This window comes from Pleurodeles waltl, unplaced genomic scaffold (assembly GCF_031143425.1).
Source record: "Pleurodeles waltl isolate 20211129_DDA unplaced genomic scaffold, aPleWal1.hap1.20221129 scaffold_37, whole genome shotgun sequence".
Lineage (NCBI taxonomy): Eukaryota > Metazoa > Chordata > Amphibia > Caudata > Salamandridae > Pleurodeles > Pleurodeles waltl.
In genome coordinates this window covers 12,297,661-12,369,749 of record NW_027150076.1, presented here as the reverse complement: position 1 = coordinate 12,369,749, position 72,089 = coordinate 12,297,661, and positions in this window count along the sequence as shown.

Below are 72,089 nucleotides of genomic sequence, written 5' to 3'. Positions count from 1 at the left end.
ACATGTCAATGCATAACCATGTAAAGCCATGCTGATATCTGCTGTTTTGTTACACAGATGACAGTGCATATGCTCTGAGGCCATGGATACTCACTCCATATCTAACACCTGCCAATCAGAATGAGAGGCGCTACAATATTGGACATCAGCGCACCAGAACCGTCATTGAAAGGACCTTTGGCATGTTGAAGTCACGTTTTAGATGCCTGCACAAAAGTGGAGGTGCAGTCCAGTATGCCCCAGAGACTGCATGCAAGATTGTGGCGACGTGTGCCGTCCTACACAACATAGAAACCAGACGTGGGCTACGTCACACCCTAGATGACACAGGTTCTGAGGATGAGGAGCAAGAGCTACCACAACGACAGCCTGGGGATGTTAGCAACGCAATGGAGGGCAGAAGGCGACTGGATCACATAGCAGCTCATTACTTTGGCAGGTAAGTGCCAACCGACACTGCACTCACAAATGTAAAACACACGTAGTCAGGTTGTTGAAAAAAAATATCCTTCAATGTCAGGAGTGCATTATGTCAATAGTGGCTTATACCAACCAGTAAACAAAAATGGTGTAACATCACCTGACACATTCCAATCATGTGACTTAAGAAAAACCTAGAGGCATCACATCACACCCTCCTATGGCTTCGACCACCATGGCCTGTGCCTGGTTGGTCCACAGATGTCTGGTGGGCACTGATACTACGCAGGATGCGAGCATCTGAGGCAGAAACGCTGCTTACGCTTGACATGTCCTCACTGTCCTGATGGCTGTCACCAGTACCTCTTGCTGCCTGGGAGTTATGAATAAGGTCCACAGCAGCAGTAATGTGCCCTAGTCCCCTTGCCACATCTCCAGCAAAATGCCCTAGTTCAACATGGAGAGTGACAGTGCGTCTTGAAAGGCGTGTGTTTGTGGTGGCTAGGCGGCCAATTGACTGACTGAGCCGGTCCAACCGTGCAACTGTGTTGCGCTCTTTGCGCCTTACATGGGCCCGATCTGCCACCATTTCCCTACATAGGTCAGTGATGGCAGTGGTGACGTTGACCATGTTGGTGTTCATGGTGGATAATAGCGTTTCAACATTCACAAATCACTGTGTGAGGGTCTGTTGCATTCGGTGTAGATTCCGTTTCATCAACGGCATGTGTTTGTTTTGCAGGCGGTGACTGCTGAGTAGGGATGCCTCCAGTCCCAGGAATAGTTTTGTACTGGCATCCTCCTCACCTGCATCATGTATCAGACGACACCTTCTACGTCCAGACCCTCCTGATCTCAGTGGCCATCTCTCACCCATCTGTGGCCCGAGAGTCAGGTTTACTGCCTCATTATCCACATCTGTGTCCTCTGTTGTTTCATGTGCATGAGGAACAATTGGTGTTGTGCTACACTCCTCTGCGGAAATGCTGACTGCCTTGTCTGCTGCCATAGTGGCATCATCATCTCCCTCCACACTCGGGTCATCAGTGGATACCTGAGGGAGACTTGTGGGACACAGGGGATACACTGTCAGTGCCTCTCAGATGTGTGGTGTATCAAAATAAAAATTCCTCATATATTGGACTAATGTACTACATTACCCATAATGCACTGAACTTGAGGTTGGCATATCGGCATGGAACACTTTGGATGATGCATGCTTTTGGGACTGTGGTTGTGTGCATGATGCCTTGAATAGTGTAAATAAGTGAGATTTGCTACTTACTTTTGGAGGTTCCAGGTGCTGAACTGACCAGGTCCCCAATTCCAGCAACAACCTCTAGCTCCAGTGTTGTCTCCACCATGCTCTCTATTGCTGTGGGTGGTGGTACTGTGGATGGTCCCCCACCTGTTCCATGCACCTTCCTCATCCGCTCTGCAACCCTTTCCTTGGTTCTTGACCTGAGGTCATACCATCTTTTGCGCACTTCCTCGATGGAGCGGTGACTGGCTCCAATGGCATTGATCTTACCCTGTATGTTGAGCCAGATTTTCTTTTTTGTGAGTCAGAGACACTCATTGCTGCCTTCCCAAGCAGTACCTCATGGAGTAGGCAGCACTCCTCAGTGAGGACCTCTGACTCTTTGTCAGATAATTTTAGCTTTCTCTTCCTCCCTGCAGTGTTTGCCTCCTTAGTTTGGCTTGCCATGGCTGCAGTTGCTCTTCTCAGCTGGGTGTGCCTCTGCGGTCTGTCCTGGCTAGACTCCTCCCACTTCCATGGGAGGTACTTCCTGGTCCTAAGGTCATCATCCAGCACCAGGAAGTGTAATTTCTCTTTTCTTTTGCACCCGTTCACTAATTGCGACTCAGTCGCAATTTGCGATACCGGCTCGCAAATTCCGATTCCGTAACACCCCCATGTGCAATTTAGGAAGTCGCAATTTGTGATTGCGATGCGACTCTGGACCGAATCGCAGAATTGATATGCTATTTTTTCATACATTCAGATTTGTGAGTCGGAAATTGCGATTCTTTAGCTTCGTACATGTGGCCCTTAGTGTTTACTTTTCTTTCTCTGACCTCAAAGTGAGAGGATTTATGCAACAATCCTTCAGGATACTGGGGTTAGGAAATAATTTTTTCTATCACCTGACAACATTTAAATAAACTTCAGAATATATCAGAATTAGAAATACAAATGAAGCACACTTTTGTTTAATCTGAACTGTGCTGGAAACAAATACCTTTACATGATTAAAACAAATCATTGCATTAGGTGATGCAATTTCCACACATCATCGTCCGTGCACTGTATAGTTTTATTTGAAAAACTGCATGTCTGTGCAAATGTAATGGTCATTTCAATCAAATACGTGTTGTCTGTAATGGCAGTGTGTTACCACACCGTGCATACTCCACTCCACTCTGCACCACTCCAATTTACACCACTCCATGCTACTGCATTGTGAGCCACTGCACTCCTCTCTTCTCTTCTCCGAACCACTCCACTCTATGGCACTGCACTCTATGCTACGTCACGCCTGTCTACTCTACTCTGTACCACTCTACTCTATGCCAATGCACTTTACGCCTCTCTACACCACTGCGCTCTGCGCCTCTGCACGCTATACCGCTCCAGTCTAGGCAACACCAATCTAGTCTGCACAACTCCATTCTTCGCCACTCTGCAACACTGCACTGTACGCCACTGCACTCTGTGCTAATACACTCTATGCTAGTGCACTTTACTTTGTAACACTCTGCATAGTGTAGTTTCTCTGCATCTCTCTCTTCACCTTCTGCCAAAGGATCGACCGCTGACTGCTCAGGCTGCCTGCAAAACCACAACAAAGTAGCAAAGACGACTACTGCAACCTTGTATCGCTTCTCCTGACGCCTTCTCGACTGTTTCCTGGTGGTGCATGCTCTGGGGGTAGCCTGCCTCCTTTCTGCACCAGGAGCTCTGAAGAAATCTCCCGTGGGATGACGGAATCTTCCCCCTGCAACCGCAGGCAACAAAAGACTGCATCACCGGTCCTCTGGGTCCCCTCTCAGCACGACGAGTGTGGTCCCTGGAACTCAGCAACTCTGTCCAAGTGACTCCCATAGTCCAGTGACTCTTCAGTCCAAGTTTGGTGGAGGTAAGTCCTTACCTCCCCACGCTAGACTGCATTGCTGGGTACCGCGTGATTTGCAGCTGCTCCGGCTCCTGTGCACTCTTCCAGGATTTCCTTCGTGCACAGCCAAGCCTGGGTCCCCGACACTCTAACCTGCAGTGCACAACCTTCTGAGTGGTCCTCCGGCGTCGTGGGACTCCCTTTTCTGACTTCGGGTGGACTCCAGTTCACTTCTCTTCCAAGGGCCTGTTCCGGTACTTGTGGGGGTGCTGCCTGCTTCTGTGAGGGCTCCCTGACTTGCTGGGCGCCCCCTCTGTCTCCTGGTCCAAGTGGCGACATCCTGGTCCCACTTGGGCCACAGCAGCATCCAAAAACCCGAACTGTGACCCTTGCAGCTAGCAAGGCTTGTTTGCGGTCTATCTGCATGGGAACACCTCTGCAAGCTTCTTCACAACATGGGACATCCATCCTCCAAAGGGGAAGTTTCTAGCCCTCTTCGTTCTTGCAGAATCCACAGCTTCTACCATCTGGTGGCAGCTTCTTTGCACCCACAGCTGGCATTTCCTGGGCATCTGCTCACTCTCGACATTGTCGCGACTCTTGGACTTGGTCCCCTTGTTTCACAGGTACTCAGGTCCAGAAATCCACTGTTGTTGCTTTGCTGGTGTTGGTCTTCCTTGCAGAAACCCCCTATCACGACTTCTGTGCTCTCTGTGGGTTATAGGTGCACTTTACACCTACTTTTCAGGGTCTTGGGGTGGGCTATTTTTCTAACCCTCACTGTTTTCTTACAGTCCCAACGACCCTCTACAAGCTCACATAGGTTTGGGGTCCATTTGTGGTTCGCATTCCACTTTTGGAGTATATGGTTTGTGTTGCCCCTATACCTATGAGCTCCTATTGCAATCTATTGTAACTTTACACTGCTTGCATTACTTCCTTTTGCTATTACTGCATATTTTTGGTATTGTGTACATATATCTTGTGTATATTTGGCATCCTCATACTTAGGGTGCTCACTGAGATACTTTTGGCATATTGTCATAAAAATAAAGTACCTTTATTTTTTGTTTATCTATGTATTGTGTTTTCTTATGATATTGTGCATATGACACCAGTGGTATAGTAGGAGCTTTGCATGTCTCCTAGTTCAGCCTAAGATGCTCTGCTATAGCTACCTTCTATCAGCCTAAGCTACTAGAAACACCTCTTCTACACTAGTAAGGGATAACTGGACCTGGTACAGAGTGTAAGTACCCCTTGGTACCCACTACAAGCCAGGCCAACCTCCTACATTGGTTGTGCAGCGGTGGGATAAGTACTTGCAACTACTTACCACTTTGTCATTTTGTACTTTTCATAAGAGAATAATATACAAAACAAGTTCAGTGTATGTACACCTAACCAAAAAGTTTGGCTTTTTTTCTCTTACGCTTTCTGCTACGTGCTGAAAAGTACCTCTAAACTTTCTAAAAAGATTCAAAAAAATGTTTTATAACGTTTTTTTCCTGTTCTTTAAAAAGTCCTGAAACTTTTTCTATCTTTTATCTGTCTCTAAACCTTTCTCTATCATGTCTGGTGTAGGAATTCCTCTTAATTTGGTCAATACTACTTATGACTACCTTAACTTTAAGAGCCTAAGGAGTCTCTGCATTGATAGAGGTTTAGTGGTAGGTAAGAACCCTCCTAGAGAGCTACTGTCTAATATGCTTATTGAGAATGATAAGGCCCAGGGTGGCACCTCATCTGAAAAGTTGATAGATAGCTCACACTCTGACTCAGGGGAGCCCCCAGTAGGAGTGTTGCAGGGTTCCCTTCTTAATCTGCCCCTTAGCAGACCACCTAGCAATGCTGGTAGTAATAGAAGCTCCCATCATAGTAGGGATGTTTTTATTCCTGGAGGCCAGGTTGTTAGGGTGCAAACTGTTATGGACATTTCTCCCTCTGCTCATTCAAATCATTCTTCTGTGTCAAAACATTCCCAACCCACCCACCCTGATGACAAGATGTTAGAAAGGGAACTCAACAAGTTGAGAGTGGAAGAGTCCAGGCTGAAGCTTAAACAGCAACAGCTGGCTCTAGACAGGGAATCCCTAGACTTAGAAAAAGAGAGACAGAGGTTGGGGTTTGGACCCCATGGTGGCAGCAGCAGTATTACAGATAGTAATCCTGTAAAAGAGCATGATTCTAGGAATCTGCATAAGATAGTTCCCCCTTACAAGGAGGGGGATGACATTAACAAGTGGTTTGCTGCACTTGAGAGGGCCTGTATGGTACAGGGGGTCCCTCAAAGGCAGTGGGCTGCTATCCTATGGCTATCTTTCAGTGGAAAGGGTAGGTATAGGCTCCTTACTGTGAAGGAAAGTGATGCCAATAATTTTACAGTTTTGAAGAATGCACTCTTGGATGGATTTGGCTGAACCACTGAACAATACAGGATTAAGTTCAGAGAAACCAGAAAAGAGTCCTCACAAGACTGGGTAGACTTTGTTGACTATTCAGTGAAGGCCTTGGAGGGGTGGGTACATGGCAGTAAAGTTTCTGACTATGAAAGCCTGTACAATCTAATCCTGAGAGAGCATATTCTGAATACCTGTGTGTCTGATTTTTTTACACCAATATCTCGTGGACTCAGATCTGACCTCTCCCCAAGAATTGGGAAAGAAGGCAGACAAATGGGTCAGAACAAGAGTGAACAGAAAAGTTCATACAGGGGGTGACAAGGATGGCAAGAAGAAAGATGGTGAGAAATCTCAGGATAAGCATGAGGATAAGGGTAAAACCAAAGATCCTTCTTCAAATCCTAAACACTCTTCAGGGGGTGGGGATAAATCAAATTCTTCCTCTTCTTCACATCCTACACACATTAAAAAGCCTTGGTGCTTTGTGTGTAAAAATAAAGGCCATAGGCCAGGGGATAAGTCCTGTCCAGGTAAACCCCCTGAGCCTACCAACACTAATACATCAAACTCTAGTGCCCCTAGCAGTAGTGGTAATAGTGGTGGGACTGCTGGCAACAGTCAAATGAAGGGTGTAGTTGGGTTCACTTATGGGTCCATCATAGAAACTGGGGTAGTCAGTCCCAAGACAGTTTCTGTCACACCTAGTGGCATTGGCCTTGCCACACTGGCTGCTTGTCCCCTTACAATGGATAAGTACAGGCAGACAGTTTCAATAAATGGTGTTGAGGCCCAGGCCTACAGGGACACAGGTGCCAGTATCACTTTGGTTACTGAAAACCTCGTGCCTCCTGAACAACACATCACTGGACAACAGTACAAGATTATTGATGTCCATAACTCCACTAAGTTTCTTCCCTTAGCTATAGTTCAGCTTAGTTGGGGTGGAGTTACTGGCCCTAAGCAGGTGATAGTATCACCTAGCTTACCTGTAGACTGTCTCTTAGGTAATGACCTAGAGACCTCAGGTTGGGCTGAGGTAGTGTTTTATACCCATGCAGCCATGCTGGGTATCCCTGAGGAATTGCTCCCTCTCATTTCTACTGAAATGAAAAAGCAAAGGAGAGATGAAGGTCTGAAAACTCAGGATCCCTCTCCAACAACAGGTAAAAAGGGTATCACAGTATCCCCTACCCACCCTGCCATTCAGGATACCATTCCTGTGGTGGGAGAAACCTCTCCTGGGGTGGCACCTGTTCCAAGGGAATCATCAGCTGGCATAGCTGTACTCCCTGAGGTGGAAGTACCTCTCTGTGGGATAACTAATATTGGTGAGAAAAAGAGCACCATTTTAGTTAACATGGAGCATCCCTCCAACCCTCCCAGAGAAACATTAGAGCAGAAACCCTGCACTGCCTCACAACACTTAGGACATCAGCCCTGCCCTAGTGTGGAGCTCATAGGACAGCATCCCTGCCCTGCTCCAACTCAAGAGAAACAGCATCCCTGTTCTCTCTTACAGCCATATGGACACAGTTTTTGCCCAGCTATGGCTTTACTGAGACAGCATCCCTGTCTGGCATTCTCATCACTAGAAATAGGTCCAGTGGCAAATTCCCACTGTTCTAAACTAAAACTTACTGATAGAAACTCTGAAAATATATCTTCACCTTGTTGGTTAGCTAAAAAACTTCAAACAGGGTGGTTTACATCCCCACAGGGAAGTAACCATATAGTGGATAATAAAGGGAGTAACCAGTCTATTGCAGAGCTACTATCCACTTATCACCACTTAGACAATAAAGCCTCAACTGGCCAAGGTTAGCCTTATTGTCCTTTGTTTGGGGGGGGGGGGGGTTGTGTGAGAAAGTAGCCTCCTTCTAGCCTTGTTACCCCCACTTTTGGCCTGTTTGTGAGTATATGTCAGGGTGTTTTCACTGTCTCACTGGGATCCTGCTAGCCAGGGCCCAGTGCTCATAGTGAAAACCCTATGTTGTCAGTATGTTTGTTATGTGTCACTGGGATCCTGCTAGCCAGGACCCCAGTGCTCATAGGTTTGTGGCCTATATGTATGTGTTCCCTGTGTGATGCCTAACTGTCTCACTGAGGCTCTGCTAACCAGAACCTCAGTGGTTATGCTCTCTCTGCTTTACAAATTGTCACTAACAGGCTAGTGACCAATTTTACCAATTCACATTGGCATACTGGAACACCCTTATAATTCCCTAGAATATGGTACTGAGGTAACCAGGATATTGGGGTTCCAGGAGATCCCTATGGGCTGCAGCATTTCTTTTGCCCCCCCCCCCTTGGGAGATCTGCCAATTCTTACACAGGCCTGTTAGTGCAGCCTGAGTGAAATAACGTCCACGTTATTTCACAGCCATTTACCACTGCACTTAAGTAACTTATAAGTCACCTATATGTCTAACCTTCACCTGGTGAAGGTTGGGTGCAAAGTTACTTAGTGTGTGGGCACCCTGGCACTAGCCAAGGTGCCCCCACATCGTTCAGGGCAAATTCTGTGGACTTTGTGAGTGCGGGGACACCATTACACGCGTGCACTATACATAGGTCACTACCAATGTATAGCGTCACAATGGTAACTCCGAACATGGCCATGTAACATGTCTAAGATCATGGAATTGTCACCCCAATGCCATTCTGGCATTGGGGAGACAATTCCATGATCCCCTGAGTCTCTAGCACAGACCTGGGTACTGCCAAACTGCCTTTTCCGGGGTTTCACTGCAGCTGCTGCTGCTGCCAACCCCTCAGACAGGTTTCTGCCCTCCTGGGGTCCAGCCAGGCTTGGCCCAGGAAGGCAGAACAAAGAACTTCCTCAGAGAGAGGGTGTTACACCCTCTCCCTTTGGAAAAAGGTGTGAGGGATGGGGAGGAGTAGCCCCCCCCAGCCTCTGGAAATGCTTTGATGGGCACAGATGGTGCCCATCTCTGCATAAGCCAGTCTACACCGGTTCAGGGATCCCCCAGCCCTGCTCTGGCGTGAAACTGGACAAAGGAAAGGGGAGTGACCACTCCCCTGACCTGCACCTCCCAAGGGAGGTGCCCAGAGCTCCTCCAGTGTGCTCCAGACCTCTGCCATCTTGGAAACAGAGGTGTTGCTGGCACACTGGACTGCTCTGAGTGGCCAGTGCCATCAGGTGACGTCAGAGACTCTTTCTGAGAGGCTCTTACCTGTGTTACTAGCCTATCCTCCTTCCTAGGTAGGCAAACCTCCTTTTCTGGCTATTTAGGGTCTCTGCTTTGGGGAATTCTTTAGATAACGAATGCAAGTGCTCATCCAAGTTCCTCTGCATCTCTCTTTCCACCTTCTGCCAAAGGATCGACCGCTGACTGCTCAGGATGCCTGCAAAACCGCAACAAAGTAGCAAAGACGACTTCTGCAACCTTGTATCGCTTCTCCTGCCGCCTTCTTCACTGTTTCCTGGTGTGTAGGAAAGTACCATCTTGCCTGGCATGTTACCCCCATTTTTCACTGTATATATGTTGTTTTAGTTGTATGTGTCACTGGGACCCTGCCAGCCAGGGTCCCAGTGCTCATAAGTGTGCCTGACTGTGTTACCTGTGTTATGACTAACTGTCTCACTGAGGCTCTGCTATCCAGAACCTCAGTGGTTATGCTCTCTCATTTCTTTCCAAATTGTCACTAACAGGCTAGTGACCAATTTTACCAATTCACATTGGCATACTGGAACACCCTTACAATTCCCTAGTATATGGCACTGAGGTACCCAGGGTATTGGGGTTCCAGGAGATCCCTATGGGCTGCAGCATTTCTTTTGCCACCCATAGGGAGCTCTGACAATTCTTACACAGGCCTGCCACTGCAGCCTGAGTGAAATAATGCACACATTATTTCACAGCCATTTTCACTGCACTTATGTAACTTATAAGTCACCTATATGTCTAACCTTTACCTAGTAAAGGTTGGGTGCTAAGTTACTTAGTGTGTGGGCACCCTGGCACTAGCCAGAGTGCTCCCACATCGTTCAGGGCAAATTCCCCGGACTTTGTGAGTGCGGGGACACCATTACACGCGTGCACTACACATAGGTCACTACCTATGTGTAGCTTCACAATGGTAACTCTGAATATGGCCATGTAACATGTCTAAGATCATGGAATTGCCCCCTCTATGCCATCTTGGCATTGTTGGTACAATCCCATGATCCCACGGGTCTGTAGCTGAGACCCGACTACTGCCAAACTGCCTTTTCAGGGGTTTCACTGCAGCTGCTGCTGCTGCCAACCCCTCAGACAGGTTTCTGCCCTCCTGGGGTCCAGCCAGGCTTGGCCCAGGAAGGCAGAACAAAGGAAAAAGGTGTGAAGGCAGGGGAGGAGTAGCCTCCCCCAGCCTCTGGAAATGCTTTCATGGGCACAGGTGGTGCCCATTTCTGCATAAGCCAGTCTACACCGGTTCAGGGACCCCTTAGCCCTGCTCTGGCGCGAAACTGGACAAAGGAAAGGGGAGTGACCACTCCCCTGACCTGCACCTCCCCTGGGAGGTGTCCAGAGCTCGTCCAGTGTGCTCCAAACCTCTGCCATCTTGGAAACAGAGGTGCTGCTGGCACACTGGACTGCTCTGAGTGGCCAGTGCCAGCAGGTGACGTCAGAGACTCCTTCTGATAGGCTCCTTCAGGTGTTGCTAGCCTATCCTCTATCCTAAGTAGCCAAACCCTCTTTTCTGGCTATTTAGGGTCGCTGCTTTGGGGAATTCCTTAGATAAAGAATGCAAGAGCTCATCAGAGTTCCTCTGCATCTCTCTCTTCACCTTCTGCCAAGGAATCGACTGCTGACCGCACTGGAAGCCTGCAAAACTGCAACAAAGTAGCAAAGACGACTACTGCAACTCTGTAACGCTGATCCTGCCGCCTTCTCAACTGTTTTCCTGGTGGTGCATGCTGTGGGGGTAGTCTGCCTCCTCTCTGCACTAGAAGCTCCGAAGAAATCTCCCGTGGGTCGACGGAATCTTCCCCCTGCTACCGCAGGCACCAAAGAACTGCATTACCAGTACTCTGGGTCTCCTCTCAGCACGACGAGCGAGGTCCCTTGATTCCAGCAACTCTGTCCAAGTGACTCCCACAGTCCAGTGACTCTTCAGTCCAACTGCATTGCTGGGAACCGCGTCTCTTGCAGCTACTCCGGCCTCTGTGCACTTCCGGCGGGAATCCTTTGTGCACAGCCAAGCCTGGGCCCACGGCACTCTAACCTGCATTGCACGACTTTCTAAGTTGTCCTCCGGCGGCGTGGGACTCCTTTCTGCAACTTCGGGTGAGCACCATTTCACTCTTCTTCAAAGTGCCTGTTCTGGCACTTCTGCGTAGGCTGCCTGCTTCTGAGAGGGCTCCTCGTCTTGTTCGATGCCCCCTCTGTCCCCAGACGTAATTGGCGACATCCTGGTCCCTCCTGGGCCACAGCAGCATGCAAAAACCCTTACCGCACGATTTGCAGCTAGCAAGGCTTGTTGGCTGTATTTCCACAGGAAAACACTTCTGCACAACTCTCCACGGCGTGGGGATCCATCCTCTAAAGGGGAAGTTTCTAGCCCTTGTCGTTCCTGCAGAATCCTAAGCTTCTACTGTCCAGTAGCAGCTTCTTTGCACCCACCGTTGGCATTTCTTGGGCATCTGCCCATCTCCGACTTGCTTGTGACATTTGGACTTGGTCCCCTTGTTCCACAGGTACCCTCGTTTGGAAATCCATCGTTGTTGCATTGCTGGTTTGTGTCTTTCCTGCAGAATTCCCCTATCACGACTTCTTTGTCCTTTGGGGAACTTTAGTGCACTTTGTACTTACTTTTCAGGGTCTTGGGGTGGGCTATTTTTCTAACCCCTACTATTTTCTAATAGTCCCAGCGACCCTCTACAAGGTCACATAGGTTTGGGGTCCATTCGTGGTTCACATTCCACTTTTGGAGTATATGGTTTGTGTTGCCCCTATCCCTATGTGTCCCCATTGCATCCTATTGTAACTATACATTGTTTGAACTGTTTTCTAAGACTATACTGCATATTTTTGGAATTGTGTACATATATCTTGTGTATATTTGCTATCCTCATACGGCTCACATAGGTTTGGGGTCCATTCGTGGTTCGCATTCCACTTTTGGGGTATATGGTTTGTGTTGCCCCTAACCTATGTGCTCCTATTGCAATCTACTGTAATTTTACATTGCACGCGTTACTTCCTTTTGCTATTATCTGCATACTTTTGGTTTGTGTACATATATCTTGTGTATATTTCTCATCCTCATACTGAGGGTACTCATTGAGATACTTTTGGCATATTGTCATAAAAATAAAGTACCTTATTTTTAGTATATCTGTGTATTGTGTTTTCTTATGATATTGTGCATATGACACCAGTGGTATAGTAGGAGCTTTACAGGTCTCCTAGTTCAGCCTAAGTTGCTTTGCCATAGCTATCTTCTATCAGCATAAGCTGCTAGAAACACCTCTTCTACACTAATAAGGGATAACTGGATTTGGCACAAGGTGTAAGTACCTCTGGTACCCACTACAAGCCAGGCCAGCCTCCTACACCCGGGCACTGCCAAACCAGCTCTCTTGGGTTTTTACTGCAGCTACCACTGCTGCCAACCCACAGACAGGCTTCTGCCCTCCTGGGCTCTGGGCAGCCCAGTCCCAGGAAGGCAGAACAAAGGATTTCCTCTGAGAGAGGGTGTAACACCCTCTCCCCTTGGAAATAGGTGTGAAGGCTGGGGAGGAGTAGCCTCCCCCAGCCTCTGGAAATGCTTTGATGGGCACAGATGGTGCCCATCTCTGCATAAGCCAGTCTACACTGGTTCAGGGATTCCCCAGCCCTGCTCTGGCACGAAACTGGACAAAGGAAAGGGGAGTGACCACTCCCCTGACCTACACCTCCCTGAGGAGGTGCCCAGAGCTCCTCAAGTGTGTCCCAGACCTCTGCCATCTTGGAAACAGAAGTATTTGTGGCACACTGGACTGCTCTGAGTGGCCAGTGCCAGCAGGTGACGTCAGAGGCTCCTTCTGATAGGCTCTTACCTCTCTTGGTAGCCAATCCTCCTTCCTAGGTAGCCAAACCTCCTTTTCTGGCTATTTAGGGTCTCTGCTTTGGGGGTCTCACCAGATAACGAATGGAAGAGCTCACCAGAGTTCCTCTGCATCTCCCTCTTCACCTTCTGCCAAAGGATCGACCGATGACTGCTCAGGACGCCTTCAAAAGCGCAACAAAGTAGCAAGATGACTACTAGCAACCTTGTATCGCTTCATCCTGCCGGCTTTCTTGACTGTTTCCAGGTGGTGCATGCTCTGGGGGTAGCCTGCCCCCTCTCTGCACCAGGAGCTCTGAAGAAATCTCCTGTGGGTCAACGGAATCCTCCCCCTGCAACCGCAGGCACCAAAAGACTGCATCACTAGTCCTTTGGGTCCCCTCTCAGCACGACGAGTGTGGTCCCTGGAACTCAGCAACTCAGTCCAAGTGACTTCCACAGTCCAGAGACTCTTCAGTCCAAGTTTGGTGGAGGTAAGTCCTTGCCTCCCCACGCTAGACTGCATTGCTGGGTACCGCATGATTTGCAGTTGCTCCGGCTCCTGTGCACTCTTCCAGGATTTCCTTTGTGCACAGCCGAGCCTGGGTCCCCAACACTCTAACCTGCAGTGCAAAACCTTCTGAGTTGTCCTCCGGCGTCGTGGGACTCCCTTTTGTGACTTCGGGTGGACTCCGGTTCAATTTTCTTCCAAGTGCCTGTTCAGGTACTTCTGCGGGTGCTGCCTGCTTCGGTGAAGGCTCCCTGACTTGCTGGGCACCCCCCCTGTCTCCTCATCCAAGTGGTGACATCCTGGTCCCTCCTGGGCCACAGCAGCATCCAAAAACCCTAACCCCCGACCCTAGTAGCTAGCAAGGCTTGTTTGCAGTTTTTCTGCGTGGGAACACCTCTGCAGGCTTCTTCACCCGTGGGACATCGATCCTCCAAAGGGGAAGTTCCTAGTCCTTTTCGTTCTTGCAGAACACCAAGCTTCTTCCAACAGGTGGCAGCTTCCTTGCACCCTCAGCTGGCATTTCTTGGGCTCCTGCCCACTCTCGACACTGTTGCGACTCTTGGACTTGGTCCCCTTGTCTTACAGGTACTCAGGTCCGGAAATCCACTGTTGTTGCATTGCTGGTGTTTGTTCTTCCTGCAGAATCCCCCTATCACGACTTCTGTGCTCTCTGGGGGTAGTAGGTGCACTTTACACCTACCTTTCAGGGTCTTGGGGTTGGCTATTTTTATAACCCTCACTGTTTTCTTACAGTCCCAGCGACTGTCTACAAGCTCACATAGGTTTGGGGTCCATTCGTGGTTCGCATTCCACTTTTGGGGTATATGGTTTGTGTTGCCCCTAACCTATGTGCTCCTATTGCAATCTACTGTAATTTTACATTGCATGCATTACTTCCTTTTGCTATTATCTGCATAATTTTGGTTTGTGTACATATATCTTGTGTATATTTCTCATCCTCATACTGAGGGTACTCATTGAGATACTTTTGGCATATTGTCATAAAAATAAAGTACCTTATTTTTAGTATATCTGTGTATAGTGTTTTCTTATGATATTGTGCATATGACACAAGTGGTATAGTAGGAGCTTTACAGGTCTCCTAGTTCAGCCTAAGTTGCTTTGCCATAGCTATCTTCTATCAGCCTAAGCTGCTAGAAACACCTCTTTTACACTAATAAGGGATAACTGGATTTGGCACAAGGTGTAAGTACCTCTGGTACCCACTACAAGCCAGGCCAGCCTCCTACACCCGGGCACTGCCAAACCAGCTCTCTGGGGTTTTTACTGCAGCTACCACTGCTGCCAACCCACAGACAGGCTTCTGCCCTCCTGGGCTCTGGGCAGCCCAGTCCCAGGAAGGCAGAACAAAGGATTTCCTCTGAGAGAGGGTGTTACGCCGTCTCCCTTTGGAAATAGGTGTTAAGGGCCTGAGAGAAGTAGCCTCTCCTGGCCTCTGGCAATGCTTTGAAGGGGACAGATGGTGCCCTCCTTGCATAAACCAGTCTACACAGGTTCAGGGATCCCCCAGCACCTGCTCTGGTGCGAAACTGGACAAAGGAAAGGGGAGCGACCATTCCCCTGTCCATCACCACCCCAAGGGTGGTACCCAGAGCTCCTCCAGTGTGTCCCAGACCTCTGCCATCTTGAATGCATAGGTGTGAGGGCACAATGGAGGCCTCTGAGTGGCCAGTGCCAGCCGGTGACATCAGAGACCCCTCTTGATAGGTGCTTACCTGACTAGGTGGCCAATCCTCCTCTGAGGGCTACTTAGTGTCTCTCCTGTGGGCTTATCGTCAGATAATAAATGTGTTAGGAATTAATCCATAGATCTAAGGCTTGTTAAATAAGGTTCTTTATTGTACAGCATCCACGACAATGCCAGCTCTTCATCGCTGCTTCATTCTCCATCCAACCGTCCTCTTAGAATCCCCCAGTCATCTCCATTCTGTTCTCTGACATCACTGACTCCAATGATGTCAGAGACCAGCCAAGTCCACAACACATCTCCCTCCTATAGAAATATTAATAGCTTAACATAGCCATAACTTGATAACATTGCAAACACTACAGCATGAAAAAAAATACAAGGCTCGTTGACAAAATTGCAACTTTAGCACATACAAGTAAAAAGAAAAATTTGAAACAACCATAAGTAGTCATTATGTGATCAACATGTAATCATACGGTGTGTGTAAATCTGTCATAACTTCCCTAACGTGTAAAGTCCTCTAGGTATTTGGGAGTTGTTCTATTCCTTACACTCCTTTTAATCCTCTCACCGGAATCCAGATTAGATCCGGGAAAATTTCCCTCCTTATATAGTCCTTCTGTCACTGGTTTATCATTCATACATTTAACTAGACGCGACATGCTCCACACATCACCCCCTTCAAGTACAACTACATTCTTTTTCACATTTGAACAATTTTCTTCAGACCCATAAACTTAGATGCACCCTTTTTTGACCAAAAAGGTTTTTTGACGCACACCATGTCACCCTCGTGCTACAACCTTTGATGGGCACCATGTTTTGTATCAAATGCTTCCTTATACTTTGCTTTATTAGCAATAACTCTGTGCTAGATGGTACCCTTACCTGCAAGTGATTCCTCAAACCCCTTGTCAACTAATAACCAGAAGGGATTAAGTTTGGAACCCGCCAATCTACCCCTCAATGTCCTAAAAGGGGACATACCAGTAAGAGCATTAGGAGCATTCCGGTGAGCCCATAATTTCTCTCTGAGAACAGTTTTTAAGGGAATGTTATTGTCCATGGCAGTCTGTGCACTAGCTACCGCCAGTTGGTTCATCTTCTCAACTAACCCGTTGGCTTGAGAAGAAGTAAATTGCACTCCATTATCAGTGATTATTACTTTCGGAATGCCTTCACATGCAACAACATCAGTTAAGAACTCTATCACTAGTTTAGTGGTGATAGCACTTACACAACTAGCAGTGACCCATTTAGACATATAGGCCCTCATTCTGACTTTGGCGGGCGGCGGTCGCGGCCCGCCAAAATCTGGCCGCCGAAAGACCGCTCCGTGGTCAAAAGACCGCGGCGGCCATTCCTACTTTCCCGCTGGGCCGGCGGGCGCCCTCCAAAAGAGCGCCCGCCGGCCCAGCGGGAAAGCCCCTGCAACATTGAAGCCGGCTCCTTTATTTTTAGTATATCTGTGTATTGTGTTTTCTTATGATATTGTGCAAGTGACATTAGTGGTACTGTAGGAGCTTTACTCGTCTCCTAGTTCAGCCTAAGCTGCTCTGCTAAGCTACCATTATCTATCAGCCTAAGCTGCTAGACACCCTATACACTAATAAGGGATACCTGGGCCTGGTGCAAGGTGTAAGTACCCCTTGGTACTCACTACAAGCCAGTCCAGCCTCCTACATGGTGCATGCTCTGGGGGTAGCCTGCCTCCTCTCTGCACCAGGAGCTCTGATGAAATCTCCCGTGGGACGACGGAATCCTCCCCCTGCAACCGCAGGCAACAAAAGACTGCATCACCGGTCCTCTGGGTCCCCTCTCAGCACGACGAGCGTGGTCCCTGGAACTCAGCAACTCTGTCCAAGTGACTCCTACAGTCCATTGACTCTTCAATCCAAGTTTGGCGGAGGTAAGTCCTTGCCTCCCCACGCTAGACTGCATTGCTGGGTACCGCGTGATTTGCAGCTGCTCCGGCTCCTGTGCACTCTTCCAGGATTTCCTTTGTGCACAGCCGAGCCTGGGTCCCCAACACTCTAACCTGCAGTGCAAAACCTTCTGAGTTGTCCTCCGGTGTCGTGGGACTCCCTTTTGTGACTTCGGGTGGACTCCGGTTCAATTTTCTTCACATAGACCGCCAGGGTTGGAATGAGGGCCATAGTCAACTAACACAATTACAAATCTCTCATTGTGAGGTAGGTTTTCAAATGGTCCCACAAGGTCTAAACCAAGTTTGCACCATGGCTCATCAGGAACACGAACTGGGGATAAAGGGGCAGTTCTTATATTTTTGGAGTTATCGCTCCTTGCACAATACATACAATCCTTTACAATTGCCTCCACCTGTCTGTCCAAGCCCGGCCACCAATAGCATTCTCTTACCATGGACTTGGTTGAGTTCCTACCCAAATGTCCCTCATGGGCTAAATTGATCAACCTCTCATACAACCCAGCTGGAGGAACCAACCAATCACCTCTGTACAAATTGTTTCCCACAATACTCAATTCATCCTTGACATTCCAAAATGCTCTAATACCATCTGGACAGTGGCGTCAATCATGCCAACCCTTCACAACATATTCTAAAATGAGTGCACAAACTGTATCCTGTTCACATTCTGACTCCCAATCCTCGTTATCAATAGCTGGCTCCTTCACCCACAAAATTGGAACCTGAACATTTGTAGTATTGTCCGTCAAAGGTAATCTAGAAAGGAAATCTGCAGGAATGTTTTCCTTTCCTGGGAAATATTCCACATTGAAATTATACCATTAGGTCTTCCACCCAACGTTTGTTGCGAGGAGTCATATTCTCTATATTGCGGCACGAAAACATTTGCACCAAAGGCCTATGATCACTTCTAATTACAAACGGTAATCCCCAGAGGTAGTATTTAAAATGATTAACAGCCCAATTGCATGCCAAAGCTTCTCGCTCTATTACTGAGTAACGTGTTTTGGCCTCTCTAAGAAAATGAGAGGCAAAAGCCACTAGTCTCTCCTCACCATCAACCAACTGTGAGAGATCTGCACCCAAACCCTTAAGGCTTGCATCTGTGGACAACAAAGTTCTCCTTTGAGTATCAAAATGACCCAATGTAGGCATCTCACCAATTCTGGATTTAACAATACTAAAAGCCTCTTCACACTCTGGAGACCACACAAAGTCTTCAACCTTCTTCAGCATAACTCTTAAAGGTTGAACTACATTCGCAAAATCTTTGATTAATTTTGAGTAGTATTCCGCTAGACCAAGGAATGAACGCATTTGATCTCTGTTAGAAGGAGCTGGCATTGATATGATAGACTTAGCCAGTGTCACTTTAGGCTTGATACCATCTCCAGAAATGGTGTGCCCCAGATAAGAGACTGTGCCAACCCTAAATTTACACTTTTCCTTCTTTAAAGTTAACCCCTTTTCTTTTGGTCTTCTCAAAACTGTTCGGAGAGCAACATCATGCTCCTCTTCATCCTTCCCATATATTAACATATCATCTTGAAAGAATAAGACTGAATTCAAATCCTTAAGGACTTCCTTCATTACCCTTTGAAAACATGCAGCAGCCGATGCTAAGCCAAAACGGCATTCTAATAAACCGGAAAGCTCCCAAAGGTGTAATAAAGGAAGTTAAATGTCTCGAGTCTTCATGAAGTAAAACTTGGTGGTAGGCTGCCGATAGATCTAAGACACTAAATACCTTGGCCTGCGAAAGCATGGTTAACGTTTCGTTAATATTCGGTAAAGGTTGGCGATCTACCCATATGCACTGGTTGAGGCCTCTCAAATCCACACACATCCTAATTTTAGAACCGTTATCCCTGGGAACCAAAGCAATGGGGGCCAACCATTCTGAGGCTTCAAGTTCCTCTATAACACCCAGACTTAGCAACCTATTAAGTTCATCCTGTAATGGAGACAACATCAAATGAGGGACCTTCCGCACTTTATGTACCACTGGCCTGGCCGAAGCTTTTAGAATGATTTTATGCTTAAAACCAGCCAACAGGCCCAATTTGTCACTAAACACCTCAGGAAATTCATTTACAATCAAAGCATCATTCCCTATATTAGATATGGAAAGAACCTGTTCAGGGGAATTCGGGTTAAGAATAATGCCCAGATCTTTTTGATGTCTCCACCCCAACAAGTTATCACCTCGTTTAGCCACACAAATTTTCCCAACTGTTTCACGCCCTTTGAATTTGATTGTCATCAAAGAGTAGCCAAATAAATCAATTTTCTGTCCTCCATAACCTATGGGGTCAATGTCTGGGGGAAGGATTTCAATACCAAAAATGCCAAAAATTGTCTCCCAATTTTTATCTCCTATTAAGGTAAAAGGAGAGCCTGAATCTGCAAGGACAGGAACAACTTTACCATCAATTTATATGTCACATTTTGGCATAATTAACTTGGTGTCACTATTTATAGCAGAATTTTGAATATTAGGACACTTCACATTTAAGATCAACTGTTGATTTGACAGTGTTTCATCTATTATGTTGATCTTCTGATTCTTGCAAACCTTTGCTAAGTGTCCTTTCTTTCCACAATTTCTACAGTTGAGATTTCTAGCAAAACATCTTGGATTATTCGCTAAATGTCCAGGGCTGCCACATTTGTAACATCTAGGTTTGAGGTCCTTGGCCATTTCATTGCCCCCTTTCAAATGACATGTCACTGTTTTTTGTAAGTAGTTCCTGTCTTCTTGAGTTGAAACTTTAGCTACTGCTAATGCTACTTTAGCATGCTCTAAACTTTCCACAATAGCAATGGCTTCTTCCAGAGAGGGCTTTTTGCTAGTAACTTTTCTTGTACTCTTGGATTATTGGTACATCTTACTAGCTGATCTCTGATGAGAGAGTCAGTTAAACCAGCAAATTCACAAGTCTGAGCTAATGTCTTAAGAGAAGCAATGTAATTACCCACTCTTTCATTTTTAGCTTGTGCCCTCTTGAAAAATGTATGTCTTTCCATAACTATATTTATACGGGTATCAAAGTGTTTCTTCAACATCATAACTGACATGTCATATACATCTCTAGGGTCACCATCAGCGGTGCCAATCGCAATTGAATCAAGACTGTCATAGATATTTCTTCCTTCAATACCTAAATTATGCAGAAGAATTCCTTGTTTCCTTGCTGGTGAAAATTTTTCTCCACCAATGCCAATTAAATAAGATTCAAAAAGATAAATCCACTTTTTCCATGGTAGAATGGGTTCTCCACGTTCAGATAAGAATTGTGGTGGTTGAGCCAAACTAAGTGTAGCCATTCCGCCGCCCGCCAAAGTCCCGCCGTCAGGTTACCGTTCCGCGGTCGAAAGACCGCGGCGGTAATTCTGACTTTCCCGCTGGGCTGGCGGGCGGTCGCCTTCAGACCGCCAGCCAGCCCAGCGGGAAAGAGGCTTCCACGATGAAGCCGGCTCGGAATCGAGCCGGCGGAGTGGAAGCTGTGCGACGGGTGCAGTTGCACCCGTCGCGTATTTCACTGTCTGCGCAGCAGACAGTGAAATACATGTAGGGGCCCTCTTACGGGGGCCCCTGCAATGCCCATGCCAGTGGCATGGGCACTGCAGGGGCCCCCAGGGGCTCCGCGACCCCCCCTACCGCCATCCGGATCTCGGCGGTCCGACCGCCGGGATCTGGATGGCGGTAGGGGGGGTCGGAATCCCCGCGGCGGTGCAGCAAGCTGCGCCGCCGTGGAGGATTCAATGGGGCCGCGGTACACTGGCGGGACCCCGCCAGTGGTGCCGGTCCGACCGCGGCTTTACCGCCGCGGTCGGAATCCCCATTGGAGCACCGCCGGCCTGTCGGCGGTGCTCCCGCGGTCCTCCGCCCTGGCGGTCAAAGACCGCCAGGGTCAGAATGACCACCATAGTGTGAAAAAAACGGGAAAAAAAACTGTAATAATAATAATAATAATATGCACCAAAAAAATAAAAAAAGTAACGATAATTAATATAGTGAAATACTCCAAATCAATGTTTGAGTCATAAGACAGTTTTCCTATCATTCAGTGAAGTACATATAAGGTAAAATGTACATAAGGTATAAGCAGATGAGTACTGAACAGAAAATTAAGTTAGCAGTCTAGTCATTTGTGTCTCTAAAACACGCGAGACTTGGTATCTGTGTCAGCCTTGCGGTCTTTCCATATGAATACCTGAATACAAGAAGAGGAGGCTCCTCTACACTGAGTCCAGAAGCACCGCGAAGAACCTCCGGCACACTTCTCCCGAATTAATCCATAGATCCAAGGCTTATTAAATAAGGTTCTTTATTGTACAGCATCCACGACAGTGCCAGCTCTTGATCGCTGCTTCCTTCTCCCTCCAATCGTCCTCTTAGAATCCCCCAGTCATCTCCATTCTGTTCTCTGACATCACTGACTCCAATGATGTCAGAGACCAGCCAAGTCCACAACAGAATGCTAGAGCTCACCAGAGTTCCTCTGCATCTCCCTCTTTGACTTCTGCCAAGGATCGACCGCTGACTGCTCCAGGACACCTGCAAAACAGCAACAAAGTAGCAAGAAGACTACCAGCGACATTGTAGTGCCTAATCCTGACGGCTTTCTTGACTGTTTCCTGGTGGCGCATGCTCTGGGGGCTTTTCTGCCTTCACCCTGCACTGGAAGCCAAGAAGAAATCTCCCGTGGGTCGACAGAATCTTCCCCCTGCTAACGCAGGCACCAAACCTCTGCTTCACCGTGACGAGCGTGGTCCCTGGAACACAGGAGCTGGATGCAAGTGACCCCGTCAGTTCAGTGGTTCATCTGTCCAAATTTGGTGGAGGTAAGTCCTTGCCTCCCCACCCCAGACAGTAATCCTGTGTACTGTGTGAACCGCAACTGCTAGGGCTTCTGTGCACTTTTGCAAGGAATCTTTCGTGCACAGCACAGTCCAGGTCCCCAGCACTCCGTCCTACATTGCTCAACTCGCTGAGTTGACCACCGGCTTCGTGGGACCCTACTTTGTAGTGTTGAGATGACTGCCGTGCCGTGCGGGTGCTGCCTTCTTCTGCAAGGGATGCCTGTGTTGCTGAATACCCCCTCTGTCTCCTCATCCAAGGGGCGACCTCCTGGTCCTTCTTGGGCCCGGGCAGCACCCATTTTCTTTAACCACGATCTTTGCAGCTAGCAAGGCTTGTTTGCGTTCTCCAGCACGCCGTGGGACATCTGTGCAAAGGAGAAGTTCCTGGCACCTTCCGTTGTTGCAGAATCTTCAACTTCTTCCACCCGGAGGCAGCCATTTTGCACCTTCATCCGGGGTTTAGTGGGCTCCTGCCACCCCTGGACACTTTTGTGACTCTTGGACTTGGTCCCCTTCCTTTGCAGGTCTTCAGGTCCAGGAATCCATCTTCAGTGCTTTGCAGTCACTTGTGGTCTTTGCAGAATCTCCCATCATGACTTTGGTGTGTTTCTGGGGAAGTCGGGTAACTTTACTCCTACTTTTCAGGGTCTTGGGGTGGGTTATCTTGGACATCCTTAGTGTTTTCTAACACTCCCATCAACCCTCTACACACTACACTAGGCCTGGGATCCTTAAGTGGTTCACATTCCACATGCTTAGTATATGGTTTGTATTGCCCCTAGACCTATTGCATCCTATTGTATTCTACAGTGTTTGCACTACTTTTCTAACTGTTTACTGACCTGATTTTGGTTTGTGTGTATATTTTGTATATTTTACTTACCTCCTGAGGGAGTATATCCTCTGAGACATTTCTGACACATTGTCACTAAAATAAAGTACCCTTATTTTTAGTAACTCAGTATTGTGATTCTTATGATATAGTGCTATATGATATAAGTGGTATAGTAGGAGCTTTGCATGTCTCCTAGTTCAGCCTAAGCTGCTCTGCTATAGCTACCTCTATCAGCCTAAGCTGCCTGAACACTGCTAATCTACTAATTAGGGATAACTGGACCTGGCACAAGGTGTAAGTACCATTAGGTACCCTCTATAAGCCAAGCCAGCCTCCTACAGGTATCTTGGACACCCTTAGTGTTTTCTTACACTTCCAGCGACCCTCTACACACTACACTAGCTTAGGGGTCCATTCATGAATCTTATTCCACTTTCTTAGTACATGGTTTGCGTTGCCCCTAGGCCTATTGCATCCTATTGTATTCTACAGTGTTTGCACTACTTTCTGACTGTTTTAGTTACCTGATTTTGGTTTGTGTGTATATTTTGTGTATATTACTTACCTCCTAAGTGAGGGTATCCTCTGAGATATTTTTGGCACATTGTCACTAAAATAAAGTACCTTTATTTTTAGTAACTCTGAGTATTGTCTTTCTGATGGTATAGTACCTATATGATATAAGTGGTATAGTAGGAGCTTTGCATGTCTCCTAGTTCAGCCTAAGCTGCTCTGCTATAGCTACCTCTATCAGCCTAAGTTGCTAGGACACTTCTAATCTATTAATATGGGATAACTGAACCTGGCACAAGGTGTAAGTACCATCAGGTACCCACTTTAAGCCAGGCCAGCCTCCTACAGGAGCCTACCAGGTGCTCGTAACAGTTTTGAGCATGCGAAATGGATGAGAAAGTGAAAGGTGCGAGGTGCCAGTAGTGGAGGCGTGAATTGTGCATTTGGATCTTACAAACAAGCAGCAAGGGCGCACAGGCACTGCAGTGCATAGTGCTAATTGTAGACATAGGCCCTCATTATGTCCCTGACGGTCTTCTGACTACCAGGGTTAATGTGGCAGTATTACTGCCATTAGGCTGGTGGTACATACCACCACATGAGTGTGGCGGGTTGGCTGCAGCCAACCTGCCACTTCTCCACTCATACTGCCATGGCGGTATGAGCCGCCGGGCCGAAGATGTCAATCTCCGACCCTGCAGCCCACAGAGTACCGCCGGTGTCATTATGAGCCGGCCTACTGCCATGGTTTCCATCACGTTAGCAACACTGTTAGAGGACGGTTCTGACCATCAGGTCTGCCCTGATTTTTTGCTTCTTGACCACCTGTTTTTTTACTTTTTACTGTGAGGGAGATCCTGTGCGGGGACTCACACACAGTAAACTCGTAGTAAACGTGCTAAGGAAAGGCTGTTGTGGCGCAGCAAGGGCGGGAGGCCCCGTGCGGGTTACATGTGATCATGTGTGCACATGGATGTGCACCCATGTGAGGGCTGTGGGAGGAGGATTCCTGGTAGGCGCAGCCCAAGAACTGCACTTAGGTAAGCCTGGTGCAGGAGAAATTATGCAGAGTGGGTGGTGACCTGGAGTAGGTCTCATGAGAGGGTTGTACACATGTGAGGGAGAGTCAGTGTGCTTAGTGTCATTCACTGTAGGGACACTCAGTTAAATGCCAATGTCAGTGTGCTTAAGGCATTTGCATTGTGGGGATACACCATTAAATGTCAATGGGAAAGGAGGGCCTAGGGTGCAACTCCAGTTCTCTGGGGTCCACCGAGACCAGAATCACACCAAAGTACAATGTAACATGTAAGAAAAGAATGATGCAGTAGGTTACAAGAGCATAGTTGTACAACTTATTGGTCATCCATGGATGTCATCTTTCTCTGACTCAGCTTAGGATTAGGGCCAATCACTGCTCTGTCCAGTTCCTTCAGCAGGGCCTGGCATCAATCAGCCAGCTGTCATCCTGTGTCAGTAGCAGGCTGGAGAGGCCCTGTGAGGAATGTCAGTGAGGAGGGGCTGAGACTTTCAGAGCACATGTGGCAACAAACTCCTGGAGGATGCCATTTTGAGCCATCCCAGAAGATTGTGCAAGAAGGAGGGGACGGGGGCAAGGAAGTGATGTGGCACATCTGGATAAGCCAGAGGTGCAGACCTGCTGGACACTTCTGCCCCCACTTAAAAGGTCCTGCACAGGGGAGAGCTCACTCTCTTGGCTGTGCTTCACTGCTGGACACTGGGACTGCAGACGGGCGTCATGGACAACTGGAAGGAAGAACCTCCTACTGCCATTGGGGCAGGGACTCTGCCCCGGAAGGACTCAAGGCCAGTGAGGTGAATGCCAGGGCCAGGCAAGCTGGCCCCCATGCCCCCCCCCCCCCAGAGGACTAGTTGGGGGAAGGACTGGGCTAGCGCAAGGAGAGCATGCTGCCCAGAAGGAAAAGAGGGAACCCAGAGGAAAGGCTGGCGCAGGGAGTCAGTGAGACTGGCTCCCTATGATCTGGGACCCTTCGAGGCCAGGAGGCCTGAGGAGAGTGCTCCTGGTGGCAAGGGCTTGTCACCAGGAGTGAAACGACACCAGAATGATGAAAATTGGCCCTTGCGGACCTGAGATATCCAGGGAAAAAGGATAGTGACCTTTGACCACTAGAGAAGCAGCTACGAAGCGCGTGGGGCTCCGCAGCTGCTCGAGACTGTGCCCTTGGGGTGGGCCAGGGCCCGGGGGCTGCCCCAGGAGGAAGAGGAGCGAGGGGAGTGCCGTTGCACTCCCCCTATGGAAGAGGAAGGGGCCCCGGACCCCATCCTGAGGGCCCTGTGAAGCCTGGTCTGAATTGATTCGATGGGGGGGCGCCGTCGCGCATCCCCCCTGCCGCGGTGGGTTGGGACCCCGGACCCCATCCCGGGGCTCCCTGCGGCCGAAGTAAGGTCAGGGAGCGCCGTCGCTCTCCCCATGAAGATTTGATGCGAGGGGCCCCGGACCCCATCCTGGGGCCCCGTGAAGAAGGAGGAATGGAGGGGCCACCGTCGTGCACCCCCACCAGATGGCCGCTGGCTGTGAAGGAGCCGACGGCGAAGAAGAAGCCGGGGAGCGCCGTCGCGCTCCCTGTGAAGGTTGGCCGGGGGGCCCCAGACCCCATCCTGGAGCCCCCAGCAGAAGTCAAGTCGGGGGACGCTGTCGCACCCCCTGTGAAAATCCCCAGAAGGGGCCCCAGACCCTATCCCGGGGCCCCAAGAAGAAAGTGGCATCAGGGAGAGCCACTGTGCTCCCCGCGGAGACGAGAAGGGGCCCTGGGCCCCATCCTGGGGCCCGAAGCTGCAGGGAGGAAGGGGGGAGTGCCGTTGCACTCCCCCAAGCGGCCCTTCCGGCTGCAAGCCTGCACACATCCTCCCGCAGGAGCGGGCAGACACCACAGAGAAGGCCGGCTCCCGCGGCAGCACACAGAGTTGCTGGCTGTGTGGGGAGCCGGCGGGGCAGCCAGGGGTGGGCTCCCTGCGCCGCCTCGGTTTTTGGCCAGCACAGCGGCTCTCACCGGCACAGCGGGAGAGCCGCTCATTCCATATGAGGCCACCCCAGCATGCTTTGCGGGCAAGGGGATAGGCCCCTAAACCAGCTTGTGGTGGTCCCAGAAAGATGGGGCCACCACCAAATCCATGCCCACAGACAGGGGGAGCTGCAGGAGCAGCACAGCCTCACCCCAACGCAGTTTGTGTCCCTACCCTAGGTAGGGTGGGACAAACCCCAAGGGTTCTACTTGTGATTGGAGCCCAAGCTTATGTGATCTTTTGTTCTGGCTTGTGCTTATTTGAGGTGTCTGCTGGTATTATCCAATGTATTGAACTGTTATTTGATGGTCAATTAAGAGTAATTTGAAAGTAATCTAGCAGTTGTCTAAAAGTAATCCTAATGGTTAAATTGCTTGAATATGGTCTTTTATGTTACTTGTTGATGCTAATTCGAATAATGAGACTGATAGCCACCTCTTGGCAAGATAGATGTACTTAATTGCAGATGTAGGTGTGTTCATTCCACATTACTGTCAAATGTTCAAATGTCGCAGGGGGCACCAGGGATTGGGTTGATGGATTATATTCTCCCTTGGAGGAGACATGAAAGATTACACAATGTCCTCCCAGAGTGATTCCATCACTTTTTGTATTTTTGTAGATTGCATAGTATTGAGTAGTGTGTGTGTGAGTAATAAATGTACTTTTACTTTATCAAAAGAAAAAGCATAGCCTGGACAATCATTTATTGAGAGTCATACTTGTGGGCTGGTGAATGGGGATTACTAGCCCACACCACCTCCCTTGAGTAAGCCTTGGACTGCTCTGCAACGCTACCCTATGAGAGTCAAGCGCTACAATGAGGTGTTTGGTTCCCAGTGGCGGTCGTGTGCGGACTCATTACTTGTGCAGGCCACACAACTAATGACCCACCTTCCAACAAACGCCAAGAAAATCATGGAGGTAGGCCCTACTGGTGACAGGGAATTCCTTCTCTGTCACCAGTAGGCGGCCTCCCTAACACTCACCTGACACCCCCATCCATCCAAACACCCCCACCCCCTCCGATACAAGCATTCACCCCGCCCCTCATAAACGCACACACGCACACATCACCCCCACCACAGTGACAGCGCCCCTTACCCCACACCCTCCTCCCCACATACACGCACCACACATGTACCCATTCACGTACACTGACATACACGCATTCACTCATTCACTGGCATACAGGCATTCACATACGCAATCATCCAGACATACTCCTACACATTCTTACACACAGACTCACTGGCATTCGGACATGCACTTACTTCATCATTCTTACACGCATTCACTAATACACATATAACACAACACACACAGATGCATTCACACATGCACTCAGACACATACACACAACAACCCCACCCCCCTCCCCTGTCGGACGGCCGACTTACCTTATCCGGCGAGGAGGTCATCGGCAGGGAATGGGAAGGGGCACTGATAGCACCAGCAGGTGTTAGCAGCGCCAGGTCACTACCGTCCGCAGTATAAACACTGCCAGATTTCCGCCCTTATTGTGGCGGAAGTCAGGCAGTGCTCATAATCTGGCGGACGGATGGTCGCCGCCTCAGGGGTATGGATGAGGCCGTCAACGCGGCGGTAGGTGGTTATTACCGCCAAAGCTATAATGTGGGCCATAGTCTTTGGTTCACATTCAGTTGCATAACAGAGTCCTGTGATAATAATATTGAGATCGAGGCCCTTTCTGGGTTAAAGTGTCAAGTGCTGTTTGTCCCTTGAGTGTTGTGTTTTTTCTTTATCTACCTGGGTTCAAATGTTTCTTAACTGGGCCATTAAAGCTTATGAGTGACTGATCGATTTAACTCCATGAATTTGGCAAATCTTGCCAGCTCTGCAGGGGTTATGGAGTTGAAAATGAGATTGTTTTAGAAAGAGAGGATTTATGAGGTGCGGCATGCATTTAAGAGGACCAGGCATATCCAGAGCAGATGAATCAAGGACTCCTCTTGTGAGTGACATATTCTGCAAGCTACTTAACGCACAGTTTAGGTTTGGCTGGCAATGCTTTCCTCTGCATGAGCTTAGGATGACCTGGATGTCACTGTTAGACGCTTCAGTGGAGCAGAGGTCTTCCTGCCTGGATAGAAGCCTGGCTTCTTTCTTCAGTGCAGATTTTAGGGCCGTCGGGTAGTTTACGGGGGTTTCCCAGTTGTTCGTGATCAGGTTTAGTTGAGAGCAGACATCAGATAATCCAACCAAGGCTTCTTACGGTGTATGAGAATACCTTTCAAGATTTCTTTCATTGTCTTTGAAGATGAAGCAGGAACTCTGCAGTGGTGCTGGACTGTGGCTGCCCAGTTCTCAAAGGACTACTGAGGAGGTGCGCTTGTGGGGATTTGAAAGATGCGCTTCTAGGCGCGGCATTGCGCCCGCACCATGGTGTCCACTAAGGCTCTCGGGCGGCTATTTGCTCCCAGCAGATGAAGGGTAGTAGTTTTGCTCTAATTACCTGTGTCGAGTAGAGTGGACTTTGCACATGGCATAGGTCAGTCCCTTGCCCCTTCTGTCTGGTGATGTCTACCTTGGGTTTGACGTCACTCGGAAACCGCACCCCCAGGTAGCTGTAGTTGGAAACAGTCCTTACTTTACAGATTCCCGATCCCCACTACAGCTTGTGTTTACTGGAGCAGCGACCGAACTTGACAACCCGTGTCTTGCAGTTTGCCACTAGTTGCTTAGTGATGGTATAAACATTTAATTAATCCAGGTCTCTCTATTTTCCCACTTTTGTGTGATTTATTAAAACCATATTGTAAGCATGCTGCATCAAGAACAAACATTCCTGCCCGATTTTAGGTACTAGCAATTTTGTAATTTTTTCCACAGGGTGTCCCTGTCCATGCCTTCGAAAGCTGAGGAATAATCAACAAAGCGTGCAAAGAGGGGGTGGTTGTTTGACTGGATAGCTGGCTTGACCAGGTGAGCTAGGCTATGATGTTACCTGAAGTAGAAGCCTCTTCCCTGAAATCTGATTGATCAATGGGCAGGACGCCCCCATCTCTAGCCCAAGTATCTAGGCCACTTAGTAGTATGCTTGACTATGTCTTGGCTTCGATGTCCAGTAGCACAACCATTCTGTAGTTTTTCAGGTCCGTGTTATCTCCCTTTCTTAGGTCAAGCACCGTGCATGTGCTATCTGTAAGACCTGTTGTATGGAGTATAGGACTTTGCTCCTGCCTGCCGCCTACCATAGGTTGAAGGCAGTGTAGCTCTTGTTTGGCTGCCTCCTAACTGGTTTGGCAGTGGATACATCACTTCCTGTACGTGGCTGAGGAGCACCGGCCAAGCACAGTTTAATCATGCCTGGAATGTTTTTCTGTTGTTTGGATGGACTATTTTTCTTTGTTTCCTGCCTCTCATGTTTGTCAGTAAGCACTCGTGTTCACGCGCGCGGTTCATTTTCCACGTTTGTCCTTCACTCGGTCCTTACTTTACATAATCAGTAATTACAAGAAGTTCTGTAAATGTATAATGCACTAGCGCTGAATGATTATAATTGCCCCACAGTGACACTAGCTCAGTAGGCTCCACATGGACATTTAGCCATGATCAGTGGTACTGCATTTTTTTCTGTTGACTCTGTTGTATAGCCATTTTAGCTTTAGTTTCATACACGTTATTTTAGCGGCTAGAGCTGTCGCTGTGCACTTTAACCTAGATATGTTTTTATTATATTATTTTAATAACAGCCACATTTCCGGTCTTGTTTGAGTCTCTCTATCTAGTTGCTCCTCGCCTAGGACAGCGCTGCGTTCTTAAATAAACACATTTCTTTCACTCTGTGCTTTCTCATGACTGCAGTGAGATAGGTTGCTGGCAAAAGTGGCACGCTTTGTCTCCACGGTTCACAGAAACATACACGCTCTTACGTGGGGACAGTTTCTAGGAACATCAGCTGTGTTATTGTAAAAACACTACTTTGACCCATGTACGTTAGAGGGAGATTCCAGCCAGATGACCACGACTGTATGCTGATTGCTGAGTGCTTCGCTACAGCTGCTTATGTAGACTACAGGCCTCTTGCTCAGGTATGAGGGATGTTGTCTTCCCAGGGGGAACCCGAAGGGTAGAATTAGAGCTTAACCTGCTGTGCTCTAACATAGCCTAGGTAGAAACTATGGGGCATATTTAGGGGCATATTTATACTCTGTTTGCGCCGGATTTGCATCGTTTTTTTTTTACGCAAATCCGACGCAAAGCTAACTCCATATTTATACTTTGGCGTTAGATGCGTCTAGCGACAAAGTTCTTGGAGTTTGCGTCATTTTTTTGCGTGGACACCTACCTTGCGTTAATTATATGCAAGGTAGGCGTTCCCGTCTAAAAAATGACTCCCAGGCCTGTGCGCCTTATTTACACTCCCATGCAAAAATGACGCACGGGAGTGGGCGGGCCTTAAAAAATGACGTCCAGCCGCGTTTGCGTCATTTTTTAACGCCTGCTCAGGGCAGGCGTTAAGGGACCTGTGGGCTCGGAAGGAGCCCAGAGGTGCCCTCCCATGCCCCCAGGGACACCCCCTGCCACCCTTGCCCACCCCAGGAGGACGCCCAAGGATGGAGGGACCCACCCCAGGGACATTAAGGTAAGTGGAGATAGGTATTTGTTTTCGTTTTTTTTTGTGGCATAGGGGGGCCTGATTTGTGCCCCCCTCCATGCCACTATGCCCAATGACCATGCCCAGGGGACATAAGTCCCCTGGGCATGGCCATTGGGCAAGGGGGCATGACTCCTGTCTTTGCTAAGACAGGAGTCATGCCAATGGCGCCTGGGCGTAAAAAAAATATGGTGCAAATCGGGTTGAGGCAAGAATTTTTTCTCAGCCTGACTTGCCCCATTTTTTGACACCCAAGCTCAATTTTCCCCTACGCCGGCGCTGCCTGGTGTGAGTAATTTTTTTTGACGCACACCACTCCGCAGCGCCGGCTAACGGCGGCTAACGGCGGCTAACGTCATTCAATAAATACGGCACCCGAATGGCGCTTTCGAATGGCGTTTGCCGGCGTTACATTTTTTGACGCACAACTGCGTTGGCGCAGTTGTGCGTCAAAAAGTATAAATATGGCCCTTATACTCTGTTTGCGCCGGATTTGCGTCGTTTTTTTTTACGCAAATCCGCCGCAAAGCTAACTCCATATTTATACTTTGGCGTTAGACGCGCGTAGCGACAAACTTCTTGGAGTTTGCGTCATTTTTTTGCGTGGACACCTACCTTGCGTTAATTATATGCAAGGTAGGCGTTCCCGTCTAAAAAATGACTCCCAGGCCTGTGCGCCTTATTTACACTCCCGTGCAAAAATGACACACGGGAGTGGGCGGGCCTTAAAAAATGACGTCCAGCCGCGCTTGCGTCATTTTTTTACGCCTGCTCAGGGCAGGCGTTAAGGGACCTGTGGGCTCGGAAGGAGCCCAGAGGTGCCCTCCCATGCCCCCAGGGACACCCCCTGCCACCCTTGCCTACCCCAGGAGGACGCCCAAGGATGGAGGGACTCACCCCAGGGACATTAAGGTAAGTGCTGGTAAGTATATTTTTCCGTTTTTTTTTTTGTGGCATAGGGGGGCCTGATTTGTGCCCCCCTACATGCCACTATGCCCAATGACCATGCCCAGGGGACATAAGTCCCCTGGGCTTGGCCATTGGGCAAGGGGGCATGACTCCTGTCTTTGCTAAGACAGGAGTCATGTTAATGGCGTCTGGGCGTTAAAAAAAAATGGCGCAAATCGGGTTGAGGCAAGAATTTTGCCTCAGCCTGACTTGCCCCATTTTTTGACGCCCAAGCTCCATTTTCCCCTACGCCGGCACTGCCTGGTGTGAGTCATTTTTTTTTACGCACACCACTCCGCAGCGCCGGCTAACGTCATTCAATAAATACGGCGCCCGCATGGCGCTTTCGAATGGTGTTAGCCGGCGTTAAATGTTTTGACGCACAACTGCGTTGGCGCAGTTGTGCGTCAAAAAGTATACATATGGCCCTATGTATACAAACCCTAGTGACAATATGGTAATGTTATTTCTGTGTTACTCCTTGTTACTTTTTTAATCCTCTTGTGCTTCATCGTCCTAGGTATTGCAATACATGCTTTATTATCTAAGATGCAGTTACCTCAATAAAACCTTATTGAACTTTACTCTGCCTCTGATTGTCCTTGCATATGTAAGACTAATGTAACTGAGAGAAACGGATGAGATCTGAGTAACCACGATTTCCCTCAGGAATCATTTATGTCATGCGTCCGGTTGCCCCAATCATCCCTGCTCTTGAGTGGAGATGAGGCACTGGTTGTTAGCCGGAAGAAACCCGGATTAGGCTCTCAGACGTCACCTGGAGCGGGTTCAGACTCAGTCCCCCGCAGTCCAGGAGATTCTGCCACCCAAATCCAGTAGTCTCATTAGGATAATGAGAACCTACGCTGCAACTCTAGAGGGACATATAGCCACGGCCAGTGGTATTACACCTTCTGCTAATGCACAACGAGATTTATTTCTGATAAAGGTTTAATGTACAGCATGGCTAAATATTTCAGCCATTACACTGAGGACCTGGTACTTCTCCAGCTGTTTCTGGGTTTCGGGGACATTTTGAGCTTCTGACATCAGAAGAAGTTCCTGCAGCGTTCTGTGACACTGTACTCTGAGTGATTTGGCTCCACATGAACATCTAGGCACGACCAGTGCTACTGCATCTTCTGCTGTTGACTCTACAGGGACTTCTAGCCACAGCCAGTGGTACTGCACCTTCTGCTGTTGACTCTACAGGCACATCTAGCCACGGGCAGTCGTAATGCACTTTCTGCTGTTGACTCAACAGGGACATCTAGCCACCGCCAGTGGTACTACACCTGTGTGCCACTGACTCCACAGTTAAATATTTAAAGGGCCTGCGAGTCGTGAAAATGGGCAATACGCTATGCCCTCAGGGGCTGATTATATGGTTACATTTCAATGTTCCTTATCATTCTTTTTATGTGATTATGCCCTCTAGAGGCTGAAAATACGGTCATATGACCACGTTTCTTCCAAATGCAATTTTTAATGTGGTGCTCTGTAGGGGCTGTTCAGACCATTACAGTCTAATGCCAAGTGTATGAAGGAATGCACAAACACAGTTTATTTCTGATAAGGGTTTAATGTGCAGCTTGGCTAAATATTTGTACCGTCCCAAAGGCGAGCTTGTCATTACCATATACAACGCCAACAGGTCTAACTCTCGCTAATGCGAGACCTATTGCATTGCAAATTCTTGTTTTAAAATGTAGCCCATTGTCCTTAAAAGAACTCAGGATGCGTTTACAAATAAAACTGAAATATTTCATTTAAAAAAAAATGTTGTCAAAAGGGAAGGGGTCCCCAAGTTACCCCTTTTCATTAGCGAATGGATTAACACGAAATTTAAGTTGGTGGTAAAGTAGAAATGTTTTGCTTAGCGATTTCGGTCCCAAAACATTGGTACATTCTGATTCCCTATTTGGAAGGGACTCCCTGAACATGCCCCTTCCAAATAGTGATTTACTGGATCACAGTTTGGAATTTCTACATTACAAAAAGCATTTTTGCAGTTGCAAATGGCCTGATTCCGTGAATCAGGCCATTTGCCACTGGAAAAATGCTTTGTACATCTTCCCCATGTCCTGTAAGGGTGACTGGGCAATCCCATTCTACGTTGAAAAAGGTGCCCTCCTCCGAACAACACCCATGACAGGGCAGGTCAGGACTCATTCCCATCTTGGGTAACTTTGCAGGAGTACAGCATGCTGACAAAACCCTGCACCAAACAGCAATATGCATTGACAGGAAGCAGTGTGACAGTGCTTCCTGCCAATGGTTTATAAATGACCGCCAGTAATTTACTTCGTCCCCCTGGTATGACAATGGACTGTCCACCATTATATAAATCAGCCCCTATGTCAGAATAGTCCCTCCCCACTGCCAAAATACAGAGTCATAAACACTATTTTCACTCTTGGATGAGAGTGTGCAGGAGTGACAGGTGAGGGGCTCGACATAAAGCCAGTGTGATCTTGAGCAAACACCAGCAGATTTGTCTGTCACTCCCTCCTCAGGTGGCTGAGAAGCTAAGGAAAGGGTAGGCCAGATTCACCTTAGCCTAGGTGACCAGACGTCCCAGACTTTCCATCACAGTCCCGCATCCTGAACATCTGTCCTGGAGTCTGACGCTTTTCACCAAGTCAGTTACAAGTCCCTGGTTTAAGAGAGGGTCACACGAGGAGAAACGCTGCACCTAAAACCTTCCTCCTGCTCACAAGGTGGACCCTCTCTGTGACACTGCAGATGAACACAGTTGTAACTCAGAGAGAAAGCACAATACACAATGTGATGACATGTTATGTTACATAGAAAGACACCTGGTGATTCCATTTCATCAAGGACATCAGATTCCAACCCTGGGGCTTTTGTGGGATTCAAGGTCCCTGGCACAGTTCCATATGAGAACCGGTTCCTCATTTTAACTGCTGTGTCAGACCCCATATGTTTTCTGGTGCAAGAGACCATTGTCACAAGTGTCTTCACAAATGGCCTTTGGAAATAAGGCATTTTCTGGCTGACAGAGTGCAAGACTCTCTTGGGGTGCTCCTTTCAGTATGTGCGTGACTATGACCCTCATGCCAAGGTCTGACACTACTAACGGTTGGTGGCAGCTGATTCTAGTAGTGGGGTACAGGCCCTTTCCAACTCAAGGAAGGAGCAGTGGGTGCGTGTTACCTGCATGGGTAGCAGTGGGTGTGTAAGTGACACCTGCACAGGGAGCTGTGGGTGTGTAAGTGACACCTGTGTGAGGAGCAGTGGGTGTGTAAGTGATATCTGCACATGGAGCAGAGTGTGTAAGTAACACTTACATAGGGAGCAGTGGGTGAGTACGTGACATCTGCATGGGGAGCAGTGGGTTATAAGTGACATCTTCACGGGGAGTAGTGGGTGTGTAAATTACACCTACATGGGGAGCAGTGGGTGTGTAAGTGCCACTTACATGGGGAGCAGTGGTGTGAGCGACATTTACATGTGGAGCAGTGGGTGTGTAAGTGACACCTGTGTGAGGAGCAGTGGGTGCGAGTGACACCTGCACATGGAGCAGCAGGCTTGTAAGTGTGTGAGAAGGTAGCCTCTTTCTAGCCTTGTTACCCCCACTTTTGGCCTGTTTGTGAGTGTATGTCAGGGTGTTTGTCACTGTTTTCACTGTCTCACTGGGATCCTGATAGCCAGGCCTCAGTGCTCATAGTGAAAACACCATGTTTTCAGTATGGTTGTTATGTGTCACTGGGATCCTGCTGGTCAGGACCCCAGTGCTCATAGGTTTGTGGCCTATATGTATGTGTCACTGGGACCCTGTCACACAGGGCCCCAGTGCTCATAGGTGTGCATGTATATGTTCCCTGTGTGGTGCCTAACTGTCTCACTGAGGCTCTGCTAACCAGAACCTCAGTGGTTATGCTCTCTCATTACTTTCAAATTGTCACTAACAGGCTAGTGACCAATTTTACCAATTTACATTGGCTTACTGGAACACCCTTATAATTCCCTAGTATATGGTACTGAGGTACCCAGGGTATTGGGGTTCCAGGAGATCCCTATGGGCTGCAGCATTTCTTTTGCCACCCATAGGGAGCTCTGACAATTCTTACACAGGCCTGCCACTGCAGCCTGAGTGAAATAACGTCCACGTTATTTCACAGCCATTTTACACTGCACTTAAGTAACTTATAAGTCACCTATATGTCTAACCTTTACCTGGTAAAGGTTAGGTGCAAAGTTACTTAGTGTGAGGGCACCCTGGCACTAGCCAAGGTGCCCCCACATTGTTCAGAGCCAATTCACTGAACTTTGTGAGTGCGGGGACACCATTACACGCGTGCACTACATATAGGTCACTACCTATATGTAGCTTCACCATGGTAACTCCGAATATGGCCATGTAACATGTCTATGATCATGGAATTGCCCCCTCTATGCCATCCTGGCATTGTTGGTACAATTCCATGATCCCAGTGGTCTGTAGCACAGACCCTGGTACTGCCAGACTGCCCTTCCTGGGGTTTCACTGCAGCTGCTGCTGCTGCCAACCCCTCAGACAGGCAGCTGCCCTCCTGGGGTCCAGCCAGGCCTGGCCCAGGATGGCAGAACAAAGAACTTCCTCTGAGAGAGGGTGTGACACCCTCTCCCTTTGGAAAATGGTGTGAAGGCAGGGGAGGAGTAGCCTCCCCCAGCCTCTGGAAATGCTTTGTTGGGCACAGATGTGCCCAATTCTGCATAAGCCAGTCTACACCGGTTCAGGGACCCCTTAGCCCCTGCTCTGGCGCGAAACTGGACAAAGGAAAGGGGAGTGACCACTCCCCTGACCTGCACCTCCCCTGGGAGGTGTCCAGAGCTCCTCCAGTGTGCTCCAGACCTCTGCCATCTTGGAAACAGAGGTGCTGCTGGCACACTCGACTGCTCTGAGTGGCCAGTGCCACCAGGTGACGTCAGAGACTCCTTGTGATAGGCTCCTTCAGGTGTTAGTAGCCTTTCCTCTCTCCTAGGTAGCCAAACCCTCTTTTCTGGCTATTTAGGGTCTCTGTCTCTGGGGAAACTTCAGATAACGAATGCATGAGCTCAGCCGAGTTCCTCTGCATCTCCCTCTTCACCTTCTGATAAGGAATCGACCGCTGACCGCGCTGGAAGCCTGCAAACCTGCAACATAGTAGCAAAGACGACTACTGCAACTCTGTAACGCTGATCCTGCCGCCTTCTCGACTGTTTTCCTGCTTGTGCATGCTGTGGGGGTAGTCTGCCTCCTCTCTGCACCAGAAGCTCCGAAGAAATCTCCCGTGGGTCGACGGAATCTTCCCCCTGCAACCGCAGGCACCAAAAAGCTGCATCTCCGGTCCCTTGGGTCTCCTCTCAGCACGACGAGCGAGGTCCCTCGAATCCAGCGACACCGTCCAAGTGACCCCCACAGTCCAGTGACTCTTCAGCCCAAGTTTGGTGGAGGTAAGTCCTTGCCTCACCTCGCTGGGCTGCATTGCTGGGAACCGCGACTTTGCAAGCTTCTCCGGCCCCTGTGCACTTCCGGCGGAAATCCTGTGTGCACAGCCAAGCCTGGGTCCACGGCACTCTAACCTGCATTGCACGACTTTCTAAGTTGGTCTCCGGCGATGTGGGACTCCTTTGTGCAACTTCGGCGAGCACCGTTTCACGCATCCTCGTAGTGCCTGTTTCTGGCACTTCTCCGGGTGCTACCTGCTTCAGTGAGGGCTCTTTGTCTTGCTCGACGTCCCCTCTCTCTGCAGGTCCAATTTGCGACTTTCTGGTCCTTCCTGGGCCCCAGCAGCGTCCAAAAACGCCAAACGCACGATTTGCGTGTAGCAAGGCTTGTTGGCGTCCATCCGGCGGGAAAACACTTCTGCACGACTCTCCAAGGCGTGGGGGATCCATCCTCCAAAGGGGAAGTCTCTAGCCCTTGTCGTTCCTGCAGTATTCACAGTTCTTCAGCCTAGAAAGAGCTTCTTTGCACCAACCGCTGGCATTTCTTGGGCACCTGCCCATCTCCGAGCTGCTTGTGACTTTTGGACTTGGTCCCCTTGTTCCACAGGTACCTTCAGACAGGAATCCATCGTTGTTGCATTGCTGATTTGTGTTTTCCTTGCATTCTCCCTCTAACACGACTATTTTGTCCTTAGGGGAACTTTAGTGCACTTTGCACTCACTTTTCAGGGTCTTGGGGAGGGTTATTTTTCTAACTCTCACTATTTTCTAATAGTCCCAGCGACCCTCTACAAGGTCACATAGGTTTGGGGTCCATTCGTGGTTCGCATTCCACTTTTGGAGTATATGGTTTGTGTTGCCCCTATCCCTATGTTTCCCCATTGCATCCTATTGTAACTATACATTGTTTGCACTGTTTTCTAAGACTATACTGCATATTTTTGCTATTGTGTATATATATCTTGTGTATATTTCCTATCCTCTCACTGAGGGTACACTCTAAGATACTTTGGCATATTGTCATAAAAATAAAGTACCTTTATTTTTAGTATAACTGTGTATTGTGTTTTCTTATGATATTGTGCATATGACACTAAGTGGTACTGTAGTAGCTTCACACGTCTCCTAGTTCAGCCTAAGCTGCTCTGCTAAGCTACCATTATCTATCAGCCTAAGCTGCTAGACACCCTATACACTAATAAGGGATAACTGGGCCTGGTGCAAGGTGCAAGTACCCCTTGGTACTCACTACAAGCCAGTCCAGCCTCCTACATTGGTTGTGCAGCGGTGGGATAAGTGCTTTGAGACTACTTACCACTCTTGTCATTGTACTTTTCATAAGAGAAAAATATACAAAACAAGGTCAGTGTATATACACATAGCCAAAAAGTTTTGCATTTCCTCTTTTCACTCTTTTCTAAGTGCTGAAAAGTACTTCTAAACTTTCAAAAAGTTCTTAAAAGTTTAAAAAGTTTTTTCTGTCTTTCCAAAAAGTTCTGAAAACTTTTTTCTCTTTGTCTATCACTTTAACTCTCTCTAAAAAATGTCTGGCACAGGCCAAAAAGTTGAACTGTCCAAACTTGCATATGATCACCTTAGCTGGAAAGGAGCAAGGAGTCTCTGCATAGAGAGAGGTTTGAGTGTAGGGAAGAATCCTTCCTTAGAACTGTTAATTAATATGCTTAGAGTACAGGATAAGGCCATAAGTGCCCAATCTGTAGAAAAAGTAGCTAATGGTTCTCAATCTGATCCAGGGACTCCCCCAGGAAAAGGTTCAGGAAAGAAACTTCTCAGCCTGCCCATTACTAGACAGTCTAGCATAGTTGGTACAGAGGTTGAATCACATCATACTGATGATGTGCTCTCACATTATGCTGGTAGCCAAGCTGTTAGGGTGCCCTTGGTAAGGGACAGGTCTCCTTCTGTTCATTCCCATCATACCTCTGTATCTAGAAATGTCCCTCCCACCCACCCTGATGACAGATTGTTAGAAAGGGAGCTCAATAGATTGAGAGTGGAGCAAACCAGACTGAAGCTCAAGAAGCAACAGCTGGATTTGGATAGACAGTCTTTAGAAGTAGAGAGGGAAAGACAGAAGTTGGGTTTAGAAACCCATGGTGGCAGCAGCAGTATTCCCCATAGTCATCCTGCAAAAGAGCATGATTCCAGGAATCTGCATAAGATAGTTCCCCCTTATAAGGAGGGGGATGATATTAACAAGTGGTTTGCTGCACTTGAGAGGGCCTGTGTTGTACAGGATGTCCCTCAAAGGCAGTGGGCTGCTATCCTATGGCTATCATTTAGTGGAAAGGGTAGAGATAGACTCCTTACTGTGAAAGAAAATGATGCCAATAATTTTACAGTTCTTAAGAATGCACTCCTGGATGGTTATGGCTTAACCACTGAACAGTACAGGATAAAGTTCAGAGAGACCAAAAAGGAGTCTTCACAAGACTGGGTTGATTTCATTGACCATTCAGTGAAGGCCTTGGAGGGGTGGTTACATGGCAGTAAAGTTACTGATTATGAAAGCCTGTATAACACAATCCTGAGAGAGCATATACTTAATAATTGTGTGTCTGATTTGTTGCACCAGTACCTGGTAGACTCTGATCTGACCTCTCCCCAAGAATTGGGAAAGAAGGCAGACAAATGGGTCAGAACAAGGGTGAACAGAAAAGTTCATACAGGGGGTGACAAAGATGGCAATAAGAAGAAAGATGGTGAAAAATCTCAAGATAAGCATGGGGATAAGGATAAAACCAAAAATCCCACTTCAAATCTTAAACACTCTTCAGAGGGTGGGAATAAAACAAATTCTTCCTCTTCTTCCCAACCTGCACACATTAAAAAGCCTTGGTGCTTTGTGTGTAAAAACAGAGGCCATAGGCCAGGGGATAAGTCCTGTCCAGGTAAACCCCCTGAGCCTACCACCACTAATACATCAAGCTCTAGTGCCCCTAGCAGTAGTGGTACTAGTGGTGGGACTGCTGGCAACAGTCAAGCAAAGGGTGTAGTTGGGTTCACTTATGGGTCCATAGTGGAAACTGATGTAATCAGTCCCAAGACAGTTTCTGTCACACCTAGTGGCATTGGCCTTGCCACACTGGCTGCTTGTCCCCTTACAATGGATAAGTACAGGCAGACAGTTTCAATAAATGGTGTTGAGGCCTTGGCCTACAGGGACACAGGTGCCAGTTTCACTTTGGTGACTGAAAACCTAGTGCCTCCTGAACAACACATCATTGGACAACAGTATAAGATTATTGATGTCCATAACTCCACTAAGTTTCTTCCCTTAGCTATAATTCAGTTTAGTTGGGGTGGAGTTACTGGCCCTAAGCAGGTGGTGGTATCACCTAGCTTACCTGTAGACTGTCTCTTAGGTAATGACCTAGAGGCCTCAGGTTGGGCTGATGTAGAGTTTTATGCCCATGCAGTCATGCTGGGCATCCCTGAGGAATTGTTCCCTCTCATTTCTACTGAAATGAAAAAGCAAAGGAGAGAAGGCCTGAAAACTCAGGATCCCTCTCCATCAACAGGTAAAAAGGGTATCACAGTATCCCCTAACCACCCTACCATTCAGGATACCATTCCTGTGGTGGGAGAAACCTCTCCTCGGGTGGCACCTGTTCCAAGGGAATCATCAGCTGGCATAGCTGGACTCCCTGAGGTAGAAGTACCTCTCTGTGGGATAACTAACATTGGTGACAAAAAGAGCACCATTTTAGTTAACATGGAGCATCCCTCCAACCCTCCCAGAGAAACTTTAGTGCAGAAACCCTGTACTGCCTCACAACACTTAGGACAGCATCCCTGCCCTAGTGTGGAGCTCGTAGGACAGCATCCCTGCCCTGCTCCAACTCAAGAGAAACAGCATCCCTGTTCTCTCTTCCAGCCAAATGGACAAAGTTTTTGCCCAGCCATGGCTTTTCTGAGACAGCATCCCTGTCTGGCATTTCCATCACTACAAATAGGTTCAGTGGACAATTCCCACTGCTCTAAACTAAAACTTACTGATAGAAACTCTGAAAATACATCTTCACATTGTTGCTTAGCTAAAAAACTTCAAACAGGGTGGTTTACATCCCCACAGGGAAGTAACCATATAGTGGATGATAAAGGGAGTAACCAGTCTATTGCAGAGCTACTCTCTACTTATCACCACTTAGACAATAAAGTCTCAACTGGCCAAGGTTAGCCTTATTGTCCTTCGTTTGGGGGGGGGTTGTGTGAGAAGGTAGCCTCTTTCTAGCCTTGTTACCCCCACTTTTGGCCTGTTTGTGAGTGTATGTCAGGGTGTTTGTCACTGTTTTCACTGTCTCACTGGGATCCTGATAGCCAGGCCTCAGTGCTCATAGTGAAAACACCATGTTTTCAGTATGGTTGTTATGTGTCACTGGGATCCTGCTGGTCAGGACCCCAGTGCTCATAGGTTTGTGGCCTATATGTATGTGTCACTGGGACCCTGTCACACAGGGCCCCAGTGCTCATAGGTGTGCATGTATATGTTCCCTGTGTGGTGCCTAACTGTCTCACTGAGGCTCTGCTAACCAGAACCTCAGTGGTTATGCTCTCTCATTACTTTCAAATTGTCACTAACAGGCTAGTGACCAATTTTACCAATTTACATTGGCTTACTGGAACACCCTTATAATTCCCTAGTATATGGTACTGAGGTACCCAGGGTATTGGGGTTCCAGGAGATCCCTATGGGCTGCAGCATTTCTTTTGCCACCCATAGGGAGCTCTGACAATTCTTACACAGGCCTGCCACTGCAGCCTGAGTGAAATAACGTCCACGTTATTTCACAGCCATTTTACACTGCACTTAAGTAACTTATAAGTCACCTATATGTCTAACCTTTACCTGGTAAAGGTTAGGTGCAAAGTTACTTAGTGTGAGGGCACCCTGGCACTAGCCAAGGTGCCCCCACATTGTTCAGAGCCAATTCACTGAACTTTGTGAGTGCGGGGACACCATTACACGCGTGCACTACATATAGGTCACTACCTATATGTAGCTTCACCATGGTAACTCCGAATATGGCCATGTAACATGTCTATGATCATGGAATTGCCCCCTCTATGCCATCCTGGCATTGTTGGTACAATTCCATGATCCCAGTGGTCTGTAGCACAGACCCTGGTACTGCCAGACTGCCCTTCCTGGGGTTTCACTGCAGCTGCTGCTGCTGCCAACCCCTCAGACAGGCAGCTGCCCTCCTGGGGTCCAGCCAGGCCTGGCCCAGGATGGCAGAACAAAGAACTTCCTCTGAGAGAGGGTGTGACACCCTCTCCCTTTGGAAAATGGTGTGAAGGCAGGGGAGGAGTAGCCTCCCCCAGCCTCTGGAAATGCTTTGTTGGGCACAGATGTGCCCAATTCTGCATAAGCCAGTCTACACCGGTTCAGGGACCCCTTAGCCCCTGCTCTGGCGCGAAACTGGACAAAGGAAAGGGGAGTGACCACTCCCCTGACCTGCACCTCCCCTGGGAGGTGTCCAGAGCTCCTCCAGTGTGCTCCAGACCTCTGCCATCTTGGAAACAGAGGTGCTGCTGGCACACTCGACTGCTCTGAGTGGCCAGTGCCACCAGGTGACGTCAGAGACTCCTTGTGATAGGCTCCTTCAGGTGTTAGTAGCCTTTCCTCTCTCCTAGGTAGCCAAACCCTCTTTTCTGGCTATTTAGGGTCTCTGTCTCTGGGGAAACTTCAGATAACGAATGCATGAGCTCAGCCGAGTTCCTCTGCATCTCCCTCTTCACCTTCTGATAAGGAATCGACCGCTGACCGCGCTGGAAGCCTGCAAACCTGCAACATAGTAGCAAAGACGACTACTGCAACTCTGTAACGCTGATCCTGCCGCCTTCTCGACTGTTTTCCTGCTTGTGCATGCTGTGGGGGTAGTCTGCCTCCTCTCTGCACCAGAAGCTCCGAAGAAATCTCCCGTGGGTCGACGGAATCTTCCCCCTGCAACCGCAGGCACCAAAAAGCTGCATCTCCGGTCCCTTGGGTCTCCTCTCAGCACGACGAGCGAGGTCCCTCGAATCCAGCGACACCGTCCAAGTGACCCCCACAGTCCAGTGACTCTTCAGCCCAAGTTTGGTGGAGGTAAGTCCTTGCCTCACCTCGCTGGGCTGCATTGCTGGGAACCGCGACTTTGCAAGCTTCTCCGGCCCCTGTGCACTTCCGGCGGAAATCCTGTGTGCACAGCCAAGCCTGGGTCCACGGCACTCTAACCTGCATTGCACGACTTTCTAAGTTGGTCTCCGGCGATGTGGGACTCCTTTGTGCAACTTCGGCGAGCACCGTTTCACGCATCCTCGTAGTGCCTGTTTCTGGCACTTCTCCGGGTGCTACCTGCTTCAGTGAGGGCTCTTTGTCTTGCTCGACGTCCCCTCTCTCTGCAGGTCCAATTTGCGACTTTCTGGTCCTTCCTGGGCCCCAGCAGCGTCCAAAAACGCCAAACGCACGATTTGCGTGTAGCAAGGCTTGTTGGCGTCCATCCGGCGGGAAAACACTTCTGCACGACTCTCCAAGGCGTGGGGGATCCATCCTCCAAAGGGGAAGTCTCTAGCCCTTGTCGTTCCTGCAGTATTCACAGTTCTTCAGCCTAGAAAGAGCTTCTTTGCACCAACCGCTGGCATTTCTTGGGCACCTGCCCATCTCCGAGCTGCTTGTGACTTTTGGACTTGGTCCCCTTGTTCCACAGGTACCTTCAGACAGGAATCCATCGTTGTTGCATTGCTGATTTGTGTTTTCCTTGCATTCTCCCTCTAACACGACTATTTTGTCCTTAGGGGAACTTTAGTGCACTTTGCACTCACTTTTCAGGGTCTTGGGGAGGGTTATTTTTCTAACTCTCACTATTTTCTAATAGTCCCAGCGACCCTCTACAAGGTCACATAGGTTTGGGGTCCATTCGTGGTTCGCATTCCACTTTTGGAGTATATGGTTTGTGTTGCCCCTATCCCTATGTTTCCCCATTGCATCCTATTGTAACTATACATTGTTTGCACTGTTTTCTAAGACTATACTGCATATTTTTGCTATTGTGTATATATATCTTGTGTATATTTCCTATCCTCTCACTGAGGGTACACTCTAAGATACTTTGGCATATTGTCATAAAAATAAAGTACCTTTATTTTTAGTATAACTGTGTATTGTGTTTTCTTATGATATTGTGCATATGACACTAAGTGGTACTGTAGTAGCTTCACACGTCTCCTAGTTCAGCCTAAGCTGCTCTGCTAAGCTACCATTATCTATCAGCCTAAGCTGCTAGACACCCTATACACTAATAAGGGATAACTGGGCCTGGTGCAAGGTGCAAGTACCCCTTGGTACTCACTACAAGCCAGTCCAGCCTCCTACAAAGTGACACCTACATGTGGAGCACTGGGTGTGTATGTGACATCTAGAGAAGGAGCAGTGGGTGTGTAAGTGACATCTTCACCGGGAAAGGTGGGTGTGTAAGTGACACCTACAAGAGGAGCAGTGGGTGTTAGTGACACCTGCATGTGGAGCACTGGGTGTGTATGTGACATCTAGAGAAGGAGCAGTGGGTGTGTTAGTGACATCTGCACGAGGAGCAGTGGGTGTGTAAGTGACACCTGCATGTACAGCAGTGAGTGTATAAGTGACACCTGTATGAGGAGCAGTGGGTGTGAAAGTGGCATTTGACCGAGAAGCAATGGGTGTGTAAGTGTTACCTGCATGAGGAGCAGTGGGAGTGTAAGTGTTACCTGCATGAGGAGCAGTGGGTGTAAGTGACACCTGCACAGGGAGCAGTGGGTGTGTAAGTGACACCTACAAGAGGAGCAGTGGGTGTGAGTGACACCTGCACAGGGAGCAGTGGGTGTGTAAGTAACACTTACAGACAGAGCTGTGGGTGTGTAAGTGACAATTACTCGAGGAACAGTGTGTGTAAGTGACACCTGCACTAGGAGCAATGGGTGTGTAAAAGACACCTGTCGAGGAGCAGTGGCTGTGTAAGTGACACCTGCATGTGCAGCAGTGAGTGCATAAGTGACACCTGCACAAAGAGCAGAAGGTGTATAAGTGACACCTATACGAGGAGCAGTGGGTGTGTAAGTTATAGTTGCACAAGGAGTAGTGGATGGGTGTGACTCCACACAGTGTAAATATGTGTCTTTATAAATATCTGTAGTGCTTCTGCCACACCTTTTGTACCTACATCTGACGCAAGTGGTGTAAAGTGTGAGAACATCTTTCACAGTGTTATTGATGCAGCCTTGTAGTGAGCAGCGGTTTTCTTGAATAATTCATAGGAATTTGGCTTTCTCAACAGTACTTAGTTGCAATCCTGGTGATTTTAACATCCTTGCTATAGTGCAAATCATTTAGAACAATCTGCTCCTGTACAAAGTAATGTAACACCCTCTCTCAGAGGAAATCCTTTGTTCTGCCTTCCTGGGACTGGGCTGCTCAGACCCCAGGAGGGCAGAAACCTGTCTGTGGGTTGGCAGCAGCTGTAGCTGTAGTGAAAACCCCAGAGGGCTGGTTTGGCAGTACCTGGGTACCCCGGGGATGGATGGGATTGACGCCCCAATACCAGAATTGGCATGGGGGAACAATTCAATGATCTTAGACATGTTGCATGGCCATATTCGGAGTTACCATTGTGAAGCTACATATAGGTATTGACCTATGTGTAGTGCACGCGTGTAATGGTGTCCCCGCACTCACAAAGTCCGGGGAAATTGCCCTGAACTATGTGGGGGCACCTTGGCTAGTCCCAGGGTGCCCTCACACTTAGTAACTTTGCACCTAACCTTTACTAAGTGAGGGTTAGACATATAGGTGACTTATAAGTTACTTAAGTGCAGTGTAAAATGATTGTGAAATAACGTGGACATTATTTCACGCAGGTTGCAGTGGCAGTCCTGTGTAATATTGGTCGGAGCTCCCTATGGGTGGCAAAAGAAATGCTGCAGCCCATAGGGATCTCCTGGAACCCCAAAACCTTGGGTACCATATATTAGGGAATTATAAGGGTGTTCTAGTGTGCTAATTAGAATTGGTGTAAATGGTCACTAGCCTGCAGTGACAATTTTAAAGGCAGAGAGAGCATAAGCACTGGGGTTCTGATTAGCAGAGCCTCAGTGACACAGTTAGGCACTACGCAGGGAACACACATTCAGGCCACAACTATGAGCACTGGGGTCCTGGCTAGCAGGATCCCAGTGAGACATATAAAACACACTGACAAATAGGGTTTTCACTATGAGCACTGGGTTCCTGGCTAGCAGGATCCCAGTGAGACAGTAAAAACCCCCTGACATATACTCACAAACAGGCCAAAAGTTGGGGTAACAAGGCTAGAAAGAGGCTTCCTTCCTACACAAATGTCTCAGTGGCATGAAAGTAGTCTTTCTTAGCGGTAGTGAATGTGAGACTTCAGTCAGCAATTCGATGGTTTGTAAACAGCTGTCCTTGGATGGGGTGTGTAATGCCTCTGCAGCAAACTTAACTTGTTATCTGAAGGGAGTTCCAGTCCCCTTGATTAGACCTACATTCTAGGTGCTTTCAAACGGCAGCTATGGCCTCCTCAACGATGAAGACTGTTGTGGGATGCGAGCCAGAATAGTTTATGTTGTTTCGGTCTCTAAGATTGTTACATGCTGCTGGAACGTACTTTTCGCCCCACTAAGATAAAAGAGGTAGCTGACATTTGGCCTCACATTGCTACTTGAATGTGAATTTTGACAAATTGAGCAGACTCAAGGCTTTATTATTTCAAAAACATGTGGCTCTTACATCTGCATGCAAGACCTACGCACTTCAAGTGGCAAGGTCGTCAGCAGAAATACAGTCCCTTTTAAGTACAAACTTTCCGAGACACTTTGGCGAACTCGTGGGACAAATATTTAATGCGTCCAGCACTACTGGAATCGCATTTTTTTTTATGGCTGTTGGTTCTGGTTTCATTCACACCTTCTCATCTATATTCAGCCATCCACTCAATTTTCTCTAGTATTTTCGGGAGATTTCCAATAACCTTGGCTTTATTAGCTGGCATTTTGCTGTTGCTATTTTTCATGCGCAATGGCTGTCCCACCGCAACAAGAAGGAATGAAAGCGATCCCATCAGCACAGCTGTGTCGTGAACACATGATGCAGTATTTTGGACCAACACTCCTGGAGCAATTGGAGTGCACTGGTCTCTGTCATTTAGACCAGTTTTGCATTGTGTGCAGCCCGTGTTTCGGTGCCTCTGGTTCTCTTTCGAATACGCATGGATGTTTGACTTTCTACGCAGCGCTTGCTTTCATTGGACGGTGATCTGTTGATGTTCTCACTGAGGGCTTATTACCAGACATGCGTATTGAGGTTGCGTTTGCTGCTATGGGAAGCTACTTATGAGTTGCCCTTCCTGGAGGATGTGGCTCTTAACTCATCTTTGGGTACACCACGTAATGCCACCTTGGCTGAGGCTGAGGCTATGGAACTCGACTGCTCCTTGGCCCTTCTTGGCGATGGCTTTTCAACTTTAACATCTGCAGAAGTGGAAGATTTCCTGTCATCTATGGTCCCTGAATTGATTGGAACTTTTCAAAAATAACTTTGACTCTGAAAATTCGCTCTTTTATGCCACATGTTTACGTTTTAAATTTTCCTTTTATGTGCCCATGTGTCCTTTTGACTTGGCATAATTGAAGTTAATTTTTACATACATATTTTAGTTTGAGCTTTTAGTAGTCATTTTATGTTATTAGGCTTTGAACCACCTTCAACCGACAAGGGGAGGGTTTTGTGTAGCTGTTAGAGGACGGTTCTGACCATCAGGTCTGCCCTGATTTTTCGCTTTTTGGCCACCTGGTTTTTGACTTTTTACTGTGAGGAAGCCTTCTATGTGGGAACTCACGCACAGTAAAACACACGGTAAAATGGACTGCGCATGTTTACCGCCGGTGGCACTGTGCTAAGGAAAGGCTGCTGTGGCGCAGCAAGGGCAGGAGGCCCCGGGCAGGTTACATGTGATCATGTGTGTGCATGGATGTGCACCAATGTGAGGGCTGTGGGAGGAGGATTCCTGGTGTGCGCAGCCCAAGAACTGCGCTTAGGTAATCCTGGTGCAGGAGGAACTATGCAGATACGGTGGTGACATGGAGTAGGTCTCATGAGAGGGGTGTACACATGTGAGGGAGAGTCAGTGTGCTTACTGTCTTTTTACTGTAGGGACACTCAGTTCAATGCCAATGGCAGTGTGCTTAAGGTATTTGCATTGTGGGGATACTCCATTAAATGTCAATGGGAAAGGAGGGCCTAGGGTGCATTTCCAGTTCTCTGGGGTCCACCGAGACCAGAGTCACACCAAAGTACACTGTAAGAAAAGAATGATGCAGTAGATTACAAGAGCATAGTTGTACATCTCATGGGTCATCCATGGATGTCATCTTTCTCTGACTCAGCTCAGGATTAGGGCCAATTACTGCTCTGTCCAGTTACTTGAGCAGGGCCTTGCATCAATCAGCCAGCTGTCATTCCGTGCCAGGAGCAGGCTGGAGAAGCCCTGCGAGGAATGTCAGTGAGGAAGGGCTGAGACTTTCAGAGCACATGTGGCAACTAACTCCTGGAGGATGCCATCTTGAGCTATCCCAGAAGACTGTGCAAGAAGGAGGGGATGGGGCGAGGAAGTCATGTGGCACATCTGGATAGGCCAGAGGTGCAGACCTCCTGGACACTTCCACCCCCACTTAAAAGGTCCTGCACAGGGGAGAGGTCGCTCTCTTGGCTGTGCTTCACTGCTGGACACTGGGACTGCAGGCGGGCTTCATGGACAACTGGAAGGAAGAACCTCCTGACTGCCCTTGGGGCAGGGACTCTGCCCTTGAAGGATTCCAGGCCAGCAAGGCGAATGCCAGGGCCAGGCAAGCTGGCCCCTTACCCCCCAGAGGAGTAGTTGGGGGAAGGACTGGGCTAGCGCAAGGACGGCACGCTGCCCAGAGGAAAAGAGGGAACCCAGAGGAAAGGTTGGCGCAGGGAGTCAGTGGTACTGGCTCCCTATGATCTGGGACTCCTCGAGGCCAGGAGGCCTCTTAACCGGTTCTGTGCCCAGGACGTAACCATTACGTCCTGGGCACAGAGCTCGGAGCTCCCTCTGTGGTCTTCCCTCCCACCCCCCAAAGGCAGGGATGGAAGGGGAAGCCCTTCCCCTTCCACCCCGAAACCTCCCATCCCCCCCCTGTGACGTCAGCATGCGATCGCGCGCTGGCCTCACAGAGGCCCCCTCCCATTGCGCTGGAAGCTCAGCAAAGCATTTCTCTTCCAATCATGTGATGGGGGCCCTGAGAGGCTTCAAAGGGAAGGAAATGCATTTCCTTCTCTTTGATCTCTCAGAGCATTTTAGCATTGGGATCATGAAGCGATTTTCAAGGCCGGGGGGGCTGATCGGCCTATTATTAGGAGAAACCTTTTTTTTTTTTTTAGAGGTGGGGAGCGACACCTTAGGCAACGGTCGCTCCCCTAGGGGGGAAATTATATTTAGGCCATTTCTGCCCCCCTTGGGGGCAGCTCGCCCGATTTTTGCTACGTCAATCTGCCCCCAATTGGGGAAGAAACCAGTAGACACCAGGGATCTTTATTTTTTTGCATCAATTTCACGCAAGGGGAGCGACCCCTTAGGCAAGGGTCATTCCCCTGGGGGGGGAATTTATTTCAAGCCATTTCTGCCCCGCTTGGGGGTAGATCAGCCTATTTGTATTAGGCCGATATGCCCCCGGGGGGGCAGAAACCACTTAGGCACCAGGGATTGGTGTGTGTGTATGTGTGTGGTTTGTTTGGGGGGCAACCCCTTGGGCAAGGGTTGCTCCCCATGGGGGCACATTACTGTTGGCCATATCTGCCCCCTTGGGGGCAGATTGGCTTATTTTTGGAAGGCCCATCTGCCCCCAAGGGGGGCAGAAAGCCCACCAGAGACCAGGTCAGATTTTGTTTCCAAAATAAAAGGGTGGGGGTATAGACATACCCCCACCCCAAATAAATGGGGACAGAGTTGTTCTGCCCACTGGACAATTACCCCGATCCACACCCTGGGGGGGCAGAAAGTCCACTAGATGCCAGGGAATAAAAAAAAAAAAAAATAGTGCGGTGATGGCTACCAACCAGTATGGGCCTGGTTATGCCCCCACCCCAACTGAAGGGGGTAACAGTCTTTCAGCTCTCGCCCTGCACACTAAAACATCTTATCCCACGGCAAGCAAGAGGACATGAGAGCTTGGCTAACTCTCAAAATTGTTCCACTTGGAATGCTGAGGGATGCACTTTATGGACTTTGGGACTCTGCCATGTAGAAAAATCCACGAGACCTAGACACATCTGAAAACTAAACATCTGGTTGATTCCAGGGTGGTGTGCTTCACAGACACCCCGCACCATTTTCTTACCTACAATGCCCTGGAAACCTCCAACTTTGCTGGAAATCACACATTTTTGTGATGGAACCTTTCGGAATCTGCAGGAATTCACAAAATTCCTTCCACCCAACATTGTCTCATCTATACTGATAAAAAGTCTGCTGCACTTGTCAGCCTAAAACATTTTTTTTTTCAACTGCCCTTTTGGACCCGCTTTGGTTCCCCCTCAATTTCGACATGTTTTTGGCTCTTCCCTGTCACAAGCACTTGGCCCACCTACACAAGTGAGGTACCATTTTTATTGGGAGACTTGGGGGAATGCTGGGTGGAAGGAAATTTGTGGCTCCTCTCAGATTCCAGAACTTTCTGTCACCGAAATGTGAGGAAAAAGTGTTTTTTGGCCAAGTTTTGAGGTTTACAAAGGATTCTGGGTAACAGAACCTGGGGAGAGCCCTCAAGGCACCCCTTCTTGGATTACGCTAGGTGTCTAGTTTTCAAAAATACACACGTTTGGTAGGTTTTCCTAGGTGCCGGCTGGGATAGAAGCCAAAATCCACAGCTAGGCACTTTGCAAAAAACAGATTTGTTTTCTTTGGGAAAATGTGATGTGTCCACGTTGTGCTTTGGGGCATATCCTGTCACGGGCGCTAGGCCTACCCACACAAAGTGAGGTACCATTTTTATCGGGAGACTTGGGGGAACTCTGGGTGAAAGGAAATTTGTGGCTCCTCTCAGATTCCAGAACTTTCTGTCACCGAAATGTGAGGAAAAAGTGTTTTTTTGGCCAAATTTTGAGGTTTGCAAAGGATTCTGGGTAACAGAACCTGGTGAGAGCCCCACAAGTCACCCCATCTTGGATTCCCCTAGGTGTCTAGTTTTCAAAAATGCGCAGGTTTGGTAGGTTTCTCTAGGTGCCGGCTGAGCTAGAGGCGAAAATCTACAGCTAGGCACTTTGCAAGAAACACATCAGATTTCAGTGTAAAAATGTGATGTGTCCATGTTGCGTTTCCTGTCGCGAGCATTAGGCCTACCCACGCAAGTGAGGTACCATTTTTATCGGGAGACTTGGAGGAATACAGAATAGCAAAACAATTGGTATTGCCCCTTGTCTTTCTCTACATTGTTTCCTTCCAAATGTAAGACAGTGTGTAAAAAAGACGTCTATTTGAGAAATGCCCTGTAATTCACATGCTAGTATAGGCACCCCGGAATTCAGCGATGTGTAAATAACCACTACTTCTCAACCCCTTATCTTGGCCCATTTTGGAAATGCAAAGGTTTTCTTGATACCTATTTCTCACGTTTTATATTTCTCCAAAATAATTGCTATGTGCCCGGTATACAATGAAAACCCGTTACAAGGTGCAACTCCTTTATTGGCTCTGCGTACCTAGAGTTCTTGATGAACCTACAAGCCCTATATATCCCCACAACCAGAAGAGTCCAGTCGACATAACGGTATATTGCTTTTTAAAATCTGACATTGCAGGAAACAGTTACAGAGTAAAACGTGGAGAAAAAATGCTGTTTTTTCATCTCAATTTCAATATTTTTTTATTTAATCTGTTATTTTCTTTTAGGAAACCCTTGTAGGATCTACACAAATGACCCCTTGCTGAATTCAGAATTTTGTCTACATTTTAGAAATGTTTAGGTTTCTGGGATCCAGCATTGGTTTGACACCCATTTCTGTCACTAACTGGAAGGAGTCTGAAAGCACAAAAAATAGTAAAAATGGGGTATGTCCCAGTAAAATGCCAGAATTGTGTTGAAAAATGGGGTTTTGTGATTCAAGTCCACCTGTTCCTGAAAGCTGGGAAGATGGTAATTTTAGCACCGCAAACCCTTTGTTGTTGCCATTTTCAGGGAAAAAACCAGAGCCCTTCTTCTGCAGTCCTTTTTTCAATTTTTTTTAAAAAAAACGAAATTGTTGCTGTAGTTTGGCTAATTTCTCGGTCCCCTTCAGGGGAATCCACAAAGGCTGGGTACCTCTAGAATCCCTAGGATGTTGGAAAAAAAGGACGCAAATTTGGCGTGGGTACCTTATGTGGGCAAAACGTTATGAGGGCCTAATCGCAAACTGCCCCAAATAGCCAAAAAAAGGCGCAGCACAGGAGGGGAAAAGGCCTGGCGCGAAGGGCTTAAAGATCTGGCTCTTAGAAATTATATAAAAATCTGAAGTATTTTTATAAATTTTGGTCTCGAGTTATTCATTGAGGGTTTGTGGTGCATGATTGGATTTGTGTGTACAATGACGGAGTGCGGCGCTGCCAAATGTGGCGCTGCGTCACACTCCATATTTTCTTTTAAATCTGGGCCTTAGTTTTACTTGTGCAAAATACCGTGGACTAGAATAAGGTGGTTAAAAGATGCAAAGTATAAAGGGGCCCTGCACTCTGTCAGAGGAACTGCCTGGCTGCCCCAAAGGACTCTTCTGGACTGCTTTGCTGAGAAGGACTGCTGCCCTGCTTGTTGCCCTTCAGCCCTGCTGGCTTCCTCCTGAAGTGCTCTCCAAGGGCTTGACTTGAGCTTGCCTCTTATTTCTGAAGTCTGAGGGCTAACAAGGACGTCACCTATTCAAAGAAACTCCTTGTGTGTCGAAAATTGACGCAACGCGTGCAGAAATCGACACAAAGTCTGCATCGCAGCTGAGAAATTGCTGCACCGCCGACCGGAACAACGCAGTACCGACTTCCTGACTGGAAATTCGACGCAGCGCCTGCCTTGCAACAGAAAATTTGACACATCGCCTACCGGATTGAAGCCGAGCCTCCAGCATGTCAAGGATTTTTAACGCACTGTTCCTGGGCATCAAAATACCCCAGCATAGCAGTGTGGAACCAAGACTGCACACCAGAAAAATGATGCAAATCCTTGTAGCGTGGAAAGAAACAACACATCGTCTGTGCCAAGCCAGAAAATCTGGCACAATACCTTATTTTTCCATGCAACTCCGCCTCTGCGGTCTCTGTGCGTCATTATTTTTGACGCATCCCATGTACTGTGTGTTACAAAGAAACAGCTATTGATTTCTAAGGATTGAGACTCTTTTAAACATTTTAAAAGTGATATTTCAACTTGTGTTTATTGAATCTTTGTCTATTTTTCTAAACCTGTGTGGTGTATCTTTCAGTGTGTTACTATGTGATTTATTGCACAAATACTTTACACATTGCCTTCTAAGTTAAGACTGACTGCTCAGTTCCAAGATACCAGAGGGTGGGCACAGGATAATTTGGATTGTGTTGTGACTTACCCTGACTAGGATAGTGGTCCCTATTTGGTGTATACCTCTGCCAGCTGGAGACCCTAACATAGCATGCATGGCTGTTATATGTTTAGACATTGTGGACTGTATAGCGGCTATCCGGATGAGATTTTGGAGACAAATGGCTATTAGGTAATTTTGAATAATATGACTAATTGTACACTTTTGTAACATTAGAAATCAGTTGTCTTGATTACTTCTTAAGGCCATGGATTGTTACTCCATATTTACACCCTATAACCCTTAGACAAAGGAGATATAATGCTGCCCACAGACAAACAAGGAGCACTGTAGAAAGAACCTTTGTGCTTGTTACAAGTAGATTTTAATGTCTGTTTAAACCTTGTGGTGCCCTGGAGTATCACTCTACATGTGCTGTAAAATTATAGCCACATATATGTGGAAAACTGGCACTTTGTTGCATTACGCCCTCCCCCAATCACAAACACAGACATTTTGCCTGGTTTCTGGATGCAACTTATACTGGAGTGTACTGGGATCCTGCCAATCAGGTTCCCAGTGTCGGTGTTCTTTCCCTAATAGGTCATTGGAAACACCTTTAGCTGCCACTATAAATCCCTTGTAAATGATACTAAGGAGCCTAGGGCATGGGGTACTAAGGGTAGGCCCCTGAGGGCAGCAGCATTGCAGGGTGAGTGTCCTGGTGCAATCGTAAAATGCAAACTGCCTTTGTGCCCTTTCCACTACACACTGCATACAATATAGATAAGTCACCCCTGTGGCAGACCTTCCAGCCCTAAGGCAGGGTGTACTATACGGTATGTGAGAGCATAGCTGCATGAGCAATATGCCCCCACTGTGTCCTAGCCAAACCTGGGACATAGTCGGTGAAAAGAGCAGCCATTTTAAATGCATGTGCTGGGCACTGGTCAGTGTGAGTTTCATAGTTACATGATGGCCACTCTGAACCCTGGGTTGTTTGGTATCAAACAGCTCAGCATGATAAATCCCCAGTGGTGCTAGTGCTGGATTTATTATAAATGTACCCAGGGGTCACCCTACCGGTGCCCCCTGCAAAGGCTAACCACCCTGGCATGGTTGCTGACTGGCTCTATCCAGCCTGCCACCACCAGACATCCAGTTTACAACCTTGGGGGAGAGAATTGTCTCTCTGGATTGTAGAGCAATGCCCTTCCTGGTGGAGGTGCTAACACCCCTTCGTCAGGAATGTGCACTGCCCTGGCGGATGGCCACCCCCGTTGCAAACCCCCACTTTTGGCGGGAGCAACGGTGGGAAAATACACAAAGGCTAGGAGGATTGGCCCCACCTGGTATGCATCACCCCTAAGGTATTGCCTGCGAGGTGGACACTCCATTTCATTTTCCTCCATCTTGGATGGAAAGAAAATAGCCAACCAGGTATAGGGATATGACCTCTGCCCACCGGAAGTGGTCACTTAGTGGGTGTAGCCATCCTAAGGTAGATGACCCATTTACTTCCGGGGTCCCCCTAAAATGCCCCCTAAATTTAGTATTTAGTGGGCATCCCTAGACCAGGAAATCAGATTTGACAGACAAAAAGAAGGCCAGCACCAAGAAGAACCAAAGCACAAGGACTGTGGTCCTGCTGCACCAAAGAAAAGGTGCCAAACCCTGCCTGTTGCACCCAGGACTCGACAATCTTGCTGAGGAGCTGCTAGACAACTGAACAACTCTACAAAAACCCCAGAACGACCTCCAGGCTTTGCCAATTGCATGAGAACTCCCTCTACTACAACCCAAAGAAACCCGCAAGGCAGTGAGGGTCATTTCATTGACCAGCTGCTAACTCCCAAACCGGATGCTGTGGCTGGACCAATCTGCATCCTGACAACTGCATGAACAAGCCCTGCCAGTGTGGTGGCACTGGGACCTCCCGCAGCCAAACCGTGCCAATACCCTTGGTATCGGTCAGACAACATTGGACATCCAGAAAAACAACCCTCGGGCTGGAAAAGGCCCAGGAAGAAGCCTCAGTCGAGGATCCTCAGGAACATCCTGGACCTCTCACCAGAGTGCCACTGTTGTCCTGCAAACGGCCCCTGAACCAAATTACCTCCTGCTCCTGAAAACATCCTTGTGCACAGTTCCTGGCTCATGGATTCACTCCCCACCTGCCCACCCTGTGCCCTGCACCAAAGAATCTGCTGTGCCCTAAGGGCCCTCACCATCTTGCGACCTCAACACTCCAAGGGGACCCCAAGTATCCATCTTTAAACTTACCTGTACATTGCTTTTCCAAGAGGTCATTCGCAGTGGCCCTGCATCAGCTCTACAGACTTTCTCCGGCTGCTCCTGTCGGAGCCGGGAGCCGCCCAAACTTGATGATCTCGTCCAACCTGCAAAAGAAGAACTTGGTAATTCAACTGTATGATTTTAAATGTATTTTTAAAGGAGATCCTCCATTGATTCCTATGGTGCCAGCCTCCTTCAATATGCAATGCTACACAACTTAGCTGTGCGTAGGAGTCGACACATGGAGGCAAGAAGTGATAACTTATGGATGCTACATAACTTAGCTGTGTGCAGGAGTCTACCCTGGAGGCAGGAAACAATGACTGACATTTCCTACACAACTTAGCTGTGCACAGGAGTCGACCCATGGAGGCAGGAAAAGATGATTCAGAAGAGGAGAATGAAGAAATGCCCCTTCATTTGCCACCTCCAGGACCGGATGCTGCAGGAGTTGCAGAGAGACATGAACGTCAAGATGATCTGACTAATCATTATTTTTAAGATAAAGAAATCATTTTTTAACCAATATAACTAAAAACATAATTTAAAATGTGATGCATATTAAACAAGCATTATTCTGTTTATTCACAGATTGGAGAAAATATCCTCTTCATTTCTCCTTTCCAAACAAAAATGGTCTTTCGTGACTTTCATTCACATCGAGGCCTTTACATAGTAGTAAAATCTCTAATAATATCCTTGTACTCTGATGACGTTATGCTATATGTGCAGAATTCTGAAGTCAATCTAGCCCCTGGTCTGGGAGAAGTCATCAGATTTGGGGAACATTCTTGATGGATGACATTAAATCAGATGAAATAGAATACCCACTACAATGTAGCACTGAAGTAGTTAAACAATTGTAACATTTACAAGAAATATCACTGAATTGATTAGGAGAACCTTTGGGGTGGCATTAGAGACCCTTGATTGACCCATTGATAAATGGCTTCATTTTCCTCTCTCAATGATGGGGAAGATCTCCAACCTCGCCCAATCTACACCACCCATTACCAACTACCCCAACTCCGCCGCCCTCAACCTCACATGATGGTGCGACGAGTGCGCTAACTCCTCCCCCCCACTCAGAAAAAATTAACAGCACCCGCATAAACAAGACAGCTCCCTGGTTCACGGCAGAATTTCAGACCTCCAAACTAGAATGCCGGAAAACTGAGAGAGCCTGGCGCCAATAACCAGCAGTGAGCAACTTCTCCACCCTCAAATCAGCCATGCGCAAACACCACCAGCTCATCCGGACCACCAAACGATCCTTCTACAAAGAACGCTTAGACAACAACGCACACAACAGCAAGAAACTTTTTACCATCACCAAAGAACTCACCAAACCCAAATCTTGCGCCACTGACCCTCCGTACTCGCAAGACCTCGGCAACTCCCTCTCCAGCTATTTCCACTGCAAGATCGCAGACATACAGGAAAGCTTCATATCGTCACCACCCATCATCACCACCACCGACGCAGCCAACCCCACAGCACCCTGCCGCACCAACCTACTGAGCACCTGGACCCCCACCAACGATGAAGAAACCAGCAAAACCATGAGCTCCATCCCACAGGCTCCCCAACAGACCCCTGCCCCCACCACGTCTTCAACAAGGCCAGCCAAATCATCACTCCCCAGCTCTGGGCCGTCATCAACAGCTCCTCGGAGACCGCAACCTTCCCAGATATTTGGAAACACGCTGAAGTAAATGCCCTGCCCAAAAAACCCAAAGCAGACTCCGAAGACCTCACAAACTACCGACCTATCTCTCTACTTCCCTTCCCCGTGAAGGTCATAGAGAAGATAGTCAACAAACAATTGTCCCACTTCCTGGAGGACAACAACATACGCCACGTCTCCCAGTCTGGATTCTGCAAAAAGCACAGCACCAAGACCGCCCTCATCGCCTGCACTGACGATATCAGGACCAGACTTGACAAGGGTGAAACCGTTGCCTTCATCCTTCTAGACCTCTCCGCAGCATTTGACACTGTATGCCACCAAACCCTTCGCACAAGCCTCTTCGACACCGGAATTCGCCACAAAGCCGTGCACTGGCTCACCTTCTTCCTCTACAAAAGAACCCAAAGAGTTTGCCTCCCTCCATTCTGGTCTAAAGCCACCAAGACAATATGTGGAGTACCCCAAGGATCCTCACTCAGCCCCACCCTCTTCAATATCTACATGGCTCCGCTCACCAGCATCATACACCCCCACGGCCTCAACATAATTTCATATGCCGATGACACCCAGCTCATCCTCTCCCTCACGAGGAACCCATCTACCGCCAAGAACAACCTCCACGCCCGACTCCTCACTATTGCTAATTGGATGACAGCAAGCCACCTCAAACTGAACCCAGGAAAAACCGAGATCATCATCTTCGGACCCAACAAGACAGCATGGAACGACTCATGGTGGCCTGCCACCCTAGGACCACCCCGACACCCATCACCCACGCACGCAATCTTGGCTTTATACTAGACTCGTCTCGCTCCATGACTCAGCAAGTCAACGCCATATCATCCTCTTCCTTCAACACCCTCCGCATGCTACGCAAGACCTTCAAGTGAATTCCGATAGAAACCAGAAGAACGGTCACCCACGCCCTCGTCATCAGCAGACTGGACTATGGCAACGCCCTCTACGCAGGGACCACAGCCAAGCTCCAGAGAAATTCCAGCGCATCCAGAACGCCGCTTCACGTCTCATCCTCAACCTCCCTCGCCACAAGCACATCTCTGCCCACCTCAGATCCCTACACTGGCTGCCCATCAACAAAAGGATCGTCTTCAAAATCCTAATCCACGCTCACAAGGCCCTCCATGACACCGAACCGGCCTACCTCAACGAACGACTTAAATTCCACATCCCGACCTGCCAGCTCCGCTACGCCGACCGTGCCCTCGCAACAGTCCTCCGCATCCAACGCACCACCTCCAGCGGCAGATCCTTCTCCCATCTCGCCGCCAAAACCTGGAACTCCCTCCCCACCAACCTACGCAAGACCCAGGACCTCCTAACCTTCAGAAAGCGCCTCAAAACATGGCTCTTCGAGCAGTAACATTTCCTCCCCACCCAGCGCCTTGAGACCCTACTGGGTGAGTAGCACGCTTAAGAAATTTTTCTGATTGATTAAGAAATTGGGTTACAGGTTAAGAGGGGTGAAAACCTACTCAAGCAGCAACCACAAATCCAATCATGGTGAAACACAAGAAAACCCCAAATTAACCTGTGCTCATCTGGTATCTTGGCACAAAGCAGTCAGGATTAATTTAGAGGCAACGAGTACTTCAAACAATAATACAGTGAAAACACAACACAAGAAAATACCACAACAATTTAGAAAAATAGAGTAAAATTTAAAAATGATTTGACACCAAAACAACAAAAATATAATTAGTAGAACCGATATTATGCTGTTTTAAAGGTTTTGTGAAAATCAAGCCTTAAGAGGCACAGAGCACTGTTAGGACTCGGACTCCAGGTAAGATAAGATCCTTTATTCCAATGACAACAGGGCACAGAAGTGAAGCGACGACTCTTCCCTCGCCCACTGGCTAACTACACTCTTGATTCCCTTTCCATCTTCACTCTACATTCCACTGGGGGAATTCCATCATCTTACATTCTACACCTGCATTCCATGCTTACATCATAACTTAGCATCCCAAGACATCTTTCCCCTTTACATTTGCAACAAAATATAATCCCAACAATTGTTAAAGGTACAGTTCATGCACTAACTTAAAAAGCTAACATATGTAACATAGAATCATATATGGTAACTATCACGAATACATAATAATAATGCATGTGAATTACATATACTGTATATATATATATATACATAGCATTAATTCCAATGGATTTAAATTGCAGTTTTAATATAGCTACCACATAACGTAGTCACGGAACCTAACAGGTAATTTGATTTTTCTCAAGCATTCCAGTTTTCCCCCTTTGGTTTCCTGCAGTCCATCCGTAGCACCTAACCTTCCCTTCTTCTCCCCATTAAGAGTTACTACTATCTCATCCTTATTCCACCATTTGCCATCTTCCAACTTTACCACATGTTTCCACACTTCTCACACTCTTTGGGTTCTGTGGATTCTCCCTCAGTAATGATCCTTGAACTCTTCTCTCTTACATAATCTCCTGCAGTTACTCTCAGTTTCCTCTTACTCTCACTTATACTCCTTCTGTGCCTGTTTTCTTTTCTTATCAACATTCTCAGTTTTGACTTTGATATGTTAAACTTGCACATCCAGTCTCTCAGCATTTTGGACGCAGGCACACAGCCCCTCAACAGTACAAAGGGAGACACATTTGTATCAGCATTGGCAGTAGTGTGATCAGCCCACAACAATTTCCTCAGTTACAATTCACAATCTAAACCATTGACTTTGGACAACTGTACATTTTCCTTGATAATTCTATGAAATCTCTTAACAGGTGATATAACAAAGTTTTGGTGTGTCTGATCCCTAAGCACTTCAAGTATTCTTCAAATTAAATGGACGTGAATTGGCACCTGTTATCTGCTAATAGTTCATCAGGGATGCCTTCCTTGGCAAAGATGGACTTTAAGGCCCAGATTTATGAAAAAGTGCTGCATCAGCTCTGATGTGCCACTTTTGCAGCACCTCCCTACCGGCACCTAACGACACCATGATTGTGCTGTATTTAACATACGGCACATCATCGCAGTATTTAGGACAATACCATCAAAATTTCTGATGCTATTGCGGCGCTTTGCTACACTAGCGTCAAAAATGTTGATGCAAGTGCAAGGAGGCCCATTGATTACAATGGGTGCGTCTTGTTAACGCCTGCCCTTGAGCAGGCATTACAAGTAATGGCAAAAATGGTGCAGTGAAATCTTGCAGAGTTCACTGCGCCATTTTTGCTGGTCGCCTAATGTCAGAACGCCCCCCTTGCATATAATATGCCTGACGCAGGAATAATGTGGTGCAAGGGGTCGCAAAGTGACGCAATGCATGCATTGCACCACTTTGTCAATATGGCGCAGCGAAACTTGCCTCCTTGGCATAAAAACAATAATGCTAATGTGGCGCAAGGAGGCACGAGGCCTTCTTAAATCTGGTCCTAAGTATTTTATGATATTTATGGTACTTGGGGCGCTTACAAATTTTACTTTTGGCCAACGACTATACTATCCTATAGCAACTATGGCAAACTCTGGAGTTCCACCATATAACACCATAGAACCGATTATATAACTTGTTAATGTGCTCCATGCCTTATCAGGAACATCAACTGTTTCACAGGACTTGGTACAGTTACTTGAGACTTATCACCAATGGCACAACTCATGCAATCTCTTACATAATGCTCCACACTCCTATCTAACCACGGCCACCAGGAATTCTCTCTAATTCTTCTTTTCATGGCTCTCATGTCTATGGCCCTCATTACAACCCTGGCGGTCGGTGTTAAAGCGGCGGTAATACCACCAACAGGCCGGCGGTAAAAAAAATGGAATCACGACCATGGCGGAAACCGCCAACATAGACAGCCACTTTAACACTCTGACCGCCACGGCGGTAAAAACAAACACTGCAGCGGTAACCGCCAATAGACAGGCGGAACACAATGTACCGCCCACTGTATTACAAGGCACCAATCTGCCACCTTTTCCGGAGCGGTACCAACGCCATCAAAAGCACGATGGAAACAGTCTTTGGAACGGAAACCACTCACCTCTCAACACCCTACGAGGAACCAGGACGCCATGGAGCTCGAACTTCAGGTGCTACCAATGTTGGTTTACCTTCTCTTCTTCCCGGAGCAGCAAAGACAGCGGCGACGACCACAGTGAGTACTGCACCTAGCACACAGGGGAGGTGGGGAGGAAAAAGAGAGTGATATACACACACACAACACGCAACACCCCCACCCTCACCCACAACACCATACACACAAATACATGCCGCAACATTACATATACACCCCGTAACCCTCTGGAAGAATGCAAGGACAAAATGAAATGATTGTAACGAGTGTAATCGAAAATTCAGATATGGAAACAGGTCTGTAACAGATCAGTATATACAAATATGTACAGCAACTACACAAGTCCGTATAGTGTTCCAATCATCGTCCGTGGACCAGTGGTCCCAAAATGCATGGGCGAAGCCCACACATGATACCTGACTGTAAACGGAGAGAACACTGCTGGGGCATCAGGTCGAAAATAAACAGGCACCTCAGGGGGAAGGAGAGGGGGGGCACCTCAGCCGGATGAAGGGACGACGCCACTGACTCCACGAGGGGGCTCCATGCCCACAGATTGGTCCTGGGGAGTGCAAGGCCACAGTCTCACAAGTGAGTGGTTTGCCCACTGCTTTATCCTGGGGAGTGCAAAGCCACATTCTCTCAAGTGGGTGGGTTGCCCCACTGCTTTATCCTGGGGAGTGCAAAGCCACAGTCTCTCAAGTCTCTCAAGTGAGTGGTTTGCCCACTGCTTTATCCTGGGGAGTTCAAAGCCACAGTCTCTCAAGTGGGTGGGTTCCCACTGCTTTATCCTGGGGAGTGCAAAGCCAGAATCTATCAAGTGGGTGATTTGCCCACTGCTTTATCCTGGGGAGTGCAAAGCCACAGTCTCTCAAGTGGGTGGTTTGCCCACTGCTTTATCCTGGGGAGTGCAAAGCCACAGTCTCTCAAGTGTGTGACATGTTCCACTGGTTCTGGAGGGGGCTTTGTGCCCAGAGTGCTTCATCCTGCCAAAGACTGGGGTAGTGGATGCTCTTCTCCACTGTTTCTGGAGGGGGCTTTGTGCCCAGAGTGCTTCATCCTGCCAAGGACCAGGGTAGTGGATGCAGTTTTCCACTGGTTCTGGAGGGGGCATGTTGCTCAGAGTGCTGCACATGCTGTGTGGCAGGTCCCATTCCCTCACCTGGGTGTGTATGCCACGAGACTGCCTGGGAACAGGTAGCATGATACTCCATGGAGTCAGAGACACACTCCACCTTACTGCGACTTTGCCTGCCAACTGCTGGTACTAACAGTGCTGGTTGTGGTGCCTCACATATGCTGTGCAGGGTCCAGGACGTCTCCTGCAGCCTCGGATGGCTGTCCACTGGGAATGTTGTCCATGTCAGCTGTGGTGGCACTGTCTGTGCACGTCGCTGGGCTGGTGGCGGTGGCAGCGGCAGTGTCTGTGGCGGAGATGCTGCCGGTGGTGCATGTGTCAGCACCTGTGGAGGGAGACAGCAGGACGTCTCCTGCAGCCTCGGATGGCTGCCCACTGTGGATGATGCTGGGGACTGTTGCTGAGGCAGCAGACGTGCAGGTGGCGGTGCAGGTGGCGGGGCAGGTGGCGGTGCAGGTGGCAGTGTCCACCGCCGTACAGGTTGCTGCTCTGTTTGCCAGAAGGGGTGACACCAGTCCCTCATCCGGAGGCTCCGTGCCCTGTGCTGACTTCCCTTTAGCCTTGTGTCCCTTCCCCACCTTGGAAGTGGCTGCTGGGACCTTGGCACTGTCCCCTTTGACTTAGAGGAGGCCTTGCTGGGTGGTTGGGGCGGCTTTTCCCTACGGCATGTGGGCACCTTCTTCACCTTGGCAGGTGGCGGAATGGGCTGATCCTTGACCTCGCTAGGTGGCACACTAGCAGCCCTGATGGGTGCCGCCTTCGATGTTCCTGCCCTTGCAGGGACCACAGTGCTGGAGAATTTGGTGGCTGAGGTGCTGGGCTGGGATCTGGACATCCTGACCCTAGGGGAAGGACAGGGGGTGTAGGGAAGAGGGCAATGTTAGCCAGGAAAAGTTTTTTAGACACGCTGGGACTTGAAGATGGAGGGGGTTTGGGAGTGGAGGAAGAGGTAGTGGTTGTAGGAGGTGAACGTCTGGGGAAGGTGCATGGGCTGGAGGCTGTTGTGAGGTGGATGGCTGTTGAGTGGGTGTGTGCCTGCGTTTGTGTAGTATGGGAGGAGGGCTCACAGACACACTGGGAGAGGACACAGGGGACATGTGCATGGTAGTGGGGGTGGTGATTGCACATGAGCGGCGTGTGGTGATGGGCGTGCTGGTGATGGAGGTAGTGACTGAGGATGTAGTGCATGCAGGTGTGAGTGGAGACGAGACTGGGAGGGAGGAGGAGGATGTGGATGAGGGGGACACATTGGAGGCAGTGGATGTTGCTGTGTCTGCATGGGAATAGTGCTTGTGTGAGTGCCTGTGGGATGTGTAGTGCTTATGTTTGCCATGTCCACTCCTGTGTGTTGATGAGTGTGCATGCTGATCTGATGGTGTGCTTGGGATAGGCTGAGGTACAGGGGATTAGGTCTGGGTAGTGGAAGTTGGAGGGGGGAGGCTGGACACAGGGACAATGGCTGCCATCAGTGCCGAGGCCAGAGCCTGAAATGCTCTCTGTTGGGCTGCCACGCCAGAATGATTGCCCTCCAGGTATGCATTGTTTGTTGCAAATGCCTCTCAACACCCTGGATGGCATTCAAAATGGTTGATTGCCCAACAGTGAGGGATCTCAGGAGGTCAATAGCCTCCTCACTGAGGGCAGCAGGACTTACTGGGACAGGGCCTGAGGTGCCTGGGGCGAAGGAGATGCCCACCCTCCTGGGTGAGCGGGCACAGGAAACATGCTGAGGGGCTGCGGTGGTGGTAGAAGGGGGTGGCGGCTGTACCTGTTGATGTGGTGGGCACAGAGGTGCCCGCCACCGCAAGGGAGCTCCCATCAGAGGAGGATTCGCTGTCACTGGTGTCTCCTCTTGTCCCCGTCGTGGAGCTCCTCTCGCCCTCCGTCCCACTGGTGCCTTCAAACTCCGTAAATTCACCCTCCAGGGCCATGTGGGTTGCAGCTCCCTCCTGCTCCGGTGCCAATGCTCCTCCGCCAGATGATTCTAATGCACACAAGGACAGGGTGACAAAACAAAAAGGGGGGGAAAGACAGAAGAGACACATGGTCAATGCCTACAACACCGCTACCGTTGGCGGACACAACCCACAGGGAGCAGCCCTATGCACTAGCCCATGCACTAACAGTTCATGGGGGACTCTGCCTAGACCCATTTGATGCACAGCTGGAACCCACCGGAGCCTGACTAGGTGAAGAGGGCCACTACCACTTTTGGGGTTGGATTGGCACTGAGCCTGCAAAACAATGGATCTACCTTGGCGCATCTGCCCTGGCCTAGAGGAACCCACAGCCCACTTCCCCCACCCAGAAACCTCATTAAGCGCGCAGAGTCAGCTGAATGAGACTGTACTCACCCCCTTGTGGCTGCTGTGATGCCCTCAAGCGCCCATCCAACTCAGGATATGCCACCGCCAGGATCTGGTACATCAGAGGGGTCATGGTGTGACGGGCACCTCTTCCACATTGGGAGGCCATCCCCAGCTGGGCCTCCACCGTCTTCTTGCTCCAGCGGTGCAGGTCCTCCCATCTTTTGTGGCAGTGGGTGCTCCGTCTATGGTAGACCCCCAGGGTCCGCACTTCCTTGGCGATGGCACGCCAAATCCCCGGGCGCTGACCTAGAGGAATAGTGAAGTAAGAATGGATGTTACTCCCCTGTCCAGTTCTTCTTAATCATTGGCCGCAAACCTCCCACCCTGGCCCAGAAAAACATACACTCACCATCCTCACATGCTGGCCTCTGCCCCCGTCTCTTCCAACCACGACATTCCATACATTCATGTGCCATGCATCATGCTCGCAGTGTACTCACCTGTTTGTCTGGTGGACCGTAGAGTAGCGTGTACTGGGGGAGGACCCCATCCACCAATTTCTCCAACTCCTCTGCAGTGAAGGCAGGGGCCCTTTCCCCAGACACTGTAGCCATTGTCGCTTCCAAACTCAGGTCACAGCAGCACGTGCAGTGTAGGTCCTCTCCTGTTGAAGGTCAGGTATCAAGTGAGTGAACAGATAGAAAATGGCGGTCACGTCCGCAGCGGTGTGTACCATCACCGCCGGCGTACATCATCATTGGCTCTTGGAACCCATAGGGTCCAATGATAACCAATGCTGAATTGCGCCGCGGTCTTCGACCGCCTACCCCCGACGCTGCACAACGCCAGTGAAGTTACCTCATTTCCCCTTGTCCCTCCATACAGGTAAGGCAGCTGCCATTTCAGGGGGGCACATGGCAGGGCAACTAACTGCCTCACAGCACTTTTGGCCAGGAATACGGACAGACAGCGCCACACACCGATTACATCACGATTGTTCTAAACAACCTTGTGAAACCTATGTGGTGTATGACCCTCTGCTCACCCCTCTCCTACATAGGGCACTTCCGATGGGGCAGGTGATGAGATGGCGTCATCCTCCGGTATACAGACCCCTGGTGGACCTGTCGACAATGGAAGACAGACACATCATTATCGCCTACAGACTTGATCGTGCCACAATCCATGAACTGTGTGCCCAGTTGGAGCCAGACCTGATGTCAGCTATAAGCCATCCCACAGTAATCCCTCTCTAGTGCAGGTCCTGTCAGTACTCCATTTCCTGGCCAGTGGGTCCTTTCAAACAACAGTGGCCATGGCATCAGGTATGTCACAGCCAATGTTCTCTAACGTGTTGTCCAGAGTGTTGTCTGCCCTGCTGAAACACATGCGCAGCTACATCGTTTTCCCTCAGGTGGAGGATTTCCCACAGTGAAAGGTGACTTCTATGCCCTGGGACACATCCCCAACATCATTGGTGCCATCGATGGTACACATGTGGCATTTGTTCCCCCACGCAGGAATGAACAGGTTTACAGAAACCGAAAAAGCTACCATTCTATGAATGTGCAGATGGTGTGTTTGGCAGACCAGTCCATCTCCCATGTGAATGCCAAGTATCTTGGCTCAGTGCATGATGCTTACATTTTGAGGAACAGCAGCATCCCTTATGTGATGGGGCAACTCCAGAGGCACCTGGGCCATATTTATACTTTTTAACGCAAAACTGCGCCGCCGCAGTTTTGCGTCAAAACATTTACCGCCGGCTAACGCCATTTCGTAGCACTGTGCTGGCGTCAAATTCATACTTTGACGCACGGCGGCGCAATCAACAGGTGGGAGTCATTATTTTTAACGCACACCGCGGCGTCAAGCCGTAAAGGAAAACGACGTTAACGCAGAGGAAAGGACTGTGGGTCGATTTACAACACCTAACCCGGATATTCACAGTTTTTTGACGCAATAGTGTAAAAAAAAAAAAAAACACTGCAAGTGCACCACAGGAGAGCCAAAATGGATCCCAGATGCCACTACAGACCTCAGGAAGATGACAGCAGATCAGGAACCAGCCAGGACGATCCATACAAGAACCAGGACATTTATAGAAAGAAAAGAAAGTGTTGCTTCAGTGCAGAGGAGCAGGAAATCCTGGTTAAAGAGGTGACAGAACACCAGCACCAACTGTTTATCACCTCAAAGTTGCCAATCAGTAGGAGAGAGGCCATATGGCAACAAATTGTTGACAAGATTAACAGTGTGGCAGAAGTACGCAGGACAGTCACCGAGTGTAAGAAACACTGGCATGACTGCAAACGCAGGACAAAGGAAAAGATGGCCAGGAACAGGAAGGCAGCACTGCAGACTGGAGGTGGGAGTCCAGCACACCAGGAGGCCCTGGACCACATGGAGGACATGGTCGCAGCCGTCATCCCTGAGGAGATCGTCACAGGGATTCAAGGACAGGACAGCGCAGACTACCACCAGACAACGCACATGCAGGGTAAGTCGCATGGGGAATTAAAATACAATAATGTTGACTGTAAGCGGGGGGGAAATACCTACTACACATTGCATGTAAGTCATCATATACATGGAGTGGCATGGGTAAAGGGGTACTGCAGGGGGGCATGGCCTGCACAAACATAAGCTGGGGCACAACATTACACCACACCAACAACAGTCCCATGGGGGCATGCTGTCATGCCAACAATGGAGCAAAGGGAAAGCCTCGACAGGAGGGAAGGCCACTACGTCAAACTTACATTCTGGCACTCGTCAGCCAACATATCTCCTACAGTAACTAGGACCCTATTAGCAATCCTCTAGCCAAAACGACAACTGCAATGTAACTGCAACAACAGTTGCCACTACCACCTCTGATCTGTGTGCAGCTCTAGTAGCCAATGGCAGTAACCTCCCCATGGAACATACATACCTAAATTAGGGGGTGAGGATGACATCTGCAACAATCTCCTGAAACAAGACAAAGGCCCCAGTACACGCAAATGTCAATGACCATAGGTGTCACAAACATCAGCCAATGTAAACAACAATAGGAGTGACACAGCACTAAGGACACACCCATGCTGCATATGTCAGGGTCCATCCCATGCCTGGCAAAAAAGGCAACATCACAAATGTCATACTGCTCAGACAACAGCATTGAGGAGGGGACACATGGAACTGGTCACTGAAATACACCTGCACAGTCAGAGGACGAAATAGGACACTGATACGACTATCAGGGCAATCCAATGTAACACACATTACCCAACATCAGCAGGACACATTAACAATATCAACATCCATATCACATCATAAAATTGCCATGCATAGGATATGCTACATGTCAATTACAGTTAAGTCGATGTGAACGCTCAGGGATTGGGGCAGGTCCTGAGAGTCAAGTGTGCTGCCAGGGCAATCAGAACACCCACAGCCAGTGAAAGGTCTCACCATGAGAATGGATATACACGGAGGGTCGAGTAGGACAAAAAGGAGGCTATTCTCTATTTGGCATAAAGCAACACCTAGAGGCGATGAGGCTGACAAGTCTGATAACTCAATAACATACATGTGACACACAGGTGGGCCATAGGCCTGAAACAATGCCCATCTGAAGGACAGCAGATATCAATACAAAACAAGATCACAAAGTGAATTCATCAAAAGGCAGGCATGTCACGTCAAAATTGTCACAACACAGACACACGAATTGTACCCTGTTTCATTGCAGAGGAAGATGGATCTCCTGCTGATATGCCTGTCCCAGATTTCCCTGATGACATGGATGACGAGCCCATAAACATTCCCCAGGAGACCATCCAAAAGGTCCTTGAAACCCTCCAGACCCCACCTTCAGTCACAAGGAGGAGCACAGAACAAGCAGCCAGCGCAGAGGAACCACCCACCACCCCAATTGCAAGACCTGCCAGCTCCAATACAGCTGAGGACTCTGACGACAGAGGTGCGGGTGGGGATGCAAACTATGGCAGCCAGCCTTGAGGGGGTGCGTTCGTGCATGATGTCATCTGTAGATCAGGCAGCAGCTATGCAAGCCCTAACATCCATACTGCAAGGACTACAAGAAACTGTCAAGGAATTCACCACTGCAGTAAGGGAGTTGCCACAACACCTCGCACCCCAAACATTCCACTGCATGCACGAATGCAATCATGACTCCCTCAGGGCCGACCTGGCTGCCTATCATCGTGATGTGGCTGCTATTCTCAAAAAACCAGCAGACCCTCCTTGCTGCAGTACTGCCCTTAACACCTTCACAGGGAGCAGCGACCGGAATGTCTGACTCCACGTCTTCTAACACTGAGGTGTGTGTTGCCCCTTCACAACCAACAACAACAAGGACAAAGCAGGCAACACACACATCAGAAGAAGAAGACATAGAACAGATCACATTCACACGGAAGAGTAACGGGAAGCACTAGTTCCTGCACCATGGTCTACTTTGACTAAGGTCCTACGTTTTGTTAAATGCCAGTCTTACAACAACTATACTCAATTACTGTTCTGCTAACCACTGTATAACTTGTCAGCATGCCCAGTTAATGTCTCTCTCGTACTAATCGGCAAATCCTGTCCCTCTGCACTGTCTGTAACATCACCCCAGCATGTCAGTAGCATTATCTACACCCCTTCTGTAGGATCACCATGTAAGATTTCACTAGAACGGACTCAGCAAACATGGACAATGTACATATTGCACCACAGCACCTATCAATAAATAGCACTTGCACACCAAATATGTCTCTGTGTAATTTGACACATCAACTGTGCAGTAGATAACACAAATGTGCCTGTGTGACAATCATGTAGATTGTCAATACAACTGTCCTGAATTAATGTAGTCAGATACATCTGTGCAGTGGCCAGGATTGCATCATAGCCTGCCCATCCTGAGGAGAATAACTGATGAAGGGAGAAACCACACACCATCATGCTGTGTTGGACAGAATAATGCTTCATCAAGAGAAATCAAAGTAACTAATAGTGGCTTATAAATGTTGTCACCTTGCAATACTAACACATTGAACTATGCGGTTTAATCTAAGCAAACACTACAAAGCACAGCATCAATCAACCTTTCTGAGTAAACATCCAAATAGGTAATCATGCTGAATTTTTGCACAAATGATCTATGTCAGTTATGAAGACAAGAAGACAAGAGTGTTGACAAGACCTCATCTTCAAAGATGTCCCTGAACATCAAACTGCAGTCCGACCTAAAAATGTCCCCACAATATCAAGTCAGGAAGCACACTTTGTGACGTAGAAAACATACTCGTCGACAAAAATCCTTTGTGATCCATGCCAACTCCGATTGGTGGTTCTAACAAATGGTGGATACTTACCAAGGTAGCACTGTGGTAGCTGCCATTTTACACCTCAGTTTGTTTTTGTTTGTAGCATAGGACCCAAATGTCATAGAACAACAATCATCTACACTGATGGCAAGGCCATGATCAAGTAGCAGTTAACACATAATGCAAAGGGTTATCTATATATTTATTCAAAACTAATCACACCAGAGGCAACTAAGGGAAAAGTCATACCTACACTAATCTAACCTGACTTCTCATTACCCACAACTGTCCCCTAACTAACCTAAGCTAAACTTACTCTTCACATATAACGAATCGATCTAAACATCAACCCCCCACCCACCATTATGAGACAGGACACATGCAGGACAACACATACTAACCTACACACATACTATACTATCCTAAACAATCATATATTTTTTTTTATTTTTATTTTTAAATTTTCTTGTGGTGGCTGTAGTGGGCAACCTTGGGCCACCCTGTGGTGAAGCCCACCATGCTCCGGAGGCCCGATCCGACTGGTATTTACGGGCCATCCTTCGGAACCCCGACTGCACCTGCAGGATGTGTCGGTACCTCATGGCCCGCCTCTCAAATTCATGACTCTGTGCGGCAGTCATGTTTGCAGCTGTGAAGACAAAGGGCAACTGTTTATCACCATACAGATCATTGAAAGTCTCAGAGGAAGTACATGGAAAGCCTGCCTACAAAGGTCATCTCACACATAGCACATACAAAATCTACATGATGGGTAACAACTGGCAATAACTTGTCATCAAAGTACTGACAGTTGCAGATAACAATCATGCTGCACCTCCTCCGCCTATTGCCTGGACTACATATGTCAGTGTATGTGATAACAATCACGAACTTCAAGGTCTGCAATTTGTAATGGGATTTGCTAGTATAGTACTCATGTGCCATAACTGAGTGTATACACTAGGTTCAAAACCATATTTCATATAATCACAAGTATGTGTAACATACTGGTTGCTTCAGTCCTAGGTACCCTATTCACAAACCCATGCCTGTGTTTGAGGGGGTGAGGGGAAGAAAAACAAACAATCCCAAAATAGATGCACACCCAGGAGTGTATAGAAAGCTCAACATGTTTTTGGCTCCACACACACACCACCAGTAAGGGCTATCAACAAATTGGAGTCAGCTAAACTTTGTCCTATTCAAGGTCCACACATGTCAAAATGTACTGTCCTAGGGCATCATTGTAGGAGGCTGGACTGGCTTGTAGTGA